This window comes from Mangifera indica, chromosome 2, assembly GCF_011075055.1.
Source record: "Mangifera indica cultivar Alphonso chromosome 2, CATAS_Mindica_2.1, whole genome shotgun sequence".
In the NCBI taxonomy this organism is placed as follows: Eukaryota; Viridiplantae; Streptophyta; class Magnoliopsida; order Sapindales; family Anacardiaceae; genus Mangifera; species Mangifera indica.
In genome coordinates, this window is record NC_058138.1 from 15,669,533 (window position 1) to 15,738,595 (window position 69,063).

The window sequence follows — 69,063 nt, forward strand, 5'->3', positions numbered from 1 at the left end:
TTTAATTTTTTATTATTAATCAATCAAATAAAATAATATAAATAGTAAAAAATAAATTATTAAAATAATTTTTATTAATTTACAACCAAACGAACTCTTAATGACAAAGGAAAACGTGAGAAATGAGCACAAAACAGTACAAATAATCAATAATTCAAGAATCCAACTTCTTGATGAAGTTAGATTATTAATTTCGCTAAGGCAAACATCATTGGTAGTATAACCGGACAAACTTCAGTCTCTTTCTTGGAAATTTACAAGCCTTTATTCTCGTTCGTTACCTCAAGCAGTATCAAGGAAGTTTCATGGACGAAATCTGATCTTGCTTACACGAAAAACTTTATTTTGTTGGCATATTGCCTTTCCATTTCAATATTATTATTTCACTTTCACTAGTACATTTTTAGTTTGTAGTAAAAATAAAGTATTTAAATAATTATCGATGCATATAAAACGATCACCATCATTTCAAGATTTTACTTTTTTTTAAACAAAAATGATTTTGTCTTTAACGAGAACTATAAGGGAGAAAATGGTAAGAAGGAGATCATAGACTGGAGAGGAAAAAATTTGAGAACACTGACGGACGATCGAAAAGGAGATGATTGTCAGCGAAAAGAAGAAAAAAACTTTAAGAAAAAATAATCATTTCAAACTTTGAGTGAATAAAAATTGTTAGATTTTTAAATTAAAAAGATAAGATGTGATTTTTTTAAAAATATTTTAAGCTAAATAATTTTAATAAAAAAATAAAATTTTAAATTTTTAAAAATTAATAAACAAGAATTTGAAATTTCATCAAACCTTGGATGCGAGTAAATCTTTTGGGCTTTTAAGTAATTAATAATATGTACAAAAGGATTATTATCAATCGAAAAACTTATATTATGATTGAACCGACAATTTAATTATTATATAACATATGCATATTTATATTAGAAAACTATGTTATATCGATATAAATGTACCAGTATATTACTGTACATTGAAAAACTTAATATATGTTATAAATATACATAATTTGGTGATTTTAGAGAATCTACTTAGTAGTATCACTTAAAATCCTCTTAAAGCAATAAATAGTTTAACTTGAACCCTACTATCACAATTATGGATGATGGATTTATAGCAGCACAAACTTTAAAGAAGCTCATAATGAGCTTACCTTGAGCTTCTCCATAAACCATAAATTTGCTTAAATTTAAAATTGTATAAGCACTTTTGAATGCATGTAAACAGCTCTTGAGCGGCGGATAAATCCAACCAAATAATATGATAGCTCTCTCAAAAATATCATAATCATACTTAGGGGCGTTTGGTTGAAGTTTTTTAAGTTTACTTTGGTAATCTATCTTTTATTCCTTTGTTTGATTTGTTAGTAATAAAAGATTACAGTAATATTCTATTACCAATGCTAACGTGACAAGTAATATAGGCGGTAATCTGATTACCACCTTCATCTTAAGTATTTAAAGATTACTGAGGTAATTTTGAGTTTATTATAATTATATAATTATTTATTAATTTTTTTAGATAAAAATAAATTTATTTTTAATTAATATGACAAATAATATAAAAAAAATTTAAAAAAAATTATATTCAAGGGTATTTAAGTAAAATAATTTACTAGTAATATTTTATTAATTTTAACCAAACATAATAATTATTTATAATTATCAAATTTTATCAAACATAGTAATCATTTATACCCAGTAAGCTTCTAAGTAATCTATCTTCAAGGTAATCTTTTCATTTTGATAATAAAACATTACTCAAACCAAACGCCCGAGGTGAAATAGTAACAGTAACGGGGAATTTAAACAGTTCAAATTGTGTTTTGTTGTCAATGGAAGTTGGACCATCAGTTGTGGGCCAAATTGGGCCCATTTAGTTTGGTTATTAGACCAAAAAGCCCAATCTGGGCTTTGGACTGAATCATTTTCAAATTCAAATTAGCATCAATCTAATTAGAGCAGGAAAAAAGGGCTGCAAGTTAGGGTTGATATATACTTATTAATTTTAAAAAAATACATAATTTCATTGACATATATTATAGATAATTAATTATTATAAAATTAGCCTCATAAATTGTAGTGTAGTATATGATTTAAGGAGGAATTTTGGTGTCCTTCAATTTATTTTTTATTTAAAACTAAAATCCGATTTTAACCAAAAAAAAGGGCTGAATCTACTACTACCCAATGCGGCCCATCCTAATCCGTTCGTCAAAAAGCGTCGTTTCCTCCAGATTGCCACGGCGCCGTTTTAATGACACAAAACACACACTCTTTCGATTCTCTTCGAATCAAAACCTCTTTCTTCTTTCTCACACTCTCTTGACACGCACACTCTCTGTTCTAGGGTTTCCTCAGGCGTCTAGATGTTGTAAATGGAAAACGAAGAGCCGAAAGAGCCAGACAAGAAGAAGCCGCACTTTAATTCTCATCCTCTTTCTCCCTCCATGGCTCGCAACTCCGCCACTTCTCCTTCGAATAACAAAACAGTAATAAACTCTTTTTCGCTTTTTTTTAATCGTTGTTTGTTCTTATAGTTATCCGAATAGTCTCGTTTTATGATTAAAAGCATTTGCATGTTTAGAATAATTTAATTTTAGGTTTTCTGTTTTTAGTTATTTTCATTTATGAAAATTACATCACATTAGTCGTTATAATACGCAATATGATACTAGAACTCAGTTGAATTTTATGTTTGATTGTAGCTCAAAGAAATAAAATTCAAAAGAGATTTTTTGTTTTTGTTGTTGTTGTTAGGGTTATGCTACTGTCCTTTTATAAGTTTTACGTTTAAATTCAACTTATAAAAGGATAAATTATTATGAATTGTTGTTTCTAGGGTTATTAAGGCTTCATATTGTTATAAATAGGAATAGTTGTTTCTAGGGTTAAGGCGTCATATTGTTATAAGTTTTAGGTTTGGAAATGGACCTTACGTGTGTGTTTTTTAATTTGGTTGACGTTTTTATCTGGAGGCAATTGTCGATGAGCAATTTTAGTTTGTCAACAGAGCAAACAAGCAAACTGACTATGAGTGAAAGCACAAGTTTGGACATACACACAGAGCATCAGCTAGGTTTCCGTTGTTTAGGGCATGATAGAGTTAGTTTATGTTATTGTCATTTATATGAATTGTTTTCAGGTAGTTGATTTGTTTGTTTTATTTTAAGGCAAAAACTGGAAAGGGGAGAAATTTTTAACATGATTTCTGTTCTCCAGGTTGATGCAGCAGTTCTCCAGTATCAGAATCAAAAACTTGTACAGAAACTAGATGCTCAGAAGCATCAGTTGCATGACCTTGAAGTGAAAATTAAGGAATTAAAAGATAAACAAACTTCGTATGATGACATGTTAATAACAGTGAATCAACTTTGGAATCAGGTGAAGTGTTGTTTCTTTTTTGATGTGTATTCTTTCTCTTGTCTGTTTTTCTCTTAAGTAGTTTTGATCTGATGTGCTTTATGCTGTCCTTTTGCTATATAGTTGGTCGATGATTTGATCTTGCTTGGGGTACGAGCTGGTGGAGGACCTGATGTTTTACGAAACTTGGATGGAAAAGATCAGCCAGATGGTCTTTCAGCATTTTTGTTCTTTGTTTAGATGATGAATAAATTGTTCGGTTAATCTTATATATTGTCATTATACTTGACTTTCACATCTTACTAATTTCACTTACTTGTGCTATACTTCAGACTCAGTTCCATCTTGTCCTCCGGAGGATATGTTTCTTTGTAGACTGCTACATGTAAATTCCATTGAGAATAATGGTAATGAGGGGATTGCCAAATACGTTGAAGATGCCCTTGCTTCACGTCATTCATCCACTAAGGAGTTGATGAAGTTTTTGGAAGATGTCATTGATGCTCAGAGGGTGAAAACTGAGAGTGTAGCTCAGGCTTTGCAAGGAAAGCTATCTGCAGAAGGTCAGAAGATATCTTGATGTCAGGTCCAATAGTTAATTCATCATTCTTCGTATATATTTTCTATGATTAGGCTAGTCCTTTCATTGCTGATCTTCCAAGTAGTATTCAGTTCAGAACTTATGAATTGATTAGAATCATACATTTGGATTTCTCAGATGCCATTATCCAATTGTCCAAGATGGATGATATGATGAAAGAAGAGGCTAAAAATCTGAATGAGGTGATTGAAATTCTCCACGTGAAGCATAAGGAATATGCTAATTGGATTCAAACTTATATATGCAATCATTCAGCTGATCAGTCTGAGATTAAACGCGTTGCAGGTCTGTGATAATATTCTGACCAAAGATCTTTTTATTTTTCATGCACAAGTTTTCACCTAGATGAATAACTCGCTGCAGTCATGCACTGACATACCATAATCTTATTTATTTATCTTTCTTTCACTTTTATGAAGAAATATATTAATATTGCAGATTGAAATATGCCAAAATCTTATTGATATGTAATAATTCAGAAGAATTTTAGCAACATGGAAAATTTTTAGCCTTTTTTTTTTAATTCTTTGGTTACCTTCTCTCAAATTTTCCATTCTACGGTTTCAAAAATAGACAGAAACTATGTTTAATACTTTTTATGAATAACTTGAGTTAGAAAACACAAAATTTGTTTTCGAAAATCTGGTGTAAACTCAAAAAACTACATAATGTTATCGATTTCTTAAAAAAAAATCTGGAACCACCTACAGCTCCTTTTCTGTACTTATTCAAAATACTATGACTGAGATGTGATTTCATGGTTTTGGTTCTCAAAACTTAATTTCAAAATGCTTGTCCTTGGTTATATCAAAATTGTAATAGATGCTGCTGTGGATAAATTTTTTTTCTTGCTTATTTTTAAGGATCAAAAAATTAGTTTTTTATTTGTTGGTTTTCTTACACATTCAATTCACATTTGATGTGGCACCTCATGATTGTTTACAAACTGTATGTATATATTGCTTATGCTTTTAGGTGAGCTTGAAGAGAACATGGCTGAACTTGAAGAAAGTAGGAGAAAGCTGGTCAGTTTGAAGATGCAAAAAGATGTGGCTTCTGGCATGCATTTGCAGACTCCAGGTGTGGTAACTGCTAATGGAAATGTTTCTCCAGAGAAATCTGCTGATAGGACAATGGACATGCAGGAGTTGAAGGAATCCATTGAGGAAACAAAGGTATCAATTATGTGATGCTCTCTGTATCTCTCTCAACCCTGTTTATATGGTCTATCTAAACTAGTGGAAGATATCATTGAACAAGTACTGCAGGTAGTGGCTGCTGATCGTCTTTCGGAGCTCGAAGAATCACAGCAGGACAACATAAACTTATCAAAACAATTGCAAAATCTCCAGGTTCATTGATTAGAATTACTTGTATGAGTTTGATTTTTATTTTTGTCTCAAATACTTTTTTTAGTGTTTATCTTCACTACATTTAATAATCTAAACTTTTGATATTGTGTTTGTACAGAATGAGTTGAATGATGACAAATATGTATACTCATCTCGACAGTATAATTTAGTCAATGATCAACTCCTACATTGGAATGTTGAGTTGGAACGTTGCAAAGCTTTGACAGATTCTTTGCAGGTTAAACTGCTATGTTTTGGTTTCTAATTTGGCATGCCATTTTTTGGTACTGCTTCTTGTCGCTAAAAGTATGATTTTCAGATTGACAGGTCTTTTGTTCTAAGAAGGGAGAAAGAATTGACTGTAAGATCTGAGTCAGCAGATGCTGCTAGGAACACCATTGATGATTCTGAATCTAGGATTGAACAGCTGGAGCATCAGCTTCAGAAGTGTATAATTGAAAAAAATGATCTAGAGATGAAAATGGAAGAAGCTGTTCAGGATTCAGGTAAATTTGTTTGTTTTGCAAGTTTCTCTTTTAGGTGCAATCTAGTGGAACTTCAGCTTTTTCAATGTTTTTATGACTCCAGGGAGAAACGATATTAAAGCAGAATTTCGTGTAATGGCGTCGGCTTTGTCCAAGGAGATGGGCATGATGGAAGCCCAGTTGAATCGGTGGAGGGAAACTGCTGATGAAGCCCTGTCCTTGCGTGATGAAGCACAATCACTAAAAGCTTCCTTAAGTATCAAGGTTGCTTCTCGTTCCTTATATTGATAGTTTCATTTTTTTTTAATTTTTTAAATGGTAATTCTCTTTTATTCCTATTGTTAGTCATTCTTATGTACTTCATAAAATACATTAGCCCTTTTGGAGTTGTTTCTAAATAATTTATATGCTCAATGGCTTTCAAATTTGTTGCTTAACTCCATTTTTGAGGTTTGGTTATAACATGCTTCCCCCAAAGCTAATTCTGGCTGTGTTACAAAAATCATGCTTTCATTAATTTTTTTGTTCAAAATCTGTCTCACCACTATAGATCAAATCTCATGTTAAAATAAAAGATATCCATCAAATGAACTCAAAATTTTAAAAATAAATAAACTTGTCCCAAAAAAATTTCTTCTGTGTCTTGCCCTCTTTCCATCTCTATGACTGTATCTTTGTCACCCAGAATCCAGTGCAAATGAATTGTAATCATCAGACACTTAGCCCAAAAGCTAAATATTCAAGAAACACAATCCATCAGACATTATTGATTATCACGCCCTATCAAAACTACCGCCACTTCTTTCAAGTCAATAAAGTGAAAGTTTGCAATGCTGCTTGTTAATTTTAAATTTACCAATGGTACATCTCCATCTTTGTTATATTACTACAATGAGTGAATTCTGCTTGCTGATATTTGCCGGTTTCTTATTGTTGGTATAGACGCACGAACAAAGGTGTTTGGAAGATAAGTGTGCACAGCAGATGGTAGAAATCAAAACTCTGAAGGCTCTGGTAAGTTTTTCTTTTCTATTGTTAATTTTAACTGCCTCAACTTCCTATGCATTAGATGTGGATTCCTTTATGATTATATGAAAATAGGAGTTGTCAGCCCATGTTCTGATTGCTTCAATTAGAATACCCTGGTCAATTTAAACTCTATGAAGTGTGTATCATCTGGTTGGGTTCAAATTTTGTTACGTTTGTTTTTTCTTCATCCTCTTGAGAAAGGAAAATTCTTTAATTAAAAACAATAAAAGAAATCAAAACTCTGAAGGCTCTGGTAAGTTTTTCTTGTCTATTGTTAATTTTAACTGCCTCAACTTCCTATGCATTAGATGTGGATTCCTTTATGATTATATGAAAATAGGAGTTGTTAGCCCATGTTCTGATTGCTTCAATTAGAATACCCTGGTCAATTTAAACTCTATGAAGTGTGTATCATCTGGTTGGGTTCAAATTTTGTTACGTTCTTCATCCTCTTGAGAAAGGAAAATTCTTTAATTGAAAACAATAAAAGAATACTTATGTTCTTGATTATCATTATTCTTTTTTTTTTTTTGGGTGGAATATAGGTACAAGGACAGCCAATAATACAGGGGCACATATAGATGTGCATATATTAGTTGAATGAGAATCGTAGAATTACAAATTTGTCTAAACCTTTTGATGGGGGTTGATTGCAAAGAATCCATGTAACATAATATATCTAGTGAAAGCTTGAGACATTTCAAATCTGCCAGATTATGATTATCACTTAGTATCTGTAGCTGACTGGGGTTTTTGTCTTGCAGATTGAAAAGTTGCAAAAGGAAAAACTGGAATTGCAACTTATCTTGGACATGTATGGCCAGGAAGGTTATGATAACAGGTAAATTTATCTGAGGACCACATGCTATGAGGAAAAAAGACAAAAAAAAAAAAAAAAAAAGAAAAAAGGAAATAATATGACTATTACACATATTTTTGCTATGCATTTCAACTTCTGATTTTGCACTAGAGTAGAGCATGGAAAAACTTATGCAATTAGCAATATCATGTTTACTAGTTTTGTCAAGGGATTTTGGGATGTGATTTGTTAGAATCTTCCTATTAATTGAACGCTGTGGGCCATTTTAATTTAGTAATTTGTTCATGTTTCTCCACTTGTTTGCCTTGTTTTGCATATGGTTGCTTAAGGCTTTTCGTCTCTTAATATGCTTAACTTTGAAACCTTGAATGTCAGAGATGTGGCTGAGATAAAAGAATCTGAACGTCGGGCTCATTCACAAGCTGAAATCTTGAAAAGTGCTTTGGATGAACATAGTCTGGAACTGAGGGTGAAAGCCGCAAATGAGACTGAGGCTGCTTGCCAACAAAGGCTTTCAGTTGCTGAAGCTGAAATAGCTGAACTAAGGGCTAAACTGGATGTTTCTGAGAGGTTCATCTTCTACTCTTGTTTCTTTGTAAATAATAATGTTAATATGGTAGTTTTTCAGGTTTTCCGTGACAATAACTTGATTGAGAAGAAATGAGAATCTTTCTGCTTTTATTATCAACTTATATTAATCTTAAATTATGACTGTAGTTAGAAACTTTGTTATCATTGAAGAATATATTTTTTAAATTCCTTGGGAGATTGACATGCTTTATTTCGCTGAGAGTCTTGCCTTTATACTTTATGATGGCTGAGAAAGGTGATTGATTTTCCTTCATCTCTCAAGAATATACGTGGGTATTTAATTTAGAGAAAGTAATGTCTAATACATCTAGTTCAGATCCTGTAAATACAAATATACACAAGTTCTGCATTAATTTAATTTAAGTGCTTTCATTTCAGTTAAGGTGGACTTGAGAATTCGTTTATGTGATTTATCTAGTAACATAATTGCTCCTTTGCCGTGAGGGTTATCTAGTAGTTTTGACTATTACATCAGTTCATGTCACCCAATTAATTTTGAAATGCGTGCAAATGACGGTAAAATGGTTTGGTGCCTCCTTAAGCTGGATTAGTGCATAAGTAGTGTTGAGATGCAGTAAAGAAGTATAGGTTTATCATTTAGTACCTTATTGCTTTAAGTACCATTGTATTGGCAATGGACTTGTGTGATACCCAAGAAAGTGTCACAAATGATAGTTGATTCAGTCTAATCTATTAGATGTTTTATCAGACATTCTTTAAAAGTGATCAGTTAAAACTTTTGTCTTTCTGTTAGTGTCTAATTGTGGCCAAGTAGCCAACTTTCACATGAACTTTTGGCATTCACCTCTTTCCTATCTTTGATTAATCCCATATGTCCGCCAAAAGTGGTATCATTCCATAACTCTTTATAAAAGTGGATGAAAAACATGGCTGCAAAGGTGTTCTGGCACTTGTTTTTGGCAGTTTAACTTCAATTGTGCTTTTGCATATTTTAAGCAATTGAATGAAGCATAGAAACTACTTTTTTCTCTTAACAACGAAAGGCTATCTCTCTTCTTTGCAGGGATGTTATGGAGCTTACAGAGGCTATTAAAAGCAAAGATAAGGAAGCAGAGGCATACATTTCTGAAATTGAGGTTATTTCTTTTCCACAACACTTACCCATTTTTATATGGTGAAGAGTTTTTCTTTGTGTCTAAGTGAGGGGTGTATTTATTGCAGTTTTGGTTCCTTGATGGTACTTCCCACCATTTTCTTTCTCAAATTATACGTATTCTTTCTGCTGAATGACTGGATTCTTTTATTTCCAGACCATTGGTCAAGCATATGAAGACATGCAGACCCAGAACCAGCATTTGCTGCTGCAGGTGACTGAGAGGGATGACTACAATATCAAGGTCGGACTTACAGAATATGCTGTGATTCTGTACTACAATCTTCATTTTATGTACATTTTTTGATGTTTCATTTGGTTGTCCTGATTTAAATGGCGGCTCATGGACTATGTAATTGGTTTATGATGCAGCTTGTTTCTGAGAGTGTTAAAACAAAGCAGGCACAAAGCTTTCTAATCTCTGAGAAACAGACTTCAATGAAGCAGCTTCAACAAGTTAATGCACTGGTAGAATCTTTAAAATCACGGATTCTCCACAGTGAAGAGCAGGTTAACTTTCTTTACACTCTGCTGTTTGGTTATCCTGTTTCCTTGTTATCTTTTTCTACTGATGTCAAATCTTTTAGATGAAAGCCTGTCTGACAGAGGCTCTTAAATCTACTCAAGAAGACAGACATCTGATGGTCAGTCTTGAAACAGCAAAGTGGGAATTAGCTGATGCTGAGAAGGAATTGAAGTGGTTGAAATCTGCTGTTGCTTCTTCTGAGAAGGAACATGAGCAGATCCAGCGGAAGTTGGATGACATCCAAAAAGAACTGGACGAAGAAAGGTGAGTTTCCTTCATACTGGTTGTCATGCCATGCGTATGTTATAGATTGTTAAGCAAATTGTATTTTCATTTATAGTTGGATTATAGGATAAAGATGAGCACAAAAGTTTTTTTTTTTTGACACATTGATTTTGTGATGCCATCTCTTGAGAAGCTGTGATCTTTTATCCCCACAATACATGAGAGGATATTGAGATTGGACCATATGGATACCAAATCCCAATTCGGCCCTCTAAGCCGAAGTTAAGACCCTTGGTTATGGTGCTTATGAAGTTATTTGTGCTTTCTTAAAATACCATTTCGTTAGATTTAACATGGCAATTTTTTTGGCTTCCCAAATCTGTCTTCACCAGAAGAGAGAAGATGAAGCTTGAGGAAGATCTCATGGAATTGAATAACAAGGTTGCGGAGTTGACTTCTGAAACTGGAGAGGCAGCGATACAGAAACTTAGGGACGAAATAAAAGATTGCAAAGCTATTCTCAAATGTGGTGTGTGCTTTGACCGTCCAAAGGAGGTTAGAATGCATGCAAAAGCTTGCACATAGATACATATGTCTGTTGAACATTATATTCTTGTCCATTGACTGCTAAGATATTACTGGTTGTGTTTCAATGGACTGATGGATGTCTACTTTTGGTAATATTTGTCAGGTTGTGATTGTGAAATGCTTTCACCTCTTCTGCAATCCATGTATTCAAAGAAACCTGGAGATACGGCATCGGAAGTGCCCAGGGTGTGGAACAGCTTTCGGTCAGAGCGATGTCCGGTTTGTAAAGATATGACTCAACTTTCCCATGTTTTGTAGTTCAACTCAAGTCATAGCTATCTCTGCGTTTTTGTTATTACCTTAGCTTGATATGGGCATGTGCTTTGATGGTAGGCTCCCATGTAGAATAGAAATAATATTCATTTTCCTTTTTGGTCGTTCTTATGTAACTACGGTGTATTTGTAAACAAAATAAGAAATTTATTTTAAGAAAAAAAACCCCAGCATCTTTATAAATTTTGGCACCTAAGTTATATTTGCCAGTGGTTTGTAATGTGCAACGTTATGTTTGTCAAATATTGGGGCTACCACAAGAAGATATTACTCGGAATGGATAAGACGATAAAGCCGAAGATGGATACAAGTGAGAATAACACTTGTCTAACCATTAATGGGTTTTAATATCTGGTCAAAATCTGAAATGTTTATGACATACATCCTCTGAACATTTTTCTCGATTTCTTATAAATCTACAGGTTTGTTTTATAAGATATTCGAAAATATACGGAAGATAGTTTGCGGAATATGTTTATTGTTATTGTCATTTTATACACGTCAATGTATTTCATAAGTACGTAGATGTATATTATTCTATATTTTATTTTTCATTTTTAAAATGGAAGATACAATTATTTATTTTTAAATAATGATATATATTTTAAGTTTTAAATATTATTGAATGATATGTTTAAATATGTTTGAATATTATTGTTTTAATTAAGATTATTTTAAAATATAATAATATATTTTACAAATATCAAATTGAAATTGAAATATTGAATATTCGACTCTAAATATGCCTACTGTATTATATATTATGATTTATCCAAAGGCACGCAGTTTTGAGCACCGTGGTTTTATTGTTTGCCAATATCAAACGGTGTCGGTTCCATTGTCTCCTAACACAAACTTATCGTCCCACTTGTCTGTTTCACTCTCTTCATCATTCTCAGGTTCTCCCACATTTTCATTTTCCCAGCAAAGCAATGCAGATGCAAGTCATAGCCACTCTGACCACTTTTTCTTCCTCATTTCAGCAGCAGACCCACTTCAACAATCTGCTCCCTAAATCCCTTTTTCCCTCGCAGCCCACAAAAGCCCTTCAAAAATTGTTGTTTTATCCCCAAAAAACACCCCGAAAAACGAGCGCCAGAAACCTCACAAAAACAGCCACCACTCATGCTTCTTTGCTTGAAGCTCCAGTCTTGTGGGCCGGTAGACTTTGTGTCTACTATGCTCTTTTGAAGACTGGCTTAGCTGGATCTCAAGCTAACCCTTTTGTCGCTGGTGGGTTGGATTCATTCTTCAGTCTAAGTTTTTTCTTGTTGGGTTTTGATTGTTATTTCTTTATTTGTTTGCTTTTGTTTTTAGGGTTAGAAGGTGGTGGTGTTAATGTCAGTGAGTCTGGTGATTTGGGGTTTTCTAAGTGGTTAGAGAACATACAAGGCAAACCAGGTATGTGGCTTTCTTTACTTGTGTATTTGATTATTGTAAATGCTATGGTACCGGGATGGGAATGCACGGTATAGTTACTGCAAGTGGCTGACTTTAGCATTGGTTAGATTATAATAGTAACACTCAAAATGTAGAAGTAGCAATAAAATATAAATTTTACTCCTGAATTTATTTTAGCGATAAAATTAGGTGTACTTACTTTTGAGTACACAATTGATATATAGATAATGTGTCACCCCCATCACATGATGATACATCATCTGTGTCCAATTGTGTACTCAAATTTGTGTGTATATAACATTACTCTTACTTTAGTTATTGTAAATGTTGTGGTACTGGGATTGGGATCGCTGTTATTGTTTCTGTAAATTGGTGGTTAGTACTGTTAGCATTATATTAGTTACATTCAAAGGCAAATTTATGAAAATGAATTTTCCTTCTTTACTTGAATGTTTTGATACCAGGATGAGAATCCCTGTTATTCTTACTGTAAATGGTTTTAGTAAACATGACATTGCAAGAGTAATGTTCAATATCAAAGTAGTAGCACTACTGAATTTACACGGCATGTCATTGGTAAATATTACTCTTTTTTCATGTTGTACCTAGCTTGATAATGCTACTGGATTAAAGTCTTCCTCGTTGATATTTGCATTTTACCAGCTTATAGATAACAAAGTTGTAAATTTTTGTTCATCTCATTTTCTCTCTTAGGATGTTAACTGAAATGGAGTAGTTTTTTGTTTGACTTTGATAATGAAATTGTTGTCTGCAAAAAGTAATGTGGAGCTTGTTGCTAATATGTATGTTATAAAGGCAAAGCATTTTTTATAGTTTAGTTTGCTGCAATTTCTTAGCTTTTTAAGTGACCAATAGTAATATTTAATGTTATGGTAAGGGCTTTGTGATAGTGATATTGAAGAGATATAATGGAACAGCTTGAGTAAATTTTTTTGCATTGTATTTTAAAAAAGTATGTTATTGCTCAATAGTTTTTAAGCATCTTCACTTATCATGTAAATGGGAACTTCAATTGTATTTTTTCTAACTTCTTTCTATATTAAACCGATTGCAAATCTTGAAACTAGAATTTTGTTGATACCTAATATTGACTTGTAGCAATCAGCAAAGTTGTAATTTTGAAGTGTGTTACACCTTAAAAAAAAATGTTGGAATCTTAGTTCTTGAGGTCATTGATGCTCAGATGTGCCTGCTACCTTAGATATTCTGGACCCATTATGACTATGTTACCAACCATGTTTGCTTGTCAATAGTTTTGTTTTTTGGCCTGTTATCAACAGTGAGGAGCATTTTTAAAATTTCCAATGTTCTATCTTTTAATTAAAATGTTGTCCATTCATTCATCGTGGTGCTTATGACTTCACTTTTGATATGTGCCTGTGTTTAGATTCCTTCCTTTTTTATTCAATCATAAAGATAACAAAGAAACCATATATATGAAATAATTATTTTCATATCAGAGGTTCACACTTTAAATCCTTTATAAGTTTTTCTGGTTAAGCAATTCCTCTGAATTGAAGTTGTAAAATTTAATTTTGGTTTCTTACTTTCTAAGCATTTTTTTCATCCAGTCTGAACCAATTTGTTAATTTACATTTTAGTTGAAAGTATATATCTCTCTTTAATGGAATTATTCTTTTCCATTTAATCAGACAAGGAAGCAGCTGACAAAAGGAAATTGGTGAGTAAATGGCATCCAACAACAAAGGGTACTTTAAGAAGGAACTACAGGGTGCCTTCCAAATCTGAGGGACGCCGCCTTCTCAAAGCTATTGCAGCCTTACTATCCAGTGATGACCATTTCACAGATGCCACTTCCCACAAAGTAATAAGGCCTCAGATAACTGATTCACCATTCTAAAAAAATTATTTGGGAAAAAACAAATATAAGGATGAATTGCAATGGTCATTAACTCACAGAAAATTTTTCTGTTTGTAGGGTTGTCAAATTCGGAGGGAGAGTGCACATGGAGAAAGTGTGTGCTGCCACAATGTGAGGGCTCTTTTTGATGAGCTCCCAACTCCTCACCTCATTTTGGAGATTACAGCATTTCCAGCTGGACCTCTTACAGAAAAGGATTACAAGAAGGCTGAACAACTAGAAAGGGTGCTCAGGTCTGGTCCTTCTATTTGACTCATCAGGAAATCTAATGAACTTTTGTATGTATCCAGTGTCACTTGTACAGATTAGAATCAGAGATAAAAACTTAATGTTATTCTCTTGGTTTGACAATTATGCTTCATTCGTACTGGGGCATCTTTTCCTTGGCTGTTTCATGTGGGTGTGATATGGTCAAAACTCCATGTTTGAGAGTGTCTGAATTGGCAAAAGCCTGGAAATTGCCACTAGACCGGGGCTCTTAATGCTGCAACCCACAACATTTTTCACCACATTTAACTCTAATGGAAAAGAAAATCCTGCATATTTGACATTTCAAAGACCGAATTCAAAAGAGTACAGCATATGGGCAAAGATACATGATTTTGATTAAAAACACCAAACCCAAGTAAGTCAAAGAGTATTAATTAAAATTAAAAAAGGATAAAACCAACTGTAGAGCCTTAGGATGCTTTTTACAGTTCTTAAGATTAAAATGTCATCTACCAGCATTTCTCTACGCTCAAAAAAAAGCCCTTCTCCATACGACAGTAAAACAAAAAAGTGATATCCAAAAGTTCACTTTTGAACTTCAACTGCCACCCTAATTACTGCCAAATTTACAACTTTAATATCTCATGTTCAATATCACTACTATATGAAAAGATAAATTCAGCATCTTGTGATGTGCTTGACACTACGTCTTTGCATTCTAACCTCATAATTCAGTGGTACATTTCAACATCGGTCAGGTTGTAATTGTTTTTGGGCTGTAAAATCAATATGTTTTAATTTTAAATTAAATAAAAAGCACAGGTCCATGACCTCACTATCAACATTGATGCTTCCCGGTTTTCACCGGACAACTTGTTCTTCGAAATCACCAAAAGGAAATTGGCCGTCGCCACAAACTTTGGGACAGTTGGCTGAGCGGAGGATTGAGCTTTTGTAGTAAAAGACATGCTTAGATTAGGAGAAGATTGTGGATGAGTGAAAAGAGGCCATGGGCGTAAAGGAAAAACATGAAAAGGGTGTTGAATGGGTCTTCGCAAAGTTCCTTTTTCAACAGTATAACCTTTTATATAAGGGGTACTTGTATTTTCGGCAAAATTAAGGTGCATAATGTACGTAATTAATAAGGGTCAAAGTATAATCTTATACACATTCTTACACTAAAATTTGCTGTATCTAAGCGACAACCCTTTCAGTACCAAAAATGAATCAAAAGAAATAGAGAACAGAACTAGTGCTTCATCCACAACTTCGAATTTTTACCGGTAAACTAACCAGTAACTTGCATGTGTTTTTGACATAATCTGGTTGAAGAATTTTAAAGCAGCTCCTGCATTCAACAATCAACTGGGGATGGTGGAAGGGGGAGAGCTTGTTAGCAAGAGAGAAGCTCTCAGTGGCACATCAAAAAGAGCTACCACATTAGTTTTTATCAGGTAAAAGGATAGAAGTTTGAAAAGAGTAAACTGCCGAGGAGGATGTAGGCTGCACAGTATGTCCAGATCAAATATCCCCATCTCTTACCCATTCCAGGTGATACCATTAAGTATGAAGCAAACCAGTAAAGCGAAGGACTGGCTGACAAGAACCGCGTAGCAACCTGTCAATTATAGAACATCAGAAATTCTAATACAAATAGGCATATTTAGCTTTGGGCAAATGACAGGGAAGCAATATGTCTTTAGCAAAGCAGTAACAACCAAATTGATTTTAACTTTTAATGGATCATTGTGGTAGCAGAAACTTCCCCATGCCAGAAAAGATTTGAGAAATTAGGAAGTCATTTGTTTTTCAAAAACTAAATAGTAGCATTACTTGACGTGAACATAAAATTATATTTTGCTTCACGAGCATTTTCTTCTTTAAAGGGAATTGAGACTATAAAGTAACAGTATTTAACCAACTGGTTTATACTTTTCAGTAGCAAGTATAAGAATGCATTAGTTGGGTGAGAATGATTTTTGTCCTATTTTAACATGAAAATCTGCACACGTCTATCATTGAATTAATGTAGATCCAAATCCATCCAATTAAAGCAATTGCTACCATTGAATTCCTTATAATGTTGACAATTTACCCCATGAAATGAAATTTATAACTTTTTCATATACAAGAAAATGATAAGCCACTAAATGGACAAAGGACAAGTCTTACCTGCACATGCATTACCAAAAATGCAGTGGCTACCATAAAACTCAAGTGTAGAATGAATGGGAGAATATAGACAGACAAATATCCTGAATTTACTGATGATCCATACTCTAGCGAAAGTACTGCAGGGTTCTCTTTATGAATTTGCTTTCTCTGTCTCAAATTTTGACTTCCTGCTCAAATGTAAAAGAATTATTATTGTATGGCAATTGAAATTAAAAAAAATAAAATAAAGAGGAGTAAACACAACAACTAGTCAATCACAAACCAATATCTGTTTACCTTCTGTTTTTGGAGAGGGTTTCTCTTGAATGCTGGCACTCACACCGTTTAATAGTGAGACTGTCTCTAAGGGAAAAGGCACAGGTGCAAAATCTTTTCCCTCTTTAGAAGTTTGAAATCCTAAAGAGAAAACAAGCTTGGGCTGTGCCATCACGTAATAAATAATTGAGCAAAGTGCCAAAGTCAATATTGGTGATGCAAGAAGAAAGTTTGGCAGCTGTTTTAATTGGAAGTATTTCAAGAAACCTACTCCCCTGGCATCAAAAGGGGCCATCAACATAAGTAGAAAATCTCAACTTCTTTTATATATAAGATAACAAACAGACATATGTTGTATGGGCATTGTGGGCTGTAAGGAAGTATGTCATAAGATATACTGAAAGAGAAGCAAATCACTGAAACTGAGCAGATAATACAGAACTCACCCTCTTCTGGATTAAAATCAACTCTTACACCCCATAAAAAAATAAATAGATAAAAAGGAATCAATCATGCTGGGAATCGAATATTATCAATAGATTTCAGTGATGCTCCAAAAATGCCACAACAAAAACATGTTCTCAATATTTCCCTGAAGCAATTATTCACATGTAACATGGCAACACAAAAATCTATCTAATACCAGTATGAGACCCCATGTACAAAAATATACGATTGCAAAGCATAGCTTTTATCTAGTCCCTTTCATGCATGAGAAAGTGATTAGGAGTTTAAAAGATAGAAAACTGGTTTTTATTAGTAAAGGATGAATTTACCAATAGTGGCTTTGAATAAAATTATACAGCAAAGGTATTCTAGCTCTGCACCAAGGCCTCAGTTCTTCTGGAGAAAGGCCAAGACAGAGATTGCAGTAGCCGTATACTTGAAATGCAATGAACGGAATAAAGATACATACGCAACGTAATGCTCCAGATATAAGAATCTGCATTGCCAGCTGCCATCGAAAAAATAAATTACTAAAGAACAAATAACGTTTTCTCAGATTGAAGGCCTACAATTGAACCAAGATAGTAGGCAAAATGTATTGTCACTTTGAATCAAGCATCAAAGGGCAAATGACATCAACTGCCAGGTATTTGATAAATGGGTTCTGAGAAACCACTTTTCTCCTCATCTTTTTATCATAAGCATCATAGTTAAACATGCCAACAGAAGAAAATAAGATACTTACATAAACCCTTTTTTTCACAAATAGTGCATCATAAACCTGATGCATAGTCTGAAAACAGAAATAACCAGCATTAACCACTCCATTAGACCTTGCACAACCAGAGACAGCAAGGCAAGCAACAGCAATATTGTTTGCACCAGACATTAAGTAGTACAATCCTCCAACTGAAAATAGAGCATATAAACTCTCTGAATATCTGCAATGCAGAAAAGAGAAATTATTTAATTACTCTCATTTTTAGGCATCATATTTCATTTTCTTTTTTCTCTTCTAACAAGAAACTTCTACCTATCTTCAATAGAACTGTAGTTCCAAATCTGAGGAAAGACCTATGTGTTTTGCAACATGTGCTAATCAAAAGTAAGCTCTGAAATTACAGCTCAAACTATGTTCTGTATATATCATCATGTTCAGGCTTTTTTTATTTTTCAATTTCATTTCATCATTTTAGTAGTAAGGAAAAAAGATGAGAACATTACATTGATGAATAAAATATGGACGCTGGATTGAAGCAGAACAACATCGAAGCCCGCAATGCTGCTTCAGGGTCCTTCAAGATCATAACTGAGAGCCTGTCAGAATCATAATAAACAAGCCATTAACCTCAAACCCTAAATAAAACCAATTTCTCAAAATTTCAATAATGTACCTGTAAAAGTAAACTGCAGCCAACAAGAACGCAACATTACTAACAACATAACCAGACAGCGCCAACACTGCTCTGTATCCAATTACTCTAACCAATGGCGCCAAAACTGCAACCAAGTAAAAAACCCGCCAAAGAAACAAACCTAAATTATACTATACCTACGTGCCACTGCTTAAACAGCATCATTCTGGTAACAACACTAGAGTATGGGCTAGCAACTTTAACAACATGATTATTAAATGTTACTACTTTCAAACATTAATTGCCCAGTAACATTAAAGGAATAGTACCCATCTCTGAACCAACAAGGACAATGTCAGTACAGTTAGCAGGATCACCGTTTCAAGTAAAATAACAAATCGCTTTAGTATTGGGCACTAAAACGTTACACTATAAAGTTTGAAACTTTGTTACTATGCGAAACGAAAAGAGACGGTGCCGTTTTACCAGAATGAGACAAGAGACGGATGCAAATAGGGAGGACGGGGAGGAAGGCGAAGGACTGTTCGTACTCGTACCCACATTGGGCAATGCGGACGAAGTAGACGCTGTCCCAGACGACGCCGTTTTCAATGGCAGAACCGACTGGATTGTTTCTGGAGTGCTGCGAGGGCAGAGGATCGGCGAGGCAGTCGGGGTTAAGAGAGGCGGAGGTGTCGTAGGGAGACAAAAGGGCGCGCCAGAGGATGGTTAGGGTCAAGAGGAGAAGTCTTGAGAGTGTTGCGAGCTTTAAGATTTGAATTTGGTGGGTGAATTTACTGGTTTTTGTCATTTGTTTTTTCGGCGAATTGGGGGTTGATTTTGTGGATTGAATAGAACCGAAGAAGAAGAAGAAACTTAAGTTTTTGGTTGTGTGAAGTCGACTTCTCAGTCCGCGTGTTTAGTGTAAAACCGGGGGTTGATTTAGCGGGTTTATGTTCACAGTGAACCAGAAATTAATTATGTTCTCAACTAAACCTGTTGTCCCTTGGAACCATGTCCACATCCAAGCTACCATCTCCTACCCAACAGCAGAAAGCTTCCATTTCTGTCACTTTTGCAACTAAAGGCAAGAAGCCTATGATTAGGGGTAATGCGAGCTTGTCTCTCGTATAAAGATCTTGAGCAGATAAAGATCAAGTTACCAACTATAGTATCAAATCTTCTTTGAATCTTATGAAATATTTTGTGTTGAATGACAAACTTCATATTTCAGAAGATGCTATTGATGATGGCATCACTGATTGGAATAAATTAGATGCAATGACCATTCTTATCAATTTTGGTTCCCAGGACATACTTGAGCATTGGACAATATGGTACGTTCATATGTTATCTCGTTGCACAATAAAGGATGACCTATCATAGTAAAAACTATTTTTAGACTTTTAACATTCCATAATGGAAAACACAATCCATATAATTGAATCTAGGCAGAAATATTTGAAATGCGGTTCTTGTCAAAGGTAACTGAGCATGCCACTACTAGAGAATGATTGATTTGCTCTCAAACATCTAAGGCCTTTTCTCTAGTATCAAATCGACATTATCCTCTTCCCGAAACTTGAATATCATAAACCTTGTGTTAATCGACATCACATCCTCAAACTTATAGTCTTTCCATATTCTAGTTACTATGGACTATACTGCATAAAACGACCTATTATATTCAGGGAACAAACCCATAATACACCTATTCTAATCAGTTGTGCTATCATTAATAACATCATTTAAAATATGAAGTTTATTTTTTGACACAACAAGTTTTACAAGATCCAAAGAAAATCTCCACTAGGTTTTACAGTTTAAAGGAGCATTATGAGTACGTAAAAGTTCGAAATATGTTGAAGTAATAAGAGCATGAGTGATGAGCAAGTTATCTAAGAGGTGAAAGCATTAATAAGCCAGAATGATAAATTTAATAAGGGCTTAATCAAAAGTTTATGCTTTTATGAAATATTCTAAATATTCATGTATGAGATGAGTTAGCATATTTTATATGTTTTCTTAGTTGATGTTTAGTCATGTGAGACTTGTTCCTATGGTTAAGCATGTGAGATTTGATCTCATGAGTTTTAAAATTTTATAACTCTAGTGAAAATATGATATTTCTCATGAGTCATATATATATTTTTTAGAAAGTTGTTGCAAGGGAATCTTTGAAATTCTTCATTCACACCCCTATAATAGTACATGTCCCTATAGTAGGGCACATCTTTGGTTGTGGTGTTATGGGCCTATGATAGTCCAACTATGTTGTGTATGGAAAGCAAGACCATGAGAGCTTATGTTACTTGTGGTCAAATGTCAAACTCTACCTTAATATAATCTGATTGACATGGTTAGCACTCTTTTCACCATATATGTTATGAAAAGAATTTCACCAGTTTCTAAAATATTTTTATGTTATCATAGTTTGAGTTCATAAGTGTACTTTAGATAACGGGTTCGTGAGATATGAAATATAAGATAATAAGTAAGGAAAATAGTTAAAAAGGAAGTAGCGCATAGTAATTTCCTAAATAATAAGTGTTTAACACTCACTTATTTTCTTTAATATTTTGCAATTAATAAGTAACTAGTTATTACAGAGATTCAAATCAACGGAGAATGTGTATAGGGAGATCTTATAGACTATTTTATATATTTGTGATTTATGTTGTAAACACACCTTTTAATTATTCATGTTATTTAAGATATTTTTTCCACTCTTTCTTTCATATAGAGATTACTAGTAGTTTATGTCATGAATTAATAAAAGTTTCCGTAAATTAAGTTTTTGGAGAGGGTGTTACAAATTAATAATATATATTATTTTATTAAAACTTTTATTAATCGTGCTTATTTTTTATAATTATTTTAAAGTTTAAATTATTGTTTACGCTTTTATGGTTAAAATTTTTAATTAAAGTATTTAAGAATATAATAAATTTAAGAAAAATAAAGTGTAAATGTGATAAATCTATAATTGAAAATTAAAAAATTAATTTGAAAATTCTAGGCCCGAGGCCTCGAATCTGAGCTCAGCCCACTAAGCCCATGCATAAGGCTTGGTCTTGTGACTAGTTCGGGGGGGCACATGCTTGTCTCTATCAACAGAACCTTGAGGACCCAGGCCCTTAAATGGACCGGGCCCTAAAACTAACCGGGTCCAATCCAGGCCACCGCATGACCAGCTCTTAAAAAAAAAAAAATTTTAACTCTATTTTTTTTTTGAGATTTGTGTCAGTATTTATTGAGTACCAATAGAACAGATACCGTGTCTGACCGGTCAATTAAATATGAACCATCACCATTTATACGATAACAAAATCTAGCAATACAAAAAAGGCCAAACAACTAGTTCCCACCCAAAGTTTACGCATTTCTCAAGTTTTTCTCTGTTAATTTTGAAAATCTTATTTACCTACTTATATGCTGTTAAAATTAACTGAATCTGTTAGTTATATCATTTTCTCCCCCTAAACCCTAAAAACTAACAATTTTTCTCAACCCAAATTTTAAATAACAACATTTCTCTTATAGAGTTTTCAATTTTTCAGATTCAATTTTTCGACATTGTTTCTTCCTCTCTGATAACCTCCAAGTGATGTCTCTTCCTCTTCGGTGCGGTCTCTTTTCGACGGCTCTCCTGGGAGAGGAAGAGGCATCACCTGGAGTCACCGGAGAGGAAGAAATGAAGTCAAAAAATTGAATATGAAAAATTGAAAATCCTAAGAGAGAAAATGTTTTTTTTTTTTAACTTAGGTTGGGGAAAATTGTTAGTTTTTAGGGTTTAAGGGGGAAAATTAAATCAAATTTAAGTTTATTTTTAATAATACAGACAAAATGATGATTTTACCCTTGAAATCGTTGGTTTTAACCGTCCACAAATGGGTAAATACGATTTTCAAAGTTAACGAGGGAAATCTTATAAAAACCACATACCTTGGGTGGGAAATACCCTTTTGGCCTTTTTGAAAGGCCAAAGGAATTACTCTCTCCCAAAATATACTGTTTTTTAAAGTTTTTTCTCTTTAATTTTGAAAATTTTAAATATTTATTCATGACTAATTAAAATTAACAATAGTAAGGGTAAAATCGTTATTTTATCTATAATATTAAAAATAAACTAAAATATAATTTCATTTTTCCTCCCTAAAATTTAAAAACTAAAAGTTTTCCCCAATTTAAGTTTTAAAAAATAACAGTTTCTCTCTAGGATTTAGTTTCCAGAGCTTTGATGTCATCTTTGGTGTCATTACTGACAACCTTTTTCTCTCAAAGTTTCCTCTCCCTCTGGCGGTCTCTCTCCACTTATTTGGATGCCCGATGACGTCGAAGGAGGCATCACATCGATCAAACGTCCAAATGAGTGGAGAGAGATCGTTGTAGGGAGAGGCCGCTGACAATGGCATTGGAGATGATGTCAGAGATCTGGAAACTAAACTCTAGAGGGAAACTGCTATTTTTTAAAACTTAAGTTATAAGAAAACTTTTAGTTTTCAAAGTTTAAGGGTTAGGGGGGCAAAAAAAAAAATATTAACGGTTAGAGTTCCGTTAATTTTAACTGTTCATGGATAAATATTTAAGATTTTCAAAATTAAAAAAGAAAAACTTGAGAAAACAATATACTTGGTGAGGGAAATAGCCCTTTGGCCTTTTTGAAACTAAAGATCCCCGTAATTTAAAAATTAATTAATTAATTAATTTTAAGAATCCTTTTACAATAAATCTTTCCTGATTTGGGAATTTAAAAAGGAATGCTGGTACTTTCACAAGGAAAGAGCAACTCCGTCCTTTCTTTTTTTCCAAAATACTTTAAAAAAATAAAAAAATATTTTCCAGCAAATTATTTCCATTTTCATATTTTAGCAATAAAAATTATTTAGCTAAAACTATCCAAAATAAATAAATAACCACAGCTTGTTTGACCACTGAGAAAATGCACAGAACGGAAAATTTAAACAGACCAAATTAAACATTTACATAAAAATTTCCCTATTTATTTCTATTTTCTCCCGTTTTACTCTCTGAGAAGGTTGAAGGTGAGATTCCGTAGGATTTGCGTACCTTATTTTGGGAATTTATGGATTTTGTTTTAAAAGGAAAATAGCGTACAAGTATTATATGAAAATACAAACTATAATTTTAATTCAAATTTAATAGCTTTGACCCTTTTCAGTTTTAAGGAAGAGAAATTTTTTTGATAAAAACAGAGAAAAAAATAAAAATGAGGATGACAAAAATCTCCGTAATTAAGGATGAGTCAGAGATTTGGATACATGTGTCCCCCTCTCATCCTCATCCCTTTATATTAATATATTTACTTATAATACTAATATATTTTTATAGTTTTATATTATTTATGTTTTTCAAATTCATTTGAGTTTTTATTGTGCATATTAATAAATGATATTTGTGATATTTGAAATAGTTGATTGATTTTAATTATACTACATTTTTTTATTTAATATATTTATGTTGTGTTTAAAAAGTATAGAGAAGATATTTTTTTTACAGGTACAAAAAAAGAATTTTTTTCCCACGGGGATGAGGAAGAAATTTTTCCTTACGGAGAGAGGACGAAAAATCTTTGTCATCGAATTAAGAATAAAAATTGATATCTATTATAAAAACAAGAACAAAGATCGAGATTGAGATCCCCTCTCTGACATTCCCTATTGCCATCCCTCTATGGAATGAACCCACGTTGGGTTTTGTGTAGGGCACATAACACAAAGATTAGGGGCAAAATGTAACAAATTGGGGAAATTCATTTAAGAATAATGTACTCGCGGCCCTATTTGAATTCATTTAGGAAAGCCATTTTGATTTAGTTTCGCTTAATTCGAATATGTTTATTTTTTATTTAAATCAAGTTTAAATTAGGAGGTTGAATTCATTTTTTAAATTGAGTAGATCTTAAATTAGAAAGTATTTAGTTCGGTTCTATTCGTAAGTCAGATAAATAGTTTGATTTAGTTTAAATTTAATTTGTAACTAAATTCAAATTATATTAAATAATTGTTAAAATGACATTATTTAATAGATTATTAGATAAGATAACGTTATTTTATTAATGAGTCATGATTTTAAATTATGAAACGGAACTATAAATTTGAACTAGTGATTTGAATTATAAACTCAAATTTAAATTTGAACTAAATTATTTTCATATAAATTGAATTCCAACTAAACTCAATCCAACAATTTTTATTAAAGTTAAATTTGAATAATTCTTAATTTTAGTACGATGAAGTTGAATCGAACTGCAAGTTGAATTAGTTCAAACGAAGACATATTTAGCGTCCACTCGATTCCAATTTACTCCTGTGTAAAAGCCTAATGTACTCTCTTCAAATTGCTTCCCCGTCAAGGGACAATTCTTCCTTGTTCACATGTGAATTCTTGTGTCTTGTAAGAACTCCAATTCCACCGCATACCCATCATCCAGTTCGAGACAAATCTATTGTATCCCTATGGTTTTGGCCCGATAACATTTATTCCAACCACGGTATCTTAACCAACACAGATATATGTCTAAAGACAATAATACCCTTGAAACCTGTTGATGGTGATGTTTTTTATGTGGCCAAAAGACTAATTCTTATTCAAGAGGTAATAAAAATTTCAGTTATAGTTAGAAGTATAATTTTTATTTGTTAGAAAATTTAAAAAATAAAGTTTTATTATATTTTCTTTTTTAGGTTTAAAAAACTCATAATTTTTTCTCTAACCTAAAGTTTAGAAAATGATAAATACCCTTTAAAGTTTTTTCTACTTTTCTTTGATGTCAATTCGCCGTCTCTAACTATCAACCATTCTCCTTTTCTCTTTATCTCTCCCTTTAATCTTCACCCAAGATAAAGATGGATAGTCTTTGTTTGAGACAAAGATAACCCGTCTTCATCTCGATCGAAGTAGTCGAAAAGGAAAGAGAGAGACAAGATGGGAAGGAGGACAATAGACGGTTGATGAATTGTCATCGGAGAGAAGAGGAATAAACTCTAGAGGGGTATTTGTCACTTTTGAAACTTTGGGTTAGGGGAAAATTGTGAGTTTTATAACAAAAGGAAGAAAATGTGATAAAACTTTAATTTTTTAAAGTTTTTTAGTAAAAAAAGATTTTACCCTTAATCATAATTGAGATTTTTTACAGAAATTTGCTTATGGGTGACTATTTGGGTTTTTGAAAGTTAAAGGGTAAGAGATTGGGTTTTCACTATACCTTGGGAATAAGTCTTTTGGCCTTTATATGTTGGCCAAATGACTATTTCCCACCCAAGGTTTTGTGCAAATCTAACTTCCCACTCGTTAACTATCGAAAATTCAAATACTTATCCATCTATTAAATTTCATTGTTATTATCAAGAGTAAAATCGTTATTTAGAACATTTACTTAAACTCATATTTTGGGTTACCCTAAAATTTTAAAATGTTTATTTTTGCTCCTTAACCTTATATTTTATAGGTTTAAAAATTGATTTCCCCTCCAAGGTCAAGGTTTTAAAGTCTCATATTTTTTTCCCATTACAGCCACCCTACCTTATGAAAATCATAGTTTCACACCCTCTTCAACATAAGTTTCCAGATCAGTTTTGACATCATTCTCTCTTCTTACTAACATCCTCCTCCGCTGAGACCTAGTTGACATCACATCCTCTCTTCGCCCACGCCTACTTCTCTCTCGTTCAACATAAAATCTAGTTGAATCAAGCAATAGATCTTGCTCAATTTCGACCTAATTTGTGCCGACATCGACGTAGACGCAGTAGGGAGGAAGGTGGTTTGTTCTCATGATCTCGACATTGATGTTTCATCACTCACTGGATAAATGGCTTTATCGTCGGTCGTCTGGAAAAATATATCGTCAATATATAGAGATTTTCCAGATGAATCGTCAATCTCCAGATGGACAATAGAACGACTTCTAACCAGCTATGAATGAAACAAGATTCACAGAGAAGCCGAGAGGGAGAGAGGAGAAGGTCATTGTCGTCTCTAGCAGGCAGCGTGGCTGAAAAACCCTAAGGGAAAATTTTTATTCTTCAAACTTTGGGTGGGGGGAATTTATTGAAGAGGCAGTGAAATGCGATTTTCAAAAGGTAAGGGTTGCCTGTAATGGAAAAAAGTATAAGATTTTAAAACCAAGATCAGGAAAGGAAAGAGTCAGTTTTTAAACTTGAAAAATATGAGGTTAGAAAGTAAAAATAAATATTTTAAAATTTTATGATAATTTTGAAATATAAGTTTAAATAAATTTTTTGAATAATAATTTTATCTCTAATAATAATAATAATAAAATTTAATAAATAAATAAGTGATTCAATTCTTAATAATTAAGAAATAGGAAGCTAGATTTATATGGAACCTTACTTGGGAAGTACCCATATGGCCTTATGTGTACTGCTTTGGGTATGAAATGCACATGAAATTGTTCAATTGCAGGTTTTAAGGGTAGTATTGTCTTTTAACAGACTATTTGGTTTCTGCCCAACCTGTTGCCGCAATGATTGTTGACTGTAGGGGCTGCGCAAACGCCCTTCGTAAAAAACAAAAAAGCCTAAACCACAAGATCTAAATTAAATTTCTAGAATTCTCTCTTTTTCCCAATTAAAAAAATCACAAGCCAAAAGCACTTTATAAAAAGCACTTATAGGCTTTTACAGTCCCATCGCCTCCATTTTTTCTCTCTTTCTGATATCTCTTTTCTCCGACCAGTGACTGATCACAAATGGCGCCAAAACTTGCAACGCTAGTGCCATTGGCCTCCATTTTAGTGCTCCTGTTGATTGGATTCGCAAGCTCCGATGTCAATCAAGACAAAGCCGAATGTGCGAACCAAGTGGTGGCTCTCGCTTCGTGTCTTCCATACGTTGGTGGTGATGCCAAAGCACCAACCGCCGACTGTTGCTCCGGCCTCAAACAACTCCTTCAAAAGAGCCAGAAATGCCTCTGCCTTCTCATCAAAGATAAAGATGATCCCTCCCTTGGCCTCAAGATTAATACCACTCTTGCTGCCACACTCCCTTCTGCCTGCCACTCGCCTGCTAATGTCTCCGATTGCATATGTAAGTACATCCCCCTACTTATGTCGCCGGTCGAGCCGCCGGTAACGTTACCACACTAGTATTTTCTATTGGATTCATACAGGCCACGGGTAATGTTACCACACTGGCATTCACTACTGGATCATACTTTTTTAACTTTTTGGGTTTTTCGGGTATGAATTTCAGCTTTGTTGCATTTGGCTCCAAATTCAGCAGATGCCAAGATCTTCCAGGAATTTGCAAATATGACACAAGGAATCGCTACAGCTCCAGCAGCCAGTGGTAATTAATAATTAATTAACATAAACATATATAATTAAGGCTTTTATTTTCTTAATTAGTAATTTTAATTACAGGGAACTCCACTAGTGGATCAAGTTCAGCTTCAGAAAAAAGATGGCCAAAAATAGAGCTGGCTTTTCGGATTTTAGTAATTAATTTCTTTACTTTATACATATAATTTATAATATATGATAGGTATGATATTTTAATTCGACTTCAAAGAATGTTAAATATTATGCTTCTTTTTTGGGTTGGCGTATTTTATTTTTATTATAAATATGTAGTGCTTTGTGGCATGTATTTCATCTTATCTCTATGTTAGAATCTAGTTGGGGTTGCTGAGGTTGAAATTAAATTATGTGGACCCAAATGAATTTAATGAGTTTTTTTTTTTTTTTTTTTTTTTTCTGGAAAGGGAACAGACATAATAAAATCCCACCCACCCATATTATCTTTAAAGATAGTTTGAATATTATCTTTAAAGATACTTTGAATCACAAAAAAAGGCTTTTATATATAAGGTAATATGAGTTTAAGTGTACATATTAAGATCAAAATTTTAAGTTATTTGATTTAATGATTATGAGATTGATTATTAAATTCGATATTTGTTTTATCTAATATGATTGGTTTGGTCTTATAAAAGTGACGATCCAATTCGGGTGAGATTCTTGTTGCGAAAAAAAAAAAAATCCAACTATAATTTTCCCTTTTGGGTCACCAAAGGGGATGAAGACCGACTGAAGAAAGTTTGGTGTCATTTTGAACTGTATTTAAGACTCTTAGTAATAGATAGAGAGGCTTATATGAAATAAATGTGAAAGAATAATTAATTGAAATTTTATCATTTTCAATTCCAAGTCTGTGTAGATTGAAAGTCAAATTTCTTCCAAATTTATGGGGCAATGATTGTGGGTATTATTTGAGAAATGAAAATTTTCTCAGTAAAATTCTCAAACACGTTCATGTCACACTTTATATGAAGTCAAGGATTTCCAATGATTTCGCAGTTAATATTATAATAATGCCATTCATATCGATATTTTTTACATTTTAAATGTTAGATAGTGTAATTATAAATGTGGATGATATCATAATGCTAAATAAGGATATTAATTAAAATGTTTTTATTAGAGAATTTAATTTGATAATTGTGGACCAAATTGTGCCCCAAAAAGGAGGGAATTTGGTTCTTAAGATTTGGGCCATTAATTTGTGTATGTTTATGGATAAAGTTTCAAAAGTTGTGTGATAGAAGGACGGTCCACACCAAGACAAACCAGACCAGAAGACGAATTATTTCATTGTTATTTACTACCAGCAGACAATTGTTTTTGGTCAGGTAGTTATCTGCGAGGGAATCAAAGTTTCAATTAGTAGTAGTGTTTTGTTGCGTTGTTGACGTATTTAGATAACAAAATCTAAGTCACGATCAAATGTTTACCAAATTATACAAGATTACAATCAATCCCTGACCAGGTAAAAGATTACCAAAATCCCTCCTACCTAGGGGGGTTTTTACATCTTTCTAGGAGAACAAGCCAAAGGATTATTTCCATCCAAATATTGTTGTTTTCTGAAGTTCTCATCCTTTAATTTTGAAAAACTATTTTATCTATCAATGAGTTATTAAGTCTATCGGTTTTAAAAGTAAAATTGTTATTTTACTTTTAATATAAAAAATAAACTAAAATATTATCTATTTTTTTCACCCAAATATTAAAAAATAACAATCTTCCCCTATACTAAGTTTTGAAAAATAATATTTCTCTTATAAAGATTTTTTTTTTCATTCTCCAACGCCATTTTCGATGACCTCTCCTTTCTCTTCCATTGGCGGCTGCTCTCTTACCATCTCTCCTTTTGATTGATCATTTGAAAGCTAGATTGAACAATGAAGACTTGTTAAGGAAGACAAAGCATTGTCTTCCCCGACGAGTCTTCAATTCAACTTTCAGATGGCTAGTCGGAGGAAGAGATGGTGAGAGAGCGACTAGTAGAGAAAGAGAAAAGAGAGGCTACCAGAGAAAGCAAAAAAAAAAAAAAACTTAGGGAGGAAAAAATTACTTTTCAAAACTTGGAAAAGGAAAAAACTATTAGTTTTTAAAGTTTAAAGAAAAAAAATTAAAATTTTAAAACTAATGAATTTAGTTAATTTCAATAACTTATAAGTGGATAACAATATTTTTCAAAGTAAAAATATGAAAACTTGAAAAAACAATCTTTAAGTCGGAATAAGCTCTTTGTCGTAAGATAAAATACGCAACATCATTTTCTTGGCTGAGATAGCATGCCATATGCGTAGAAAAATATTACGCAATTCATGTAATTTTTGCCAGTACAACAACGAATTAAAAATTTTGTAAATTTGTTTATGGCAATTAATATTAATTTCCCTAATTGAAGAAAAAGTTAAGTTTATTTGTTGAAACGAATTGAAAGACTCGAACTTGAATTCATAATCCTCCAACTTCTCCCATCTAATTTTCTTGAAAGCTTTACTGTTTCAACAAAATTGTATTTAATTAAATTAATTGATTATAATAAATAAATACAAATAGTATTATATAAAATAATAATATATATAATTTTATGTATAAACAATAATATATGATTTATAATTGAATAAGTCTGAATTTAAAATAAAATAATATATAATAATATAAATTATGTTATAAAATAATTAATTTTATAGGTATTAAAATATAAATCTCTTCTCGTACATGAATAAGAAAAGTTTAGAATATCATATTCGACGTAACAGTAAAACATATGGAATGGAGGTGGTAAAATGGTCATATTTCAGTTACAATATCTTGTAGATAACAACAACTAATTTCAATCACCAAACCAAAACATTTAAAATGAAAAGAAAATGACAAAGTCCGGTAAAGAAAACTTTCAAGTACATGACGTGGTTAGAATTGATCCTCAATGTTTCCCAGCGTCCAAAATTGCTAAGGTCATCAAATCCCTTTAACTCGCTTTGTTCGACTCTGAAAAATAATGAAAAGCATCAGCTAAATACGTTTGAATTATTTTTATTTAAAAAAATAACTATTTTATTTTTGTCAACAAATACACAAGTGTTTTATTTTATTTAATTTTTTTATCAATTTTAATATTAAAAAATTCAAATAAAGACTTTTTTTTTTTAAATAACTTATTCCTCTATTTAATTTCTTTTCTCTTGATATCATGTCTTTCATATCTTATTCGTTAACGCCAACACAAACTTCCTTTTGTAACCAAATTGGAGCGTTCTCATCTTACCCTTCGCTTCTTCTTCACCATTAAAACAATTACAAACTCCTTCATAACCCCCAAATCACACATTCCTCATTTTGCCATTAAAACCATTAGACACCACCACAACCATAACCACCAACACCAACATCCACCACACACATTACAACAACCGCTCTGAGCCACCATTATTGACCCTACTCATTATGACGAACTACAAATGTCCACCCACCCACAACACAATCAATTTGTTGACAAAATACTGATGATTTGTTAACTATCAAAAATTATACCACCTACCCTAACACACAACTAATTGGGAAATCAACTCTTATTTGGTTTTTGTTTGGCTTATTGGAAACAATTTCCATGGTCTGTGTGTCACTACTTGACTTCATTCTAAAACAAATCGTAGGACATATTGAGATTTTATTTGTTTATTTGGTTTATTAGGATTTTGTTTATTTATTTGGCTTATTGAAGGTGGAGGTGATTTTCATGGTGTGTGAGTGACTTATTGATAGTGAAAAGTAATAGATGATGAGTGATTCGAGTTACATCACTCTAGTGTGATTGTTGTTAGAATCACATCAAAATGGTATTTAACTCAATGATGAAATGAAACTAGAGATGTCAATTGGACTTGGATGGCCCAAGACCTAACTTAAAGTATGGGAAAATGGCTTGACTTGAAAAGGCCCGTTTGATACTGTAGCATACTAGATCCAACCCATAGGCTTAGACATAAAGCCCATGGGTTAGCCTAGGCCAAGTGGTATTGTTTACGTTATATTTAAAAAATTAATTAATAATTATAATATATATAATTAATTTTTTATTAACATTAATGTAAACAGTAAAGAGTTTGTTTAAAACTCGTCCCGACCTAAAAACCTATTATTGTAGTAAGCCTTAGGCTCAACTTGATAGGTTGTGCTGAAGTCGATCCGGTCCAATCTATAGATATCTCTAAATAGAACTAAGGCTAACTAACATGAACTTACATATCATAATATAATAAAATTATACATACATACTTTCAGTATATATATATAATGTGTGTGATTGGATGATCTTGAATTAACAATAAAATAACACCAATTATAGAATGGTATATTATCTGTGTATTTAAATTAAATTATGTATAAAAAATATATACATATAATATTACTTGTCATAATAACATCCTGTTTTTATTATTTTTTTCTCTTTTTTTATTTTATGTTTTAAAATTGTAAAATAATATAATAAATAAGCTACATAAATAATTTATTCCCTATTTCTTAAATAATAAAATTAAAAAAATCCATTTCATTTATCTCTATATAAACCTTCCAGGACTCCGGATCTTTTAGACAGTCGCATAGCTCAACTCAATTCATTGTTCGTTTCTAGACAAAACCATGGCTCAAAATCTCTCTCTTCTCTCTCTCTTGTTGCTTTCCTACGTCTTCGCACCTTCTCTATCTCAATCATCTGAATCTGATCGGCCCACTGTCTACGAGCTCCTCCCCAAGTACGGCCTCCCGTCGGGCCTCTTGCCGGCAACCGTCGCCAGCTACACCCTCAACGACGACGGCTCCTTCGTCCTCGAGCTCTCCTCCACCTGCTACATCCAGTTCGACTACTTGGTCTATTACGACAAGACCATCACCGGAAAGCTCAGTTACGGCGGCATCACTGACCTCAACGGTATTCAAGTTCAGCGCTTTTTGTTCTGGTTCGATGTCGACGAGATCAAGGTTGATGTGCCGCCATCCGATTCGATTTACTTCCAGGTTGGGTTGATCAATAAGAAGCTCGACGTGGACCAGTTCAAAACTGTCCATCCTTGTCGTGATGATAATTTGGGTCATTCTGGGTCGGGTTGCAGGTCGTGGTATAGTGCCCTGAAGGTATTATTCACTTTTGAGGTGAATTTTAATGATTAGTTGATTGTTTTGACGTGTGAATGGAAAGTTTGTTACTTGGCTGGGTTTTAATTCTAGTTTCCTGGTCGAGTTTGGGTTCTGAAGATAGTTCCTGGGTTTTGGGATGAATTTTAGTGACTGCTTGATTGTTTTGATGTGGGCTTTTTGAGATTTAGGACTTGGAAATTGGAACTTAATGGCTTGTTAGGTTTTAATGTGTTTTTATGATATGTGTTTGTTGAGTTCTATGATGTGGGTATGTGCTTTTTGCAAAGGATCTGTGATCGTCTTAGCTAAATTCTTGAGTTGTGTCCGTATTATTGAGAAATATGAATGATGCATTTCTTTTGTGGAAGAATATTCTTACACTTTTGGAATGAACGATGAGTTAATGTGGTTAATGATTTGATAATGTCATGTAGGATGACATGTTGGTAAGCAAAGAAAATTTAGGATACTTCTTGGGATGTGTAGTGTTGTTGGATTGGTTGATTGTATGAAAGTGTTATGACCTTTGAGCCTCTCCATTGTGCATTTACTAGGACTGAACATATATTATATCATATTTTTCTTTTCTTATCTACACTGAATGCTTTAGAAGTTTTGGTTTTGGAAGGATTTAGTGTCAAGGTTTTTTTGTGGATTGTGACTACTGTGTACATACAAAAAAGCACTTCTTTTTATTGCATTTATGGAGAATTCAAAATGTATCAAGCATTTCTATGTTTTTTGATGAAAGCAGAAATCATGAGACTCACCTTACTTTGGGAGGGTATCTAAGGCACTTTTCATATCCCCATGTTGTATGAGCACTGACCAACTGCTTACCTTTTGCAACTCATTGATCTATGAACCAAAGCGTGAAGATAGTTGTCTCAGTTGGATCAATGTAGAAACGGCTCTTTTGTTAGTAATTCGTGAAGCATTTTATTCATCAATTTGCTTTTTAACTAGACAGGACTTGGAGATATTTGGATTGATTGTCATCATTGAATTATTTCTAGCATTAACTATATTTTTGCATTGAAAGGTTTGCTATTTTGTGTATGGTTTCTGTTTTGAAGGATTTATTCCACGTCCCACCTCCTCTCTTCTTCTTTCACCGCAGAGAAGAGTCTTAATGCACTTTCAGTTGTGATGCCATTTGATTGTATAGTTGTTTGAACTTCTATCTTTGTGTTGATTTTCAGCCATTAAGAGACTAAGGTATTAAAGAACTGAAATTGTGCACATTTTAACATAAATATATAAATGATCTGATCTTCCCTTCTTTGCATCTACTTTTGAGAAATTGACTGATAGTCTTCTACTTTTTCAAGTGGCATTATTATCTTCTTTTCCGTTTTAGACTTATCTTTGCATTCCTGTCTTAAGTTCATTGCTTTGCTGAGAAATGTTTAGTGTATTGCTCATTCTGTATTTTACTAAGATGTTGTTTTTCTATGTCATAACTTCTTGAATCTTTCTACTTGCAGCTGCCAACTCCCCTTGAAGATGAAGTCCAGATGCTAATTACAGAGTAGATGTTATCAAGTGCTTTCTATTAGTATATCTTAGAGTCTTAAAATGGTTGCTAATAGTTCACAGTTTAGAGTTAGTTACACTTTCAGACCCGAAAATCAGGAGTCTGACAGTCTTTTCAAAGCAAGTTGTATAATAATATCATATATATATCCAGTTTCAGTCTTCAATGTACCGCTATGTACTCTTGTATTTGAACCTTGTATATACCCGAGGAACAAGTGATGGTACTTGTGTTGTGCCTAGCCTTATAATATGCTTATGAGGTTGGATTTAGATGTGATGTTGAATTAGAGATCTGAGCATGTTGTATTTCAAATGGCTCTCTTGTTGGATTTAGAGGGTTTGTGTTGCAAACCTTCATGGTTTCTTGTCGGAAATCGTAACTTGACACTCCTAGGTTAATTTATACTTAAATTAGATGCACATATAATATATTATCATGTGATTATTCTATACTCTATCAAATTATTCCTTTGACCAATTCCTTGCAGAATGCATCACAAAATATTAAGACACCAGAAAGTACATACATAAATTAGAGCAGAAAATATGTGACGATTTTCACAAAATTCAGTAGCCTCGGATCAGAAGACAGGTTTAACATCTCTCTGAAAGACTCAAACGAAAAGACCACTATATTTTGAGTACAAGAACATCATCTTCTTGAACTCATGAATCAAAATTTACAGCCAATATAAAATTGTAATCAGCATCAAATCTTTCATCAGTAATCTTCATAATCTTCGTCATAGTTGTTGAAATCCTCTTCATCTTCATCCCCATAATAGATATTCCTATAATCAATCTCTTCATCCTCCTCATTCTCAACTTCCTCAACCTCAAAGCTGATCTCTTTTTCAACATCCTTCTCCTTGCATTCTCTGTCAATCTTCTCTGGCTCCGGCGTTATCTTCTTGTCGTTCATCAGTTTTTCCAGGACGTCATAGTTCACTTTGGAACTCAAGCGCCTCTTCTTCTTGTTCTCATTATCATCCTCTTCGTCATGATTAGTTCTTGCAGCAAGCCTCTTCCTTTTATCATCTTTCTTCGTCTTTTCTTGTTTTCGCGTCTTGTTTTTTTCATTATGTGACTTGTTCAATAAATCCCAGATGATGCTCTTGTAAATCATCTCCTTCTTCGTGTTGAAATACCCGTTGATCTCTGATGCTTCAATGGCGGCAACCCTTTTCGAAACCTTCTCTTTGTCAGCCATGACTGGATTTCGAATGAGAAATTACCAAATTGGCGCCTTTATATAGGACGTCTCCATCGCCCCAACAAAAAGCAGCCGACTTAATATACACGCGAGCTTTTTTTTTTAATTCAAACCCTAATTTTGATAGGAATTGTGACCTTAAATTAGCATTATTTTTGTGCTCTTACAACCTAAGGACTGCCATAAATATTTACACTTGAAAATTTAATAAAATTACGGAAGTCCAATTCGTGCATAAAAATTTATACATATCTGATATATACAATTAATTGATTAAATAATTTTAAATTAATAATTAAATATCATTCAATTATATAAATATAGTATTACTAATATATATATATATATATATATATATATATATATATATATATATATGTGTGTGTGTGTACATGTGCAGTCACGCGAGAGAGTTATCTTCTAATATCTTTCTTTTTGATTTCACAATTCTTTGTTAAAGTAAAATAAATTGGCCAAAGGACTTATTCCCACTCAAAATTCATTTCAATCCCAAATTGGTATCTTTTACATATTAAAAATCCAAATATTCAATTATGAATCATTAAAATTAGTGATTAATATTATCTATTTTTCCCATAGATTTAGTAAATTAACAATTTTTCTCAAAACTAAATTTTAAAATATTACATTTTTGGTCTTAAGATTTTTTCTTTTTTCTCTTTTTTTTTTTTACGCCTTCATCAATTGGTTCTCTCTCCCTCCCTTTTCGTTCCACTTTTTTGGCTCCTTCTCCTTATCTTCGTCATTGAATGTTTTTGTTCAGTGACGAAGATGAGTCTTCCAATAATGAAGACGAAAGTTCTTCCAATAATGAAAATGTCATCTTCATCTTCTTCCAATGAGGAAGCTATCATCTTCATCTTCATCCAGTGATGAAGACAATATCTTTGTTATTAGAAGATTTATCTTTGTCACTAGATAAAAAACGAGGAACAAAAAGGGAGGGAGAGAGAATCAGTCACTGATAAGATTAAAAAAAAGAGAGAGAAAAAAGAAAAAAGAAAAAAATGTTTGAAGGAAAACTGTAATATTTCAAAGTTTAATCTTAAAAAAAAATTGCTAGTTTTGTAAACTTAGGAAAAAAATAAATACTATTTTATTATTTTAAATAGGTCAAACGACTATTTCCCACCCAATGTATGCTGCACTATCAAATGTCCCCCTTTTATCTATGATAATACCAAATACCCACCCACCAGCAGTTAAAATTAACGGAACTCTAACCCCTTAAAATTTTATCTCATTTTACCCCCCTAAACTTTAAAAACTAAAAATTTTCCTAGCCTATGTTTTAAAAAATGACAGTTTTACCCTAGTGTTTAGTTTTGAAATCTCCGACATCATCTTCGGCTCTATTGTCGGTGACCTCTCCCTCCTAAAGTATCCTCTCCCTCTGACGACCTCTTTCCTCCCATTTGGACTGCTAATAGGTGTCGGACGTTCGATCTTTGTCTGGGAAGACGAAGATAAGACGTCCGACGTCCAGTCCAAATGGGAGGAAAGAGGCCATCGGAGGGAGAGGCCGCCGACAATGGAACTGGAGATTTCAAAATGAAACCTTAGGATGAAACTACCATTTTTTAAAACTTAGGCTAGGGGTAACTTTTAGTTTTTAAAGTTTAGGGGGACAAAAAAAAATTATATTTTAGTTTATTTTTAATATTATGGAGAAAATGACGATTTTACCCTTACTACCGTTAATTTTAACTGTTGATGGGTGGACATTTGGTGTTATCATAGATAAAAGAGGGACACTTAACATTGCAGCATACCTTGGGTGGGAAATAGTCCTTTGGCCTTTTAAATATTAAATAAAAATTTTATCTTTAAAACTTAATTAGTGTTATTAATTTTAACTACAAATAAGTGAGTGTTTGAGTTTTTAATAATTAAAGGTATTACTTTAAAATGACAATGAACTTTGGGTGGGACTCAGTTAATTGTCCAAATAAATAATTGGTTAATCATAAACAGTCCCTACATTTTTCTTCCTATATTACCCTTCGCTGTCCCCCAAAATTACCTTATCCAGCTTCTCAAGAAAGCATCACCAATAGAAACCCAACAACCGGTTGAAGGAGAACACCAACTCAACTCAACTACCCACACACAAGTCAACTCCAGGCTTCTCTACTCGAAACTCATCAAGCCAAATATTACTCTCTCTTAATCACCGTCTCTCCTCTGCGTCATCAATGGCTTCCGCTTCCGCATACCTCCTCTCAATCTCCCTCTCTCTTCTTTTTGTTTTCTTCATATCAAAATCCCATTTCAGTCTCTCCCTTACCAATCTCCACCCTCCATCTCTGCCTCTCAACTCAATCACCGACGTCCATGATCTCCTCCCTTTGTATGGTCTTCCAAAGGGTATTCTTCCAGGAAACGTCAAGTCCTTCATGCTTGCCAATGACACAGGTGCCTTCTCCGTCGAGCTAACTAGCACGTGCTACGTGCAGTTCGATCAGCTTGTGTACTACGACACGAAAATCAAAGGGAAGTTGAGTTATGGCGCGGTGAGTGAAGTGTCTGGGATTCAGGCTAAAAAATTGTTCCTTTGGCTGCCTGTCACAGGGATGGAGAAGGTTAAAGGGTCTGATATGGTCAGATTCTTTGTCGGTGCTTTGTCTGAGGACTTGCCTTCTCAGCAGTTCCAAGATATTCCTGTTTGTAAGAGCAAAGCTTGTTCTTTAAGGACTAGTTTAGCGTCCATGTGAGGTAAAATTTCCACTTTTTATTAGTTCTTTGGCAAATTTTGATATTTACTAGTCAGCTGGTTTGATCTGTTGTTTTTTTTTAGGACTGATGGCTCTTGAGCCCCTGTAATATTTCTTTTTCTTTTGTTTTAAGATTTTGTTCATGAGTCCCTTTTTTTGGGAAATTGGTCATCTGGTGCTTCAGAATAGTGGGATGAGGGGTAATTGTTTTTTTTGTTGTTCCCAGTTTAGCGATCTTGGTTTGTGGGGTTAGAATGTGCAGTATAATGATAAAAAGTGATATAAAATGCGTCAAGAATTTGGATTGATTAATCATGAATGTAGTGAGGATTCCTTGTGATTTGTTAGGATCATCAAACTTGCAAGTGAAGGGTCAAAAGGATTCTTGTAGTGTGTGTGATTTGGACTGAAAGGAATGGGATGATATCATAAACAAAGGTACTGCTCCTCGGAGTAGTGATGAAGGGAGTCGGATAGTGTATAATGAATGAAAAAAAATGAGAATTTATTGAACATCAAGGCTCAAACAAGGGCCGCAAGTGGAGAATTATAATGTTTGTTGTGAAAAATCGGTTCATTTAGTTGTGAAACCAACTCATTGATTTAACAGTTATAAAGTCATAGCTGTTTCTGAATCACTTTATGAAGTTGACTGTCCCTACAGGCCACATAGAAGCAAAACAAATATCTGTTAGCACATTTAAAGCAAAAGTTTCATTAGCAAAGACGTAGCGTATGCCACAGAGAAAGAATAATTCTTTTCTTTACACAATTATTATCAGTTAACATAATTCTGTTAGGAAATAGGACCGGAGAACATTGTGAGGCTTCTACTGTTTATTAACTTAACCCTCCTGCAGTAGGTGCTAGTCCATGCTGAAGTCTTTATTCTGATTGGGGATAATAACATTTAACATTTGGATGTGTCAAATTATCATTTTTGTTCTTATAAATGATCAAACTTTGTTTTTTCCTTTTGAAGGGATTGGGCTTTTTGATTTTCCTATTGAAAGAATCAAACTTATAGTTTGTCATGCAAAAACATTATTTACTTCTAATGACTTCAAAAATTGATGTCGTGAATTTTTTGTTTTAATTTAGAAATGTTGACCGTGACAATTCTTGGTTGACCAAACATTGTTTTCATAGTTGAACTTTTAACCTTTCTATTAAATGAATCAAACTTGTATTCTGTTACATAAAAACGGGTCTAACCTTTAAATGTGTATTATGTTTTCCTATAAATTTTCTATTATATATCATATTTGTTTAGAATTCAATTAATAAGAATCATGTGATGATAAATTTTGTTCATTGAAATTCATTTAATCAACACGATGTTTTATTGAAATCCAAAAAAAATATTTTTTAATATTATCTATGAATTTTTTGCTTAGTCCAAATAATAAAGAAACCTTAAACTTTCAACTTAAAAAATTCACACTATCAAAAACAAAACAATAAATTAATTCTAGTTGGGTTTTGCGTATTCTATGTATGCTTTGTTTATTTTAGGCATGTTTTGTGGTTTTTGTGAAGATAAATTTAAGGAAATAGTGTAATTGAAGTTTTTGTGGGTTGCAAATATCTAGAACAGGCAAATTGTTCACATTATCACATAAAATGTCTATGTTAGTGATTTTAACGGAAAAAATTGTTACATCATTTCTATTTAATGTCATTTAAAGCTGGATGATAGTTCGGTATCTTCAATATAAAATTGTGAAAGTTTGCTCCCTTCAATAAGAAAATCGAAAAGTTTGATCGCTTTTGTATGGGAAAAAAAAGTTCGATCCTTAAAATAGGGAAAAAAAACAACACTTGGTTCATTCATTAAAAAAAATTATGCTTAGGTACCTTAAGTTATTGTTATTTCTTGTGATGAAATTGGGATCACAAATGAAACTTTTGATAATTCTTTTCTAACACCTTTAAATGCCTTACTATCATCCAGCTTTAATGTCATTCAAAGCTGGATGATAGTTCGGTATCTTCAATATAAAATTGTGAAAGTTTGCTCTCTTCAATAGGAAAATCGAAAAGTTTGATCTCTTTTGTAGGGGGGGAAAAAAAAGTTCGATCCTTAAAATAGGAAAAAAAAAAAAAGGTTTGGTTCATTCATTAAAAAAAATTATGGTTAGTTACCTTAAGGTATTGTTATCTCATGTGATGAACTTGGGATTACAAATGAAACTTTTGATAATTCTTTTCTAGCACCTTAATGCCTTACTATGTTAAAAACGGAAAACAAACGAGGCTTCTAGATGGTGGTTCCTTTTGTTCATAAAGGCTTTCACTTAGTTATTGGTATACTCATGCATTAATTCTCACCTGATTTTTAGGCACTTCAAAACCTAAATTACTCCAAAATTTCCTCTTTCTCAAGCCCTTGCAGGCTCAATCCTGGTTGTAGTTTAGTTGTTGGGGCTGTAGTAAAGAGGTACTTTTTCTCAGTTGCCATTCAAACTATTTTAGGTTGAGTAAAAGTGCCATCCTGGAGTCCCAGGAATGGACACTTTAAAGTAGGCTTTAACTTGCCTTTGCTAAGAAACGAAATATTTTTTTAGTATCTGAAAAGTTTGAGCTTGCACAATCCAGGAATTGCTGTACCTAAGTCATCTAACTTTTGTTCTTAGCATACATACACTTTTTGGTCCTGTAATTGCCTGCTGCTGCTCTTAGCTTTCTACAATAGCATCACACAGATTTCTGATGGCATTTCTACAGATTAGTGGTGTCCCTGGATTACCTCAATATGCCTACTGTCTATGTATGAAGCATTCATAAAAATAAAATCGCAGCGATTGGTCCAGTGCTTGCTTTATTTTTGTTGTCATATTTTGCATCAGACTTCTAGACTGAAAGGATAGATGGCTAGAGGATTGTGAAAATGGGGACCCTTACTCTAGAATCAACATGGGTTCAGGTATTTCTTATTAAATAATCACACCCACACCTAGAATTTAGGCATGTTCGGTGGAGACTCTGTTGGAGATCAAAACATGAAAGTTGCTTAATGCTGGACAGCAATATATACATATACAAATCATAAGAATCTTGCTGAAAGGTAGAGGAAATAAAATTTTAATTTAGGCAATGAGAGTTATTTTGTAGAGTTGGGGGCATTGGCTTGATAGATTTATCTATCATTATATAGTGGAATTAAGATATTAAGATTCCTGCATTCACTGCTGCATAAAGTTTATATTACAATTAAATATTTTAGTGTCTACTTGCCAAACTATAATTCATAATTTTGATATATGCTTTATTCTTCAGAAGATTTTTAAAGATTCCCTCATTATTTGCAGGCGGAAGCTCTCCTCGTTCACCTGTATCGAAGGATTACACCAGAACCATTCTAACGTACAAAATCTCTTTGTCATAAATTGGATCAAATACAACATCTCAGATTTATATTGTATGGAATAATATATATAACTTTCTCTGTTTTAATTGTACTTGTATAGCAATAGATTTTACATTTGTAGTCTCTTTTATCATCTCTTGCCTTAAATCTCTTTTTTCATTTACTGCAATTTCTTGTGAGGTTCGGTTTATATCAATTAAGCAACTTTGGAAGCATCTTCTGAATGTTTCTTTGCTACTATAGAAGTGGGGAGAATATTTGTTCGTTGCTTTCAAATCTGGCTTGGACTGCTGCATATTTTTTTGTATTCACATTTGAACCGATACTTCTCTGTGCACAGATTTTGTAAGTAAATAAGTCAGGGTTACATACACATAATAGAGATTTGAACTCAGGTTCTCCCTCAGTTTTGTTAACCCTGATATCTAAACACAAACAGATTGGTTATAATTAAAATTTAACAACTCTATTCTAAATATGATTGTCAAAATCTATTACTAACTTGTGAAAAGTAGCGGAAGCTTTTGCTCGTTTTATTTTTGTATAATTAATTAAAAGATACAAATTTTGTTGGAAACTTTTTGGAATAGATATTGCATATCAAATTTGAGCAGTTGTAGGTGAAAATGAGCAAGAAGGTCTGGAGAACAAATTCCTTTGCTTTCCACCTTTAGATGAAACGTTAAACAAGTCTTGGCAATTAAAAAATATTTCTCTGCAGATTCCTTTGCTTTTATGCATGTGAAACTCATTCTTCTGAGCTTAAACTAGACTTATAAATTCAGGGTTGTGATGTTTTGTTACAATCACACAAAAGCACTTCTCAACAAAGCTGCCCATATGGAGCACCATAGAGAGATTTTTATTCAGGGTGGCCATGAGAAGATTCAAAGGAAGTTTAATGCAAAGAAGACTGAAAGGAAGATAAGACAGGTGATTGTGGAGGACCGTGAGAAGGGAGACATCAATGCTCAAGCTGATGCTTTCATCAAGAACTTCAGGAATCGGTTGACGGTACAAAGGGACGAATCGTTCATACGTTATCGAGAGATGATCACTGGAGGAACTTGAAGTTGGAACATAATTAATTGGTTGTGGGATACACATCTATAGGTATTTGATAATTCTTCTCAATGTGCGAAAACAAAAAGCTCATGTAAGTTTCACAAGAATGAAATTTTAGAGTTGTGTGTTACATCCGTTTGTATCCAGCTAACATCCTTCCTAGTTGTTTATTTTATTTTATTGGCCAAAAGACTTATTCCCACGTAAGGGTTAGTGCATTATCAAAGTGATATCCATTAATTTTTAAAAATCTAAATATTCATTTATTATCTAATTTTATTAAAATTTTATATTTGTTTAAAGGGTTAAAATGTTATTTAACTAGTAATATTAAAAAAAATAAAAATTTATCTCATTTTTTTACTTTAGTTTTAAAAATTGATAATTTCCCCTATTTTAGTTTTAAAAACTTGCTTTTTCCCCCTCTTTCTAGGGTTTTATTATTTTAGCAATAATAATCGTCTCTGTCAAATTTCAGAACATTATAATTACACCTCTACAAAATGTATTCTCTCTTTTTGACTACTTCTCTTCTTGATGATTCACTCTGGTATATTATTAACTATCTTGCTGACACCCTCTCTGATAGTATATCCGACACAAAAGCCACGTAAAAATCTAATTGAAGTTGAGTGAGAAATTTGACTTTCTTGCTTGATACCATTGCGACCCTCTCCTTTCTCTTTCATGGCTTGGGAATCGACGAAGATAGATGATAGTGGTCAAAGACAAATCGATGAAATGCACAACCCATGCTTAGATTCGACGATTCATCTTCCATCATCATTTTTCATCTATCCCATCTTCGTCTTTGTGCATTGTCGATTCATCTCCTTATTGCATAAGAAGAAAGGGAAAAACATGAAATTTTAAGGAGAAAAATGTAAGTTTTAAAAACTTAGGTTGGAAAAAAATTACTAGTTTTTAAAACTAAGATAAGAAATAAAATAATATTTTTAATATTATTAATTAAATGATAATTATACCCTTAATACTAATAGATTTTGTTAATTTTAATAACTAATCGATAAATATTTGAATTTTTAAAACCTAGTGAATGAGAGTTTAATAATAACTAAACCTCATATGGGAATAAGTCTTTTGGTTTATTTTATTTTGTAAGCTAATTTAAAATGAACTTACTTTTTATAATGAATTAAAATCCTTAAAAAGTATCAAATACTCCCTTATAATTTTATTATTTGTAGAATACAAATAGAAGAAATATGCATGTAATAGTTGAAGGTATAATACTAAGATTCTAATATGCATTTTAATAGAATAAATGAAAACTTAGGCCGTGACAGAATATTGTATTGCTAGATTAGGTCTTAGTTAGAAATTTGGAGGCTAGCTTTAACCTTTTTGGTGGCTACATTTGAACATCTCCATGAGAAAAGTGGTCAACACGTTTAAATCATGATGTGAACTTGGCATCAGATTGATATCATATACATATGATTGGTTGGTTTTATTTTCAGTGGTCATGATAAATCTCTTTTTCCAATCTTTGGAAAGCTCATTATGAGGTCATGGTGATGTTTTCCCTTGAGTCACATAATATAATTAATGGGCCAAAGATGGTTCTGGGTTAGAAAAGGCATGGGTTTGAGTTGATCAATCGCTGGTTTATGAGGAGCGCCAAAGAGAGATTTCAATGAGGTGAATGACAGGAATAACAAGGAAGATGTGAAAGGAGGACAAGGGGGTTGATTGTGGAGGATAATGAGAAGAGAGACATCAATCCTCATTTGCTGAAGCTGATGCTTTCATCAAGAACTTCAGGAAGCAGTCGAGGATTCAGAGAGAAGAGTCCTTCAAAAGCCAGGCATTTTAGTTCATGAATTGCAATAGTTTCCAGAAAGCCTTAAGAATAGCACAAATGCAGCTTAATACCCAAAAACTAACATTTTTATATCCACTGAGATGTTATAAGTATATAGTTGACTCATCTTAATTAACCCCATGTACATTCATAAACCATCTCAATCTCCAAGACTACATACAACTGTGATAAGAGCCCACAAAAAACAAAGACAGACTCACCCCTAATCCAAATTGACAGATTTACAAGTATCTGCCCTCTTCATGAATGTGAACGAAAGGCCTCATAATTCTATTGCTGCAATCAATAGCGAATCACCCTTTTCTTGCCTCGTAAATACAGGGCGATGACATGAAGAGTGTTGCCAGTCACCATAGTTGCCTCACCAGAAATGTAGACGAGAATTTTACTGTATATGTTCTTGTTGGCTTCTCGGAAACACCCACAAGAGTATCCATTGATTTCGCCTTCTCAACTCAAGCCTCAATATGATAAAATAACTTGACAAGTGTAACTTGAATCACTCCCAAGGCATGTCACTATTGATTCAATTTCTACAAAATGAGAGCATGTGTAGCCTTCTGGTTCACAAAATGCAGATTCCCAATAGGTGAAACTGCAAATATAATTCTATGACAACAAAGCAACAGAAATGCAAGAATGGTATGGGAAGCTTGAGCAAAAGTAATTCTGATCCTCATGCTTGAAGCACCTGACAGTGAACAATATGACTTTTCAGACCACTTCGGCCAGCTATGCTAGACAATATATTTGTGACAAGTGTCCTTAAATGACCAGTTTTCCCAGAAATATTTTCCCACAAGTGAGGGTTAGTTTCAACTTGTCTGTCAGGACTAGAAACATCAACCAGACTAATGCTCATGTTGTTGCGAATGATGCAAAGCTTCCCGTTCAGTGGAACAAGTGCAGCAGCCTCCAATGCGCGTGAGCTCCCCATATGAATCTTGCTATCTATAAATCTGCTCCATGTGTCAGTAGCTCCATCATAAATCCTAAGCTTGCACCCATCCCGGCAATCCAAAGCATAAAGCCGTCCATTTAAAGAGATGCTTGGGTTACGCCAACCTGCAACCATGCCAGCACTGATTGGAGTCCAGGCATTTGTTTCAGGATAATAGGCTTCGCTCATGACTTCACGGTGGGACCCAAGGCCTTTAAGAAACCATTTCCCATCATAAACAACCCCTATAAAGGGCACCATGGCTGTGCTCATATCTGAAATAAAGCTCCACCGGTTCTTGTTAGGATCATAAACTTCAGCAGAACGAAGAGTCCTTTGGTTTCCTTCACATTCCCCTCCAGCCACATAAAGGCAGTTATTTATAACACAAGAACCAAAGAAATGACGTTTCCGAAGCATATCAGGTGCCCTATGCCATTTATTTGTCCGTGCACTGTAAAAGATGACCCGTCGCATAGAACCCTTCAATGGATCCTTTCCTCCAAATAAGTACAGATGGCAACCACTAAGAACAGCACAGCCAAAACCTAGGGCCTCAGAATATTCTTTGGGAACTGGTGGAAGTGGTTGCCAGAGCTGACAGACAGGATCAAAAGCGTTCCATGAGATCTTTCCATCACGATCTCGCTTAAAGACATAAACCCACTCTTCAGCCATTCCCAGGCTTTTTCTAAGAGAATAATAGAAGGTTCGATTTAGGAGGCGAGACCATCCCTTACAAACCAAACGAAGTTTGTGATGTTCAGCACGAGGAACTCGAATCAAACATGCAATAGCAAGATCATCAGGAAGGCCAGGGATGAAGGGTGGCTGTACTCTGCTCCGCTCCCTACGTGAGTTCTTGCTTTTGTGTGCATTAGGATTGATATCAGGCTGGATACAAAGTTTTGATCCTGGGACAAATTTCCTTGCTTCAGCAACTGTTTTTAGACCAGAGTCTACTTTGCAATAGCATGATACAGAATCAACCTGCAGTATTGTCCATGTTAGACAAGAGAGAGCAAGAATTATACACCCAAGTAATTATACGGATGGGCTAGAAACGTGAATGAAAGGCCAATCGCCATTTTAAAAATATAAACTGTCATGTGTATAATCCTTTATCAAAGATTTCAATCATACTCCAACACTCCTTTATCAGAAAAAGATTCTGATTTGAGTGCAAGATGGCTTTAAGATTCAGACCATGCTCCTGATTCCTGAAAATACTCCAACATTCACTAAAAACCTGAAGCATGAACTATGATTCTATGATGAGAAAAACTATGAAACAAACAAAATAAACAGAAGTTCCAATTCAGAAGAGCAACTGAAGCATATCCTCTGTATACAAAAATTCTAACTTTAATGGACCACTAAGCAAATGCCTCACTTCTGACGGAGAAATGAGAACCACTTGGTTCTAATTGGGCGTTCAACAACAAAATCTTACGTATACTTACCATTTTTCCTAAACCAAATTCCAAATTCTCCCCAAAAGTTAGCTAATTTGACCAAAATTTTGCATTAAACTAAAAACCCACCAAAGATTGATAAGTAAAATCAAAAACAACAAATTCTTATCAAAATTTCTCATCAACACTCATATATTATCCTCCAATTCACAGCCGACTACCATTTCCTATCTGGGTTTTCTCCAAAAACTCATAAAAACAAAATCCCAATAATCAAAAAGTAGAAGATGAAATAAAAATAAAAAAATAAAAGACTAACCATTACTTAATCTGCTAACAATATCCAGAATCCCCAAATTCCCACAGAGACTTGGCATTTAACACCAAATTAAGCAAGCTCAAAAAAAAAAAAAATCTCATGAAATTCACAAAGCCAACAAGAAACAACTAAAAGAGAAGCAAAAGCGCCATGGTAAAAGCTTACCAATGGAGCTTGAACTCTATACCCTCTAAGAACATTGGGAGATTGCCTTTGCTGCTGCTCCATCTTCACCAACAAAGATTCATAAAGACACAATTTTGAGCCGCCTTAGATCAAGAACATGAGATTTGATCCAACAACGGCAGTAACAAAAGGAGACAACTTTTGACTTGGTTTCTGTTCTTCAAAAAGTTGTGTTAAATTTGTCGTCTAAAATTAAACTCCATTTAAATTAAATTAAACTTGAAATAAAATTTTAAGACTCAACTCTCTGCAAATGCAAACAAAACCAAAAGAGGAGTTACAACTTCACAACTTTCAACAACAAAACTCAAACTTTGTGTTGTGCCTCTCTAGATTGGTCTTGTTGAAGAGAGAAACAGCTGTTATTTTTTTTTTTATTTATTGAAATGGGGGTTCACCAACTTCTTTAAATTTCTTGGTTAGTATTTAATTTGGGTTAAAGGGGTAATTATATTTTAATTGGGTTTGTATTTATACTTGAAGTCTTGGTGTAAGACAAATGAGATATGATTGTTAAGTGCTAATGACTCTCATTAATTATTTACCATTTTTGAGTCAAACCCCACTTTTAATGAAGAGAGAGGATTGGGTTTTAGTGGCTCTATCATGCCATGTGCCTCTATTTAATGCATTTTTTAGATTTTTTGTTTTTGTTTTTTCTTTTAACTTTTAAAACACTTAAAAGTTGACAAATTTTATTTAAAAAATATGAAAATTTTATATAATGATATTGGTTCATTTATGATATTTTTAAATTTTTTATATTTAAAAAATGATTTGTTGTATAAGAATAGAAGTCAATTTTATGATGTAGATAATATCATATAATAGAAGTATATGATAATATAGTAACCCAATTATATATGAGAAGAGAAATAAAATATAAAAAGAAAAAAATCTACCTCAAGATAGTTTAAAAATTATGAAAAATTACGAAATTTAAAAAAAAAAAAATGAATGAAGATGAAACTGAAAAAAAAAAATATTCCTTATATAAAGCTCTATAATTTGCATATCTATTTATCAATTATAATAAAAATTAATCCTGTCCCTTTGTTTATTGACTATGGGTTAAGAATCAACGGCTGATATAAGAAACCAGACTCACAGGAGTGCATACATCTTCAGTTTGTGATATTTTTTCTAAGTCTGTAAAATTTTCAATAAATTTAAAGTTTAATACAATTTAATATCTCATCCAAGAGTTGTTTGTTAAAGAGAACTTTGAACATAATTAAGTAGGTACATTATAGGTAAAAGATATTTTCATAAAAATGATGTATAAATATGTGTGATGGGTGACTAAGACATTTAACTTATAGAAGGAAAATACGGCAATAGAAGATTCAAGATAAAGAGAAGGTTGAACGAAAAAAACGAATGAAGAGAATAATGATATCAATAAAATTATGTGTACCTACTTTAGATACATAAATATGTATATACTCATATATGTCATTATATAATTAAATAATTTTAAATTGAAGATTAAACAATACCCAATTATATGATAACATGTATAAATGCGTGTATTTTTATGTGTCTAAAATAGACATGCATCGTATTACTCTAATGATATTAATAATATTAAAGACTTATGAAAAGACGACAGTAAGGTGAAAATCATAAAAACATTGAAGAAGCCAATCAAAGTGAAGATGATAATGTGACAATCAATGATGATATGGCATATGATAAGATATGAATTATAATCATTTGATTAAATAATTAATTATTGCATGTTTAAATAATTGATATATAACTTAATTATGAATTATAATCATATTTTCAAGTTGTTCAAACTAGAATTCAAAAATTAGTAAGATTAGCTTTTATTAAATTATTGAAATTTGATGAATTTTTTATATTTCTAATCTAAAAACTAAAGTATTAATTAATCATATTTAATATTTTAATATAAATAATTAGTTTTTTGAAATAATTTGTCCAACAATCACAATTAAATTATAATTTTTAATAATAAAATAATATGCAAGAATTGATTATCAAACAATCCAAGTATTCCTTCTACAATAATAATGATTAATAATCATAATCCAATAATCACAAAACATATCAAACAGGGCACATATTAATGGAAACTACATATTGACTTGACCAAAGAAAAAATTAATATACATCTACTTTCATTGAACTATTTAATCACAACATATATTATATCATCATACATTATATTAAAATTAATATGTTAATAAAAATACACAATGAAAACTACATATTGACTTGACCAAAGAAAAAATAAAAATATGAGAGTAGCAATCCTAATTAACCCATTTCATCAACTATATAAAATAAAATAAATAAATAAAAGAATCAAACCCATGTGGTGAAGGCCTAAGTGTACTTGCTCTTTTGGCTTATATGAGCATGTCAAAGAGTTTTGTCACAAAAGTTCTACATTTGTCAATCTTCAATGCTTCCTCTCCAACACCATTTTCTTCCTCAATTTTTTTTTTTTTAATAGCAAACAACTCTTCTTTGAATTATAATTTGCCTTGAATGAGATATGGATAAGCTCAAATATATGACATTACAATCACAAAGTCTTACCAAAAACATTGACCTTTTATACATTCAACATGTAATGCAAGAAGACATGATCATCACACCAACTAAAATCTAGGAGGGTGACTTTATATAAAAATAAACATTCATTTTTCTTTTGGCTTGCAATACTATGTGCATTTTAATTTTAAAAATATGTATTCAAATATTGTGTTATCATATGATTAAATAATGTTTTATTTTTAATTCAAAATCATATAATAATATATCATTTAAATACCTAATCGAATATTCAAAACTAGATATACACAATACCAACAAAGTATATGCAAGTATAATATTACTTGAGATAATCATAATCACATGGCATTACACTAGAAAAAGTGACTTATAATAGATGAACACAAGCAAAGCACATGATTCTTGGAAACTTAAAACAAATGCATATCTTAGATTTGCCAAAGTAAATGACATTAAAGCATGCTCGAGAAAGAAACACAGAATTTTAATTTCAGAAAGAGATGTATGCAGACATCCATAATTTCTGTTTTTTTTTTTTCAGGGGAGAGGCCTAAGTAAACTTGAAATGTTCAATGTCTCAAAAGATTTGTATTTATTCAGTCCGTCACCACCAAAATATTACAAAGCTTTCTAAACTCTTCCATAAAGAAAGAAGAGCTGGAGAAAATAGCAAGGCCAGAAAGCCTCAACAATTTACCTTCACAAACTGGGTTGAAATGAACATGCCTATGAGAAGTAAAAAGAAAGTGGCCGAACAAAGTTAAATGAAACCTCTCCCTCTCCCACCACATATTCTACAACCCAACATCATCTAATTAAATTGCCCGCAAAAAGGAAAGAGGACTGAAGAAGAAGGGCGTGAAATAATACCTACTCTGTTAGAAACCGGAAAACTACCAACATGACACACAAATCTACTCCTGCAACAGCAAACCCAAACTTACATCCCGCTCCCTCACAGCTGTGATAAACACTTCTAATAGTATAGAACAGGTTGGTTATAACTCTAACGAAAAAACAAAACTAAAAAGAAATAGACCTGATAAGAGATTGTCTGCACCAACTAAACACCAAGTACTATAATGTAGGATTACTGTCAATCCCATGCGCTGGACACACCTGGACCATATCCTCCACCACCATACCCAGCAGAACCACCATATCCACCAGCACTGCCACCACCAGCTCCACTGTAGTAATCAGAACCACCTCTACCAGAAGAGCCATCCCTTCGGAAGTCACGGCCACCAAACCGACCTCCCCCAAAACGACGATTCCGCCCGGCAAAAAAACGAGCTGCCGCATACCGGGATAACCAAGCAGGTACTTCTTGATTGGATTCTTGCATTAGATCAGCTAATGCCTTTGCCAATGAAGCATTATTTTCATTGAAGAAGGCAGTAGCTAAACCTGATTTCCCGGCTCGACCTGTTCTTCCAATACGGTGGACGTAATCATCAATATCATTTGGGAGATCAAAGTTGACCACATGAGTGACATGGGGGATATCAAGACCACGCGCTGCTACGTCAGTTGCTACCAAAATTGGAGTGTTTCCACTTTTAAATGATCTCAATGCCATTTCTCTTTCCTGCAATATGTAAAAGAAAAGTATTAACATATAAACTTAATATCAAATAGCACATACCGTTCATCTATAAAAGTTGCAACTTAGGCAGAAGAAAGAACATTCGGGGAGCATTACAAAGGGCAAATTCAAGAGATGACTTGAAATGAGAGAACAAACAGAAATAAGGCATGTCACATTAGCTTTTAAGCAAAGGCAAAACTAGGGGTGTAAATCAAGTCGAGCTGAGTTGAGCCGAGCTTGAGTTAGCTGTCAAGCCAAGCTTGAACTTGACAATGGTCATCTTAGTGGTGAGCTACCGAACTCATGGCTCAACTTGAGCAAAATATTAATAAGCCCCCAAAGGCTTAAATCTTACATTTAAACTCCTAAAATCTTACCTTTTGACTTTGAATATAGAGGGTAATTGATAAATTTATAAGTTAGAAGACTTAAAGAATAATTTAAAAATTAAGTGGTTTAAAGTAATTTTTTGAGCCAAGCTCAAGTAAGCCAAGCCTATCTTGAGCTCAAGCTTAAGTTAAGATCTCACCGGCTCGGTGAGCTTGAGCTCTACCTTAAGTTAATTGAGCTGAGCTCAGGCCAAGCTTTGAACGGCTCAACTCAATTACAACCTTAGGCAAGATCAATTGGGCTAAGTTGAGATAATAAAGTGCATAAAAAAAAGGCAAATCCATCACAATGGTTTCTCTAATTCTGCTGCATCAATGAAGAACATTCCTAAATCTTATGCATGGAAATACAAAATCCCAGTATTTCAATGTATCAATCTTTCATATTCTAACGGCAAGCATGTATACAATCTTTTAGCACATAGATCAACATAAAAAGCTCCAGGAAGGATTAACTACAAGCCTCACATATCGCTACCTAAGCTATTTGTAAAAACTTTTAAAATAATGCATATGGATGTTGCTTCAGGAAAACTAAGTGAAGCACTGCAACCAGTAAGGATAGCATCATATGACTGTCAGCAGGCACATTGTACCACCAAAATGCAACCATGTAAACGGCAGACAATAAGAGCTTTTATTTTCTTTCATTACTTATTAGACTGAGTATACGCCACTACAAAGCGATAGTGACTACTACAAGGTTAAAGTATGGACTTTCCTGAAGCTGAACTAGAAATCAACAATAAATGGCTCTTCATTAGGTCACTCCTTGGGCAGAAGTCTTAATTCAATCTAAGGAATTTTGACTGTATACAGACTACTTATACATTAGCCTCATGCGTTTTAAACTTTAGATAAGAATATAATATTATTGCTATTGTACATATATGGGTAAGGAAATTCTGGAAGACTTCAAAGAGCCATTCCTTAGATAAGAATATTATATTTTGACTGTATACAGACTACTTATACATTAGCCTCATGCGTTTTAAACTTTAGATAAGAATATAATATTATTGCTATTGTGCATATATGGGTATTGAAATTGAAATTCTGGAAGACTTCAAAGAGATCATACAGCCCCCCCCCCCCCCCCCCCCCCCCCCCCCCCCCCCCAAAAAAAAAAACAGAGACAACAGGTGAAATAAAAATAGGCATGCTACAATAAGAAATCCAAACCAGAAATAATAAATTATGTATATACCTGTTGTGATCTATCACCATGGATGCTAGTTGCAGGGAAGCCATTAATGTACAACCAATTTTCCAAAGCATCAGCTCCCTTTTTCGTCTCCACAAAAACTAAAGTAAGAGCCTGCTGCAAATTTAAAACCACAAAGCAATTATTGCAAAAGCCAAGGAACAAAGATTCAGGAACAGGGACGGTTATCAATCAAGTAGTCACTTGGATAGCAATTAAATCAATTAATTAGATTTTCTTTTCATAATTATCACTGAGAAATATTTTTAGCAAATCCAGCACAACATTGGCACAGGATAAGGGGAGAAGATGGGGGTGGGATTTTCTAGTAGTACCTTTCCATGAACACCATTTTCCCTCTGTGCGTGAAGAAGGTCCATAAGATGACTTCTTTTGTCAGACTCGTGAACAAATTCAACTCTTTGGACAATCAAATCAGTACTTGAACCCACTCGTCCAACAGCCAAAAAGATGTAATTTGTAAGGAAATCAGAGGCTAGTCTCTGCATGACATGTTGTAAGGCATAAAAAAGATGTAATTTGAAACAATTAATCAAATCCAAGATGTTCAGACTTTTTTCATTCTGCACTATTACACAATCCATGTTGATACATATGATCATACATGACACCCACTTAAAAAGTGCTCATCATCTTCTAATTATGAGTATCCTATCATTTATACAATCAGATTTGATGAGATGCAAGAACAACAGTGCTTCTACTCATAGCAAAAGAAAAAAAATCCAAAACATAGCTCCTAAAGGAAAAATCATCAAAACAAAAATTTATAAAAATCTTCAGAATGGAAATCAGACCTGTATTTCGTTAGGAAAGGTGGCACTGAAAAGCATTGTCTGTCTTACACGTGGTGGAGGCATATCCATTTGTTCAACAATCTTTCTTATCTGTGGCTCAAAACCCATATCTAACATTCGATCTGCCTCATCTAGAGCAAGATACTTGATCAGTTGCAGAGAAACTCTAGCCCTCTCCAGCAAATCAACCAACCTTCCAGGTGTAGCCACAAGAATATCAACACCTCTTTCCAGCTCCCGCAACTGTGCAACACAATAAAATTATAAATCAAAGAAAAAATATTTAGATTCCAAACAAGAAATTGACAATAAAACAAAGCAAATAGTGCAAACATGCAACAACACATATGGAAGAGGCACTTATAACATGACAGTCACCTGACTCAATTTATAGCATCCAAAAAAAACAATTATATCGCAACAAAATATTAGTACCACAAGCTTATCTGTCAAATACTACAAAAGTTTTGCTGCTGCTATGCTAATGCATGAACAAATAATCTCTCAGATTTCACAAAAAGCAAACATAACAATAACAAAGATACACAGATGTTGTCGCATTGATTTGGAACAATAAAGAATCGATAAAAATGCACCTGCTGGTTAATTGGTGCTCCTCCATATGCAACAACTACCTTAACCCCTGTTTGATATGAGAACTTCTTAGCTTCATCATGTATCTGCAAATGTATCACATGTCATAAAACTTTCTCATGATGACCATACATATAAATAGCAGAACTCCCTATGAGAAGTCAATAAACTAAAACTCACTTGCATTGAAAGCTCCCTAGTAGGAGAAAGAATGAGAGCAAGTGGATAAACAGTTCGTGCACCACGAAGTGGCCTCTGTGGTGGCTGTCCCTTCATAATTCCACTGATAATAGGAAAGCAGAAGGCAGCAGTCTTGCCAGAACCAGTCTGGGCACATGCCATCAAGTCTCGACCTGCCAGGGAGATTGGTATGGCATAACGTTGCACAGGTGTTGGCTTCACATACTTGCACCTTCGGATGTTCTGATTAAGCGCCTCACCTAAGTCAACCTCAGCAAAGGTATTCACCGGGGGAGGTACATTATCACCACTTGTTTCCACTGGAATATCTTCATATGCATCAAAATTAATACCAGTGTTCTCTTGCTCATTAAAAGCCTGCTGTGAATCATCATCATCTCCAAAGGGATTAACTTCCCGCTCTCTCCCACGGTCCCACCCACCACTTCTGCCACCCCACCCACCAGCTCGTCCACCACCATAGCCAGAACGACTATAGTCATTTCTGGGACCACCCCATCGGGATCCACCACCGTATCCAGATCGATCATTAGTTGTCACAGGCCCAATGTATGCTTGGGCAGTAGAATCCGATGACGCTGATCGATCAGATGAGGCTTGACGGTTTCGAAGGTGAGGAGGAACATATGTAGTGCGGGCAGGAGCTGAAGAGGTACCAACAGCACTATTGCTACCAGAAGTTACATTCTCGGCTGCAGAGTTGGCAGCCATGTCAGCCCATGATATTTTCGTACTCATCACAATCCACCCTTTTCCCTCTTGTTTTCCACAGTAGCCAACAATTCCTACTCTAAAACTCTAAATTTGCCCCTTCGATTGAAAATAAAAAACTTACTTCAACTTACACAAATGTAAGTGCACAATCTGACGTATGTAATAATTAATTTGATTAGTTCCTCTCCACGAACAGGATTTCAATTTAGCACCCAAATCAAAAACCCTGCTCAAACCGAAAAAAAAACCCATCAAAAATCTCAACCTACACTAAATAGCACTAATTTGCCATAAAACTCACACAATGTCGCTAAATTTGAATAATCAAAATAAATTAAACCCTAAATCAGAAACTTGAGCCCAAAAACCCCCATATATACCTATGCAGATTTACACAAACACACCAATCATTCGATAAAACAAGAAAATAAACATAAGTAAAACCTGATCCGATCATGTTAGTTACAAAGCAAACCAAACTCAAACTAACAATGCCAAGTAAGTATCACAAAAACTATAGTTTAAAATGAGGGACGAACTTTTTTAAAGTTTACATCTTAAACAAATCAAAATTTTCATTAATTATTTGTGGAAAACCGATTAGATTCCTGAAATTTTAAATAAACACAACAATATTTAAACAATCCACCAAAAAAAAAAAAAACAACCAGAAAAACTCAGAACGAGGACACTTCACCAACTCTTCACCCCAAACAAAACATCCAATTTCTTTCCCTAAGAACCCAGAAAGAAAAAGAAAAAAACTGAACAGAACCCCAAAAAGTTTAGAACTTCAAAAATCAAAAACCAACTGAGAAACAAAACACAAGGCCACTTAACAAGAGCAGAATGCAACATCTAGAACGGCAACAAAAACGAGAATTGAGACAAACAAAGAGAGATCAACATATGCACAAGCAAAAGAAGAAAAAAAAAAAAAACCTGGTGAATGAAAACCCAAGAATTTATTTTGATTGTTTAATGAATTTCGATGTGGATTTAAAGAGAAGCAGAGAAGAGAAGATGCAGATCCAACCAAAAGAGTACAAAAGAACGAACCCTAAAACCAGCAGACACAAAAATATCTTCTTCCTTCCATTTCGCCGTTTTAATGTTTATTAACAACGAAAATATTTGCGTGTGTCCTCATTTTTGCCTTCTTTTTTTTTTTTTTTCAAACAAAAATTTTCTACGCGAATTTTTTGTCTTAAAAATTTTAATATAATAAATAAATTACCCCAAGAAAATTTATATTATTACTATAAATAAATTTGATGTTAAATTATATAAAGAACCCGTTATATGTGCTAATTTTAGGTGTATAAATGAATATGTATATATAAATATATATATTATGTGATCGATTGTTATTTTATTTTTAATTTAAAATTATTTAATTATTTAATAATATATATTAAATATATATTTAAAATAATTATATATAATTTATTAATGAATAATTGTAACACGGTGGATAAAATAATTATTTAATTATAAGACAAATCATATATTGTGAACTCAAAAAAGTGTAGATTTTTTGGTATGATTTTTTGTAATGCGATTTAGGTGAAAAGAAGCCTTAACTCCTAAGGGAGTCCATACAAATTGCGGCTGGCGTCATTGCTAAGGTGGAAGTGAATAATGAGTGGTCTTGAAATGAAAGCATAATTCTTTGTTGGTATTCAAAATTTAAAAAAAAAAAGACTTAAATTTGGTATTTTTATTCTTTAATTTTGGCCAATTGCAAAAATATATTTGGGTACTTTTGTAATTATCATCATATAATGAAAGAGCCTAATTCTTTTCTATTCAAATGAAGGTTCAATTTGGGATTATACAAAAGAATTTCTACTTTGATTAGAATTAATTTATGTTTGTAATTTGCTCAAATGCAAATTATAATAAATTGGTCATAATTAAGAAAACCCAAAAACAAAAGATAAAAATATTAGAGATTAAATTTAGCATTTTAAATTTAGAGTGTCTATTTCTTGCCATTTTACAACATTTATAAGATCTTTGATACTTCATAGTTCATATAATAAAAATGAGTGAAAAGTGGAATCATGTAACACATTAATTCAAATGAAAAGGTGGTTTTTTTTTTTTCTTTCCTCTCAATGCTTCTTGGTAAATGTTGATGTGTAAATTCATATACAAGTGAGAAGTACGTGGAATTAGAGGTACTCCCATAAAGGGTATGGAGTCGGTAAAATAAGGGGATTTCAATATGATTTACCCCCCTACTCGGGAGCCCAATCCACATTATGTTATTGTTGGAACTTTTAGATGCGGAATATGGATTGAACAACTTAGAACAAGAGTTTTGTGAACAAGTGCTACAAACTTGAGCAGGAGGTACGAACTTGGAACCTGTGGGTTATGAGTCCACCATGGTTATATTACTATAATAGTAAAAATAACAATTTTGATTCAAATTTAGGATCTTCCGACCTTTTTGATCTTAACAGAGAAATATTTTTTAATAAAAATAGGGAAAAGAGATATAAATGAAAAATATCTTCGCAATCAAAGACAGACTAGAGATAGGGATATATATGTCTTTGCCCCACTCTCATCCCTGTTTTTACCTTTTTATATTAATATTTTTATTTAAAATCATAACATATTTTTATAATTTTAGATTATTTATATTTTTCAAATTTATTTATGGTTTTTTTGTGCATATTAAAGTGATTAACATATGTTATTTGTGATATTTGAAATATATTGATTTTAATTTTAGTTAATTTTGTTGTTTAATGAAAAGAGAATTTTTTTCTATAGGTATGAGAATAGAGAGAGAATTTTTCTTTATGGTTAAGGGATGAAAAGGGATAGAAAAATCCTTGTCATCCTTATAACAAGGACAAACCGAGGATGAGAATTGAAATTCTCATAAGAAATAGGATATTTGACTCTGCTCCTCTCCGTTGTCATTCCTATATACTAGTTGGAAAACAAAGACAAAAAATACAAAATTATTTTTATTCTTATTCTATGAACTTGAACAATCCCCAAAGATTCAGCGGGCTCTTCCAAAAATATTTGAGGAGACAAGAGTAGCAAAATAAATAAAAGTGTAAAGCCTTGCACCAAGAAAAAGTGTTTCCTCAGAGAAGATAACAATAATTTTTAGTTAAAGAACTGTGACCAACAAACAAGGATGAGATGAGACAATGATGTAATAATTGAATTAAAAATATGAGATGTAATAAGTGTAATAAATAAGAAAGGACCAAGGCCTCTGAACTCTCTATTTTCTCTCTATTATGCTCTTTGTAAGAATGAATATAAAGTTTATCCTTCCTTGGCCACAATTCACTTCTTTATGCACTTTTCATTAAATAATGTCTATCACAGCCCCTGCAATCTTCATGTACGGTTATCCACATGGTTTCATCCATCCTTGTCATGTTTCATAATATTTGGAGACACATTTTATCTCATATACAATGTTATCTACCAGTGTACACTCTTTCAGGCACACTCATACATAACAACAAACTTAAATTATATCCATATATCAAGTACATGGATATGCACGACTCTACATCCTCCTAAATTTAGAAAAATCTTCACACCTTGTGATAAAAATGACCGAAATACCTATACACCACATGTACGGGGTGTACACCTTTGGCATGCATGACTATACAATCTGCTTTAACTATGACATATGAATAAACATTAATCAATTACTGAGAATAACTAAAATACCCTTGAGATGTATATATGAGTGTGACGTCGAATATGTACTTTTGATGATCAAATTAAGGTAAATTAAGTTGAAATAGAAAAAACTTAAGGATTTAAGTTTAGGTAAATTATTCTGTTTACTAGGTAATTTATTATTCATTCTCCTTATTTTACATGTTTTACATATAACAAATAAGTATGACGGTTGCAGTGTGAGAGAGCCAACATAAAGTTGGGCTTAAGGGCATTCCAGTCATTTACTAGTTCGTTATATTTTCAGTTATTTCATGTATAAAACTATCTATGACTTATTTGAGTTATGTTGTTGCTACGTACATTATTGTTTGGGTTTGTATATCTTATTTTCAAACATCCATTGCATGTTTTCGCACTTATATTTAATTTGGAATTTTCAATTATGTTTGGTATGGATGAAAGTTTAAGCTATATGATACTTAAGTAGTTAAGAATCGTAACATTTTCCTCTGAAAAACAATATTTCTAGAAAAGGATTAAAAATGACCATATATGGCCTATATAAAATCATTCGGGACTAAGCCCTCTCATGTAGGTCAATTTTTTCTTTGTTCCATATATTATGAGTGTTGCGTTTTACTTATTTGTTTGTTCTTTCTCTATTCAACTACAACAAACATATGAAACAAGTAGAATATACAAATAGCTCCAATATACATATAAATGGATACACATGCTACACAAATACATATAAACAAATATGACATATTCATACACACATATACATATACATAAACACATCAATCAATGTCGCAAAAAAAAATCATTGTGTGGCCGAGCACACGAAGAGGCGTACTGTGTCCTCTTAAAAATGTAAAGACTAATCCAACATGACACAATTGATGAGGTAAAACACAAACACGCCACAATCCCCTAACCATGCCCTTTGTTGGGGTTATATCCATCACCCTATGCAATGTCACGGGTTCATTGTGAAGTGTTCATTTAGACTCTATCCAATATGACGTTGCTGCTAACAAATAAGGGATCATCATTATGTATTTAATAATCTTTGTCGAAAATATACTTGAGTCGAAAGTGTAGCTCATTGAAGAGTTATACGCTATAATCGTTCATGAGTGAAGGTCAACTACCCGCCAACTTAATGCTTGTTTTCAATGTTTATCAAGATGAAAACATATAAACATAGAAAAAGTTACAAGGAATGGTCATATATAATTTCTAATGTAAACAACTAAAAACACTGATTAAAATTTTGTTTTTATTTATTATCTCATCTACCATGCTCCATGACTTAAAATGCATATCGGGTTGACATGTTTGCCTCAATGAACTTTGTGTACAAATTGGGCCGCACGGGCTCTGATTGGTGCTTCACAAATTTTGGAAAAATGTAGTGTAGATGTATGACAAAAAAGACATGGACCATTTATAATGTTAACGCCAATGTAGCAGTGCCAAAAACAAGTCATACATGTTGTAAGTGGTTTGCATATCTTGTCGGTCAACCATCCTCCCTTTTGAAAATCGAGAGACCAAAACATTGTCTTATTCTTTCTACCCACAACGTATACCTCTCTCTCATTCAAATGGACAATACCGTTAAACCATGTCATCATTGTTGGCTCTCGGTCCATCATCGGTAATGTGGATGGAGGCTTTGTTTGTAGGCCTCGTGTTTTTACTATAGGCTCGGCGTATGGACCATTTATGAGAAGTTCCTTCTTGGTTACTCAATCATGCAATGTGCGCACTAATTGCCACAATGGTAACTATACAAACGATAAATAAAATATGCGTAGTGAAAAATAACCAAAAACCCCTACAACATGTAACTTACATAGTGAAAAATAACTAAGAAACCCCCACCATATGAGCCACAAATATCATTTTCATCTTAACTATGCTCTGGGTTGTAAAATATTAAAATGTCTCGTTTTCAACCCCATGGTAATTGCAAATCAAGTATAGTGATTAAAATCACCCTAAATCTATCATTCACAAACCTTATTTTAACACTAATAAATTCTTTATCTATTTTAACACAAAATTATTTAAAATTTTTTATTAAAGTCATAAAGAATTCAGATTATTTCATACAAAGTTTCAATCATATATGTCGAGCTTTAAAACCTAAAAAATCTATCTAAGAAACACTAAATCTAGAACATTATAAGTTATTAAATATGATAATAAACAATATACTAATATTTTTATTTTGCCATTTTTTCATCGGAATATGAACACAATCATCGCATTTGGTTTTAGTGAACAGTGCACAGTGGTGTTGTCAGATATGTAGGGTGCAAATGCAAGATTTAAAGTTGAGAAAAGAATTTCGGACATATTTGGTACCAAATGTAATGTTGGTGATGTTCATTTAATACCAGAAAAAAAAAAAAACTTGGTTAGTTTTAATCCAAGTACCTTTAATTTCGTTATTTTAATTAGCCTAAGGACTATTTCCCACCCAAATTATGCTGAATTTTTAAAGTTTCCCTCGTTAACTTTGAAAATATTATTTGCTCACTTATGACCGATTAAATTTAACGGAACCCTAACCCCTGAAAATTTAATCTTATTTTCCCCCCTAAAAGTTTAAAAATAATATTTTATCCCCTAAGCTAAGTTTGAAAATATCACATTGCCCCCCCTAGGGTTTAGTTTCAAAACCCGATCACTTTCTCCACGGTCATCGCCGGTCGTCTCTCCCTCCCGATGGTTTTCTTTCCTTCAACGGCCCACCTCAACTTCACCCCAACCCATCCGGTGTCGAGAGACATTGTCTGGGAAGAGAAATCATCTTCCTAAACGACGAAGACGAAGACGAAGACGAGATAGTCATCTGAGAAGACGATTTCTCTTCCCAGACGACGTCTCTCAACGTCGGATGGGTTGGAGTGGAGTTGAGGCGGGCTATCGGAGGAAGGGAAATTATCGGGAGGGAGAGACAGTCGACGATGGAGCCGGAGAAAGCGAACGGGTTTTGAAACTAAACCCTAAGGGGACAATGTGATTTTTTTAAACTTGGTTTAGGGGAAAAAAGTTAGTTTTTTAAATTTAGGGGAGAAATGAAATCATATTTAAGTTTATTTTTAATATTAAATATAAAATAACGATTTTACCCTTAAAATTAACAGATTTAAAAAGTCATTGGTGGGTAAATGAGATTTTCGAAGTTAATAGAAGAAACGTTGAGAATTCAACATAGTTTGGGTGGGAAATTGTCCTTTGGCCTTTTAATTAATGACCTTTTATATAAATATATAAATTATTACATTTTATTGCTTTAATTTAACTAAAACATCTATAAATCATAATAAATAAATACGATGTTCTAATTTTTTCTGGTTGTTTTACAAAATTTAAAATGTACTTTTTTTTTTTCATATTTCCACAGCATTCTTTCTCTATTTTTATATACTCTTTCTTTGTTCTTATTTATTAAATATTAATTATTCTTCTGTCAACAATATTATTGAGTTTATAAGGTATTTGTAAAAATTTATTAAAAAGCTGATTTTAATATATTATAATTAAATATTTAATAAAATTATAGGACATATTTTTTTATATATAATTTAGATAAAAAAATGATAAGTTATTATATGATTTAATGATTTTAAATTAAAGATAAAATAATATTTAATCATATTATAACAAATTATTAGTATACTCTAATTGTGTAAATATAACATTACTCTTAGATATTTTATTATTTTTAATTGACCAAAAGACTTATTCTTATCCAAATATTATTGTTTTCTCAATTCTCATCCTTTAATTTTAAAAAACTATTTTTTACCTACTCATGGATTGTTAAAGTGAACAAAATCTGTTAGTTTAAAAATTTTGTCTCTTTTTCCCGCAAACCTTCAAAACTAACAATTTCTCCCTACTCAAAAATTTAAAAAAGTTGTATTTGCCCCTGTTAGAATTTGTAGTTTCTTCCCTTCTTTTCTGATGATTAGAGTTGACAAAAACCGTCAATAGCCCATCCTTTTCACCTGTTACTAATAACTTGATCAAAGGAAGATAAAAATGTGACGAATCTATTATAAGTAAAAAATTATTAATTTTTAATATTTGAAAAAAAAATATAATTTTATCTTATTTTTAATATTATATAAAATAATTATTTTATTCTTAAAATTATCAAATTTAATAATTTATAGGTGAATAAAACTTAAGAAAAATATAGTAGAGTGGGAATAGGCCCTTTGGCCTTTTTAATTTAAAATACTTCAATTCATTTTGATATCCATTGGTGTACCGAATTTTGTGATTTAAAAAAGGCCAAAGGACTTGTTCCCACCCAAGGTATAGTGAATTCGTAATTTCCACCCATCAACTTTCAAAAACCCAAACACTCACCCATGGTTTGGAAAATTAACACCTACCCTCTAAAATTAGGATAAGATTAAGGGTTAAATTATTATTTAATAATAATATTTAACATTTATATCATTTTACCTTTTTCATTTGAAAAACTAACAATTTCACCCAAAATTAAGTTTTGAAAAATGATATTTTACCCCTTACCTAGGGTTTCCAATTTCGCCAACAAATTTTTGATCAACGATGGCCGATCTCTCTCTTTCCCAATGTCGTCTCTCCCTTCGATGTTCAATATTGGACAACGACTTCTAGATTCGACAGAATCTAGACAAAATCTAGACGAAGAGTAAAAACTCTTTGTTTGGATCTTCGTCGTCTAGATGAAGTTTACTTTGTCTGGACAATGACAACGGTCCAAAAGAGATTGATCTCCTTATCTAAACTGTCGTCGTCATCCAGACAAAGCCAACTTTGTTTGGACGATAAAGATCCAAACAAAGAGTTTCAACTTTTCGTCTGGATTTCATCGAATCTAGACATCATCAGTCCAATATTGAACATTAGAGGAAGTGATGACAGAGATCGGCCATCGTTGACCGAAAATTCACCAATGAAATTGAAAACCCTAGATAGGGGAAAAAATATCACTTTTCAAAACTTAATTTTAGGCGAAATTATTAGTTTTTCAAATAAAGTGGGTAAAATGATATAAATGTTAAATATTATAGTTAAATAATGATTTTGCCCTTAATCTTATCTTAATTTTGGAGGGTAGGTGTTAGTTTTCCAAACTATGGGTGGGTGTTTGGGTTTTTGAAAGTTGGTGGGTGGGAAAGGATTTCACTATACCTTGGGTGGGAATAAGTCTTTTGGCCTTTAAAAAAAACTAAAGATAAGGGACCTTGTGAAAAAACCCAAAGGAGACAAATTAAACTAAAGAGTTATTATTTTTATTGCTTTTTCTACCACCGTTCACTTTGTTTGTTTGCTTTATTTTACATTTCATTTCATTTCATTTCTCTCGGGAATTTCGTTTCATTTCGTTTTCCCTTCTCCCTCTTTCTTTCTTAAGCTTTCTGAGAAACGAATTTGAAATTATAGGTTCCGCAATCACAAGTAGGGTTTGTAATTCGTTTCTCCTCGTCGAAATCCAGGGTTAGGGTTACAGTGTCGAGCATTTAGAGGGATCTGAATCTGTGGCTGTTGAAGTTTCAATAGGAGGAGAAGAAAACGAGGAGAGGAAGAAGATCAAAATGAGCTTGGATTCGGCCCCTGCAAACACGCATGGAAGTCTCGACGAGCAGATTTCTCAGCTCATGCAGTGCAAGCCCTTGTCTGAACAAGAGGTACGGTGAATTGAACTTTTTTTTAAAAATAAATTTGATGGGTTTTTGGGTGCTTTTGAGTGTTATTGTGGTTGGTTTTTTAGGAATGAGTCCGATCCGGGTTGGGCGGGTGGAGTTCGAGAGGCGTTGGTGGGTAAAGTTTTATTTTGGTGGGTGATCTGTGAGTGGTGTGAAATTTGTTTTTCTTTTGACCGATCTCGAAGTTTTGGGGGCTAATTTGAGGGTAATGGGATCAGATCTGTTGCGGAGATTGCTTTAAATTTGATTTTGGGATGGTGAAAGTGACAGCTTTTGTTGAATTTGGGGATTTCGAGTTGTAATCCATGTTATTAATGAATCAAAGAGTGGAGATTTTAGAAAATTTAGGCTTATTAGATGTAATTTAACTTAATAAGCTGCTGAAATCTACGTGCAGAATCTTTATGTTTAATCTTGCTAGCTTTGCTTTCTGATTTTTTGATGAATTGGGCGTTCATGATGGGTGACGTGGCCAATTCTTTCTTGTGGATGTTAATGCTTGGATAAGTGGATCTTTTATAAAATGGTTGATTTTAAAGCTGAAGGAGCTTGTAAACTTCTTTAATTTGTTTTTGTAGGATATAGAATATTAAGGATGGGTGAAGCTATGATTCTCTGTTTAATCTACTCTAATGACAACATCCGTCTTATTCTCTGTTTCTAGTTAGTTTATGTCATTATTATGTTTGATTGTTAGAAGAAGTAACCATGGTGATTGTTCAAACCAGAGGTAAAAGCTTTAGAACTTGTGATGATATGTATTAATCACTATAGTTTCCCGGAACTCCTTGTATTGGAAGATGGTTAACTATTAAGAATCTGATCAAGTGTACTGCTTTTAACCTTTTTGCCTTATATTGGTGGGAGCTTTTCCCTTAAGTTTTATCCTTGATGAAAGGTCGTTTTACAGTTTGTGCATTTGTCTTATTCTTCCTTCTTCGTTTTTTTTCTTCATTTGTTTGTTTATTATAATTTTGGTTGATGAAATTCTTCTATCAGCATTTTGGAGATTTATTTACCGATGATATTTGTCTTCATGATTCAGGTTAGAATGTTATGTGATAAGGCTAAAGAGATATTGATGGAAGAAAGCAATGTTCAGGTATGCTTCTTTGTCCATTTTATTATTACCTTTTCTCTTTTCCCATTGTTTCTGATTTTGATATATCTATGGAATCATTTAGATATTTCTGTGATATATATGTATTTTGCATTTCTGAAGCCTCATTTTATTGTTCATTATTTTTGCTCTCAACTTCTCATATCTAGACTGGCCTTTGAAGGTTGCCTAAAAGTAAGGGCAATTTGTCATCATTAGTTTCTGAGTTTGTTAGTAGCTAATCAACGTTCTTGTTGCAGTGATTTCTTTTCTGTTCTCGTTTAACCTTTTCTTATTGTATTTAATGACACTTATTACTGTCAATACTAATTAATTATCTTTGCCAAACAATTATAATCTTCTTAGCTAGTTTTTGAGTTTGTATGGTTAGGTTCTAGTGAAGGCTTAGTATAATTTATCATGTTTCTGCTTTTATTTTATTTAGGTGGAAAGGAATTTTGTCAGTCTGTTTCAACTATGAATGGTTGTCACTGGGCCAATGAGATCTAGACTACTTCTGGATTTTATTGTGTGGTTCAAAGTTATAGGTTTTGTGGTTAGTGCATTAGGTTTGAATTTGTTATTATTTTTTTCGTTTTTGTTTTGGGTGTCATACATTCTACAGCATCATCAACTTGAAGTGCAGTGAATTCTAGTTAATTTTTATTGTTTTATGCAATACAGCCTGTCAAGAGCCCTGTTACAATCTGTGGTGATATTCATGGACAATTTCATGATCTTGCAGAGCTTTTTCGCATTGGGGGAAAGGTAATTGTTCTAGTTTGGGTTATTTTATTTTCTGAAGATATGGTGATTAATTAAGGCCTGTGATTTATGATGAGATGCTAATTAGAGTTTAAATTGAATTTGGAAATCTTGGTAATTGGGCTTTTGAGAAGTGTATTATAGAAATGAAATGAGACTCAGTCTCTTAATGTAAAATAAAGTGAAGGGAAAATTTATCTATATCTCTTGAGGTCCAGCTATAATACAATTGGGCCCTGTCAGCTTAGTTGTTAGTGGATGATGTCTCTAGAAATGATATGTAATGATACCTACCCCTCTTTGAAATATCATGAGCTTGCTATAAGATGCCCCCCTTGCCCCCATTCTTTAATATTTTTGGTCTCACTTATTTACCTAGTGTGGTTAATGGCTGAAGGTTAATATCATATTATTAAATTTTAGATCTAATATTTCCTTTTGATGTGGTGATATAATATTTGTTCAGCCTCACTGTCTTCCTGAGTATAATCATATTGATTTCCCTGTTTGAGTCATGATTATGACCTTAATTTTTGATCCATTTTTGTGATCAGTGCCCTGATACAAATTACTTGTTCATGGGAGATTATGTTGACCGTGGGTACTACTCTGTTGAAACTGTAACAGTAAGTAGAGTTGCTATCTTTCTTTTCATCACTTAATGCATTTTAATTCAAAGCGTAAAGCATTTCATTTTTTTGAAATTTTTTCTTCAGTTACTTGTTGCTTTGAAAGTGCGTTATGCTCAGAGGATTACTATTCTTAGGGGGAATCATGAAAGTCGTCAGGTACGTGTCTACGAAGTCTTATTTATGCATTTAAATTACTGAGCATGGTTTCTGTGACTATTTTCTTTGCTTGAATTCAAGTTGTTGAATATTTAATATTGGTTGTCTGATTTGACCTCAAAGCCCTCAAAGCTATGGTTTATATATTAAAATGATGAAAAATTCAATTAAGCATTGTTTTGTTTTTGCTGTTCTTTATGGGTGAAGTTTCTGTTTGCAACATTATGATTTTTCCTCTTGTTTTTACATTTATTTATCTTGATTGATTTGCTTATTATTTGAGTGCTGATTATGGAATAATGTTTCTCATTGCAGATTACTCAAGTTTATGGGTTCTATGATGAGTGCCTTAGGAAGTGAGTTTCCTGGAATCCTTGGTTTCTAAGGTTCCTTTTTTAAGACGTAACAAGGAATTATATAGTTTGTGACTAAGATTATGACCCTAATTCAGAATTTGTCATGAAAATTTAAAATTGTTTCTTTTGGACACTTTGCATTTGCTTCCGTTCCTTTTCATTTAAGTTGTTATGGGACTACGCCTGGGCCCTATGACATGCAGATAATGATTTGTTCGGTGAGACTGTTATAGCTATCTAGTAAATAAGATTCTACAGGGAATAATTTTATTTCAGATGTGTCATCTGTGGGCTATATATTTTTTTTAGAGAAAAATATGAATGATGGTTGAGGTTACAAATATGACAAATTGTTAAATGTAACTGAATGCAATATTCTCCCTATCTTTTAGAAATATAAAAACTGTATTTCTGCTATTGCCCCTCCCTTTTTTTTCCCTTACTGAACTTTTATATTGTTTTATTATTTCCTGCTAGTTTGTTATGATATTTATTTTTGTTTATATTTGCAGGTATGGAAATGCCAATGTCTGGAAGATATTTACAGATTTGTTTGACTATTTTCCACTGACTGCATTGGTTAGTATGACTAATTATTAATTGTTGATGTTTGATAGGAATCTAAAAATCTAAAACATAAATTCAGTCGACACACACAGATCTGGAATACTTCTTTTATTGACTAATATTATAGATAATATGACTAACTGAAATAATACTCTAGACAGAAATAATAGAGATGCAGTAAAGGAAAAATAAACTAGCTTCAAG

At 33.0% G+C, this 69,063-nt stretch overlaps 9 protein-coding genes and 1 long non-coding RNA gene across 18 annotated transcripts in view; 6 read left to right on the forward strand and 4 right to left on the reverse strand.

Annotated features, from left to right (window-relative positions):
* Nucleotides 1-2,257: 2,257 nt before the first annotated feature.
* Nucleotides 2,258-11,161, forward strand: LOC123209156 (E3 ubiquitin-protein ligase BRE1-like 2). 4 transcript variants are annotated; one of them, XM_044626960.1, is made up of 19 exons: nt 2,263-2,503; nt 3,234-3,395; nt 3,498-3,585; nt 3,707-3,937; nt 4,093-4,260; nt 4,951-5,150; nt 5,244-5,327; nt 5,446-5,565; nt 5,647-5,833; nt 5,916-6,076; nt 6,755-6,826; nt 7,606-7,682; nt 8,037-8,231; nt 9,277-9,349; nt 9,524-9,610; nt 9,739-9,876; nt 9,954-10,156; nt 10,510-10,672; nt 10,809-11,161. In XM_044626960.1, exons 1-19 carry the CDS (start codon nt 2,390-2,392, stop codon nt 10,938-10,940), a joined length of 2,655 nt encoding a protein of 884 aa, XP_044482895.1. In that variant the 5' UTR covers nt 2,263-2,389; the 3' UTR covers nt 10,941-11,161. The 4 variants fall into 4 exon arrangements, with proteins under 4 accessions (XP_044482896.1, XP_044482895.1, XP_044482897.1 ...); XM_044626961.1 differs by lacking the exons at nt 10,510-10,672; nt 10,809-11,161 and adding an exon at nt 10,311-10,487 and having other exon boundaries at nt 2,258-2,503; XM_044626962.1 differs by having other exon boundaries at nt 2,348-2,503; nt 3,498-3,960.
* A 613-nt stretch (nt 11,162-11,774) lies between these two features.
* On the forward strand, nt 11,775-14,633 carry LOC123209072. The gene is made up of 4 exons (XM_044626812.1): nt 11,775-12,211; nt 12,296-12,379; nt 14,053-14,225; nt 14,340-14,633. The coding sequence occupies exons 1-4, from the start codon at nt 11,911-11,913 to the stop codon at nt 14,532-14,534; spliced, it is 753 nt and encodes a 250-aa protein (XP_044482747.1). The 5' UTR covers nt 11,775-11,910; the 3' UTR covers nt 14,535-14,633.
* Nucleotides 14,634-15,614: 981 nt separating this feature from the next.
* Nucleotides 15,615-19,642, reverse strand: LOC123209071 (GPI mannosyltransferase 2). Its single transcript, XM_044626811.1, has 8 exons — nt 19,211-19,642; nt 18,764-18,869; nt 18,594-18,686; nt 18,115-18,310; nt 17,699-17,877; nt 16,944-17,197; nt 16,665-16,834; nt 15,615-16,110 (listed from the first exon to the last, which is right to left on the reverse strand). Exons 1-8 carry the CDS (start codon nt 19,533-19,535, stop codon nt 15,943-15,945), a joined length of 1,491 nt encoding a protein of 496 aa, XP_044482746.1. The 5' UTR covers nt 19,536-19,642; the 3' UTR covers nt 15,615-15,942.
* Nucleotides 19,643-27,363: 7,721 nt separating this feature from the next.
* On the forward strand, nt 27,364-28,366 carry LOC123206456 (non-specific lipid transfer protein GPI-anchored 6-like). Its single transcript, XM_044623665.1, has 3 exons — nt 27,364-27,795; nt 27,961-28,056; nt 28,131-28,366. Exons 1-3 carry the CDS (start codon nt 27,459-27,461, stop codon nt 28,232-28,234), a joined length of 537 nt encoding a protein of 178 aa, XP_044479600.1. The 5' UTR covers nt 27,364-27,458; the 3' UTR covers nt 28,235-28,366.
* A 4,269-nt stretch (nt 28,367-32,635) lies between these two features.
* Nucleotides 32,636-35,009, forward strand: LOC123209454. 2 transcript variants are annotated; one of them, XM_044627523.1, is made up of 2 exons: nt 32,636-33,215; nt 34,688-35,009. In XM_044627523.1, the coding sequence occupies exons 1-2, from the start codon at nt 32,706-32,708 to the stop codon at nt 34,733-34,735; spliced, it is 558 nt and encodes a 185-aa protein (XP_044483458.1). In that variant the 5' UTR covers nt 32,636-32,705; the 3' UTR covers nt 34,736-35,009. The 2 variants fall into 2 exon arrangements, with proteins under 2 accessions (XP_044483458.1, XP_044483459.1); XM_044627524.1 differs by having other exon boundaries at nt 32,638-33,197.
* A 234-nt stretch (nt 35,010-35,243) lies between these two features.
* LOC123209455 (acetyl-coenzyme A carboxylase carboxyl transferase subunit beta, chloroplastic-like) lies at nt 35,244-36,075 on the reverse strand. The gene has a single exon (XM_044627525.1). The coding sequence runs from the start codon at nt 35,947-35,949 to the stop codon at nt 35,461-35,463; it is 489 nt and encodes a 162-aa protein (XP_044483460.1). The 5' UTR covers nt 35,950-36,075; the 3' UTR covers nt 35,244-35,460.
* Nucleotides 36,076-37,985: 1,910 nt separating this feature from the next.
* LOC123198731 lies at nt 37,986-42,226 on the forward strand. The gene is made up of 2 exons (XR_006498126.1): nt 37,986-38,688; nt 41,999-42,226. It is a non-coding gene; the product is annotated as an uncharacterized LOC123198731 (long non-coding RNA).
* A 2,785-nt stretch (nt 42,227-45,011) lies between these two features.
* Nucleotides 45,012-48,254, reverse strand: LOC123209428 (F-box/kelch-repeat protein At1g55270-like). Of its 2 annotated transcripts, none has more exons than XM_044627490.1 (2): nt 47,808-48,254; nt 45,012-46,898 (listed from the first exon to the last, which is right to left on the reverse strand). In XM_044627490.1, the coding sequence occupies exons 1-2, from the start codon at nt 47,868-47,870 to the stop codon at nt 45,645-45,647; spliced, it is 1,317 nt and encodes a 438-aa protein (XP_044483425.1). In that variant the 5' UTR covers nt 47,871-48,254; the 3' UTR covers nt 45,012-45,644. The 2 variants fall into 2 exon arrangements, with proteins under 2 accessions (XP_044483425.1, XP_044483426.1); XM_044627491.1 differs by lacking the exon at nt 47,808-48,254 and adding an exon at nt 47,643-47,745.
* Nucleotides 48,255-50,930: 2,676 nt separating this feature from the next.
* Nucleotides 50,931-57,070, reverse strand: LOC123208930 (DEAD-box ATP-dependent RNA helicase 37-like). 4 transcript variants are annotated; one of them, XM_044626583.1, is made up of 7 exons: nt 56,946-57,070; nt 55,152-56,112; nt 54,974-55,057; nt 54,378-54,620; nt 53,895-54,062; nt 53,563-53,676; nt 50,931-51,966 (listed from the first exon to the last, which is right to left on the reverse strand). In XM_044626583.1, exons 2-7 carry the CDS (start codon nt 55,908-55,910, stop codon nt 51,472-51,474), a joined length of 1,863 nt encoding a protein of 620 aa, XP_044482518.1. In that variant the 5' UTR covers nt 55,911-56,112; nt 56,946-57,070; the 3' UTR covers nt 50,931-51,471. The 4 variants fall into 4 exon arrangements, 3 of the variants coding, with proteins under 3 accessions (XP_044482518.1, XP_044482517.1, XP_044482519.1); XM_044626582.1 differs by having other exon boundaries at nt 56,829-56,961; XR_006500870.1 differs by lacking the exon at nt 56,946-57,070 and having other exon boundaries at nt 50,931-51,295; nt 51,415-51,966; nt 55,152-56,822.
* A 7,783-nt stretch (nt 57,071-64,853) lies between these two features.
* The window catches only part of LOC123209181 (serine/threonine-protein phosphatase PP2A-2 catalytic subunit-like), a 6,002-nt gene continuing 1,792 nt past the window's right edge, over nt 64,854-69,063 (forward strand). Inside the window, exons 1-7 of the mRNA XM_044627002.1 lie at nt 64,854-65,266; nt 66,330-66,386; nt 67,068-67,151; nt 67,703-67,774; nt 67,865-67,936; nt 68,252-68,292; nt 68,805-68,871. Of these exons, the coding sequence (XP_044482937.1) occupies nt 65,174-65,266; nt 66,330-66,386; nt 67,068-67,151; nt 67,703-67,774; nt 67,865-67,936; nt 68,252-68,292; nt 68,805-68,871 (486 nt within the window). The 5' untranslated portion in view covers nt 64,854-65,173. The remainder of the gene's footprint in view (nt 65,267-66,329; nt 66,387-67,067; nt 67,152-67,702; nt 67,775-67,864; nt 67,937-68,251; nt 68,293-68,804; nt 68,872-69,063) is intronic.

Excerpts from the sequence above, each read along its gene's own strand:
- LOC123209156 (XM_044626960.1), top strand. The coding sequence starts at position 2,390 with ATGGAAAACGAAGAGCCGAAAGAGCCAGACAAGAAGAAGCCGCACTTT. Across the intron at positions 9,877-9,953 it reads TTCTCCACAGTGAAGAGCAG|ATGAAAGCCTGTCTGACAGA; the intron begins GTTAACTTTCTT and ends CAAATCTTTTAG. Across the intron at positions 10,673-10,808 it reads GCTTTGACCGTCCAAAGGAG|GTTGTGATTGTGAAATGCTT; the intron begins GTTAGAATGCAT and ends AATATTTGTCAG.
- LOC123209072 (XM_044626812.1), top strand. The coding sequence starts at position 11,911 with ATGCAGATGCAAGTCATAGCCACTCTGACCACTTTTTCTTCCTCATTT. Across the intron at positions 12,212-12,295 it reads AGCTAACCCTTTTGTCGCTG|GGTTAGAAGGTGGTGGTGTT; the intron begins GTGGGTTGGATT and ends TTTTGTTTTTAG. Across the intron at positions 12,380-14,052 it reads GAACATACAAGGCAAACCAG|ACAAGGAAGCAGCTGACAAA; the intron begins GTATGTGGCTTT and ends CCATTTAATCAG.
- LOC123209071 (XM_044626811.1), bottom strand. The coding sequence starts at position 19,535 with ATGACAAAAACCAGTAAATTCACCCACCAAATTCAAATCTTAAAGCTC. Across the intron at positions 18,311-18,593 it reads TCCATATTTTATTCATCAAT|ATATTCAGAGAGTTTATATG; the intron begins GTAATGTTCTCA and ends TCTGCATTGCAG. Across the intron at positions 16,835-16,943 it reads ACCCTCTCCAAAAACAGAAG|GAAGTCAAAATTTGAGACAG; the intron begins GTAAACAGATAT and ends ACATTTGAGCAG.
- LOC123206456 (XM_044623665.1), top strand. The coding sequence starts at position 27,459 with ATGGCGCCAAAACTTGCAACGCTAGTGCCATTGGCCTCCATTTTAGTG. Across the intron at positions 27,796-27,960 it reads TAATGTCTCCGATTGCATAT|CTTTGTTGCATTTGGCTCCA; the intron begins GTAAGTACATCC and ends TATGAATTTCAG. Across the intron at positions 28,057-28,130 it reads TACAGCTCCAGCAGCCAGTG|GGAACTCCACTAGTGGATCA; the intron begins GTAATTAATAAT and ends TTTTAATTACAG.
- LOC123209454 (XM_044627523.1), top strand. The coding sequence starts at position 32,706 with ATGGCTCAAAATCTCTCTCTTCTCTCTCTCTTGTTGCTTTCCTACGTC. Across the intron at positions 33,216-34,687 it reads AGGTATTATTCACTTTTGAG|CTGCCAACTCCCCTTGAAGA; the intron begins GTGAATTTTAAT and ends TTCTACTTGCAG.
- LOC123209455 (XM_044627525.1), bottom strand. The coding sequence starts at position 35,949 with ATGGCTGACAAAGAGAAGGTTTCGAAAAGGGTTGCCGCCATTGAAGCA.
- LOC123209428 (XM_044627490.1), bottom strand. The coding sequence starts at position 47,870 with ATGGAGCAGCAGCAAAGGCAATCTCCCAATGTTCTTAGAGGGTATAGA. Across the intron at positions 46,899-47,807 it reads ATAGAGTTCAAGCTCCATTG|GTTGATTCTGTATCATGCTA; the intron begins GTAAGCTTTTAC and ends ACAATACTGCAG.
- LOC123208930 (XM_044626583.1), bottom strand. The coding sequence starts at position 55,910 with ATGAGTACGAAAATATCATGGGCTGACATGGCTGCCAACTCTGCAGCC. Across the intron at positions 55,058-55,151 it reads CTAGGGAGCTTTCAATGCAA|ATACATGATGAAGCTAAGAA; the intron begins GTGAGTTTTAGT and ends ATACATTTGCAG. Across the intron at positions 54,621-54,973 it reads GAGCACCAATTAACCAGCAG|TTGCGGGAGCTGGAAAGAGG; the intron begins GTGCATTTTTAT and ends TGTGTTGCACAG.